This window comes from Schistosoma haematobium, chromosome 2 (assembly GCF_000699445.3).
Source record: "Schistosoma haematobium chromosome 2, whole genome shotgun sequence".
NCBI classification, from domain to species: domain Eukaryota; kingdom Metazoa; phylum Platyhelminthes; class Trematoda; order Strigeidida; family Schistosomatidae; genus Schistosoma; species Schistosoma haematobium.
This window is the reverse complement of record NC_067197.1, coordinates 17891623-17963711: the sequence shown is the minus strand read 5'-3', so window position 1 is coordinate 17963711 and position 72089 is coordinate 17891623. Positions and strand designations below refer to the sequence as shown.

Genomic DNA, 72089 nt, shown 5'->3' with positions numbered 1-72089 from the left:
GGCTATCAGGAATCAGTAAATAATTGGATAATACGATGGCGTTTGAAGCGAATGGTACTTAGTTCGAGTCCAAGAGTGAACATCAACTCTGATATACAGGTACATCAAACTGACTAGTTCCAAACAGGACAAAACTCGCGTCCAGAATTCCACTGCTAGCCACTATCCATCTTTATAATTATTTTTATCTTTCAATATGTGAAATGTTCAAATGTTTTTATGTTCGCTTAGGAATACAAGCTGTAAACTCCCATATATATATATATATATATATATATATGCTATTTAAAAAATTAATGAATTTTATATACCTAGTTGTACTGATAATCATATGTCAAGTACGAACGACTAATTTGACAATGTAAATTCTTTCCTTTCAATAAAAAAGAAATAGATAGGTTTACCATCACTCTTACAAAATACTATAATCTGTTTAAATGAAGTGAAATCTTTGTTTTCCACACTGATAATAAAGAATAGTATATCAACATAAATATTTAAATAAAGAATTATGTTCCGGTGATAAGTTAAATTACTGAAACATTATTAGCAATATTAGAAGGTAATATCGAGACAATACGCATAGTATGCATATATGCCAATACGAGACTCATCAATTACAGTCCGAAATATCAATGGGAAGATTCATGTTAACAATACCATGTGAACTAAAACATTATTCACATAAATTGTATTGATTCATATAATTTCATGAACACATACAGAAATTGTTGGCATAGTCTCAATTTTTCTGTTTCTTCAATTGTCAATAACTAAATATTTCACCTAGTCTTTTATTCCTCTCATTTAATACACTATTGTATACAATAAAATTCATGCATTAAAGTTTATACTATACAGTCTCAATAAGGGAATCCCATTTCTAAACAGAACAATACACGCATCTTCAGAAGGTAAATGTATTACAACAGATTTTTCTATGATTTCACAAGTAAAAACGTTTATTTTAAGAGAAAAGAAAGTATTTATTAATCATAGAATCAAGTGTAGAAACATCAATCAAGTTTATTTTGATCTATAAAAGTACTTTATCGTTGACATTTGTTTTCATATACATATAATGAGTAAACAAATTCTTATTTCATTCAAAAATAAATTGCACCATATACTAATGGATTGAACAAGAACACAAGTATCGATAATCAAATGTATTTGAATACAAAATTATATAATACCTTTGTAAAATCTGAGAATCATACGGTAAATACTTCATTTGCAAACTATCAGAATTCATTGTTCTTTCGTTTTCACACTAATCATTCTCTGTTCCCATCCTCTTTTCTTCGATCTTCTTAACATTGTATAGTGGAGGAATTTCACTTTGAATTGATGATACATGCTAATTATATCTGTCGACATTAGTAACACACACAACACTACTATTCATTTTGTGTTCAATCACTTATTGTTTTTTACCAATATCTTAGTGTCATTGATATTATTCAATGCTGATTTTGATTTCAGATTATTGTAAATAAACTTACTACATGACTAACAAAAATATAATTTAAAAAAACCAAATTTCCATTCACTTGGTATTGTTTGGCTTGTATCTTCCCATTGAGGTTTAAGACTGCAATTGATCAGATGAGTGGATAACATAATGGCATTTGAAGCGAGATGCAGGTACATCCAGCTGTCGAGCCCCAGATTGGACGAAACGCGCGTCCTGGATTCCACTGCTAGTCATTATCCATCATTGCTAAAAAACTTCCAGTTACAAATACATTCTTTCTCTTTGAACTCATTCTTTTGTCTTGTTTATTTATCTTCATTTTATGCATGCTGCGACATTTTTCTGATATCATTTATAAAAATTATATGTTTTCTTAATATTCACCGACTAGAGACAATATATAGTGCATGAAATTTCTTCTCACTTACGTATATACACAATATGTTTTCTTAACACTTTTGGTTTCACACTAGATATCCCTTATACACCAATGCAAATACCTACTTTAGTATACAGTGAACTGGAGAACCATGTACCTATTTATATTCGATAATTTTGATTATATCTCCTTGAAAAAGCTTGAACCAGATTGCCAGGCAAAACGTTGGATTTACCTTAAATTCTTTCGCTGAGATTTTACAAATACATTCTTCCTCTTTAAAGTCTCACATCAACCCGGAGTCCAAATATTGTGAAACTGTTTGATCAAATTTAGATGAAAGTTCTTGTTTTTATAATTTAACATTTTGTTACATTAAACAGTTCGAGATTCACTCAAAAATTAGAAAATTAAAAGAATCAATTTAAGAAGAAAGATTTTTGCAATAACTTCAATGTTCCATGTTTGATATAAGATTTTCGGCGAGACCATAATTTATGGACAAACCAATCAGGTATAAGATAGCAAGTCCCGGATTTTGGCATAAAATTCACTCGTCTATTTGGATAAATTGAGTTTCAATATTATAGCTGATGTCAGTTTGTGATGAAAACCCTAAATCTAATTCCTAACGCTAACCATAAACTGAAAATTATAATTCTAATCACCCACAATGTTTTATACACCTTATTTGGTCCTAGTTATTAGGTGGACACCCCCAAAATCACTTTAGCGTCGCTCAACGATCGTCTATAAATTATAGTCTCACCAAATTTTCAATTATCTAATATTAAGTTTCATGTCTAACTAGGCGGCTAATATTGTGTATAGTTAAACATAGAAAGACATAGTTGTTGTTTTTTACTGATTATGCGAGATCTGTGTGTTACTGTAGTTCAAATGAAACGTTTTTTCAAAGAAACCATTTAGATGGATATGACATTTACATATTTGTTAGATGTTTTCGGTCTATCTCTTAAACAAGAATTCAAGTGATTAGTTAATAAAAGTACGAATTCTGGATATATATTTATACAAGAAGTGATGAACAATAGAAGAAAAAAATACATGAATACATCAATAGCAACATCATGAAGAAAAAAACAAAGAAACGAAGTAGATTACTTCATCCATAGAAATAATTTAATAAATACGCATAAAGAAAAACAAAATATCATTATTTGTTTTTACATAATGAATATACTACTCATTTCATTATTTTAATTTCTAGTTCATAAAATAAAATATATAAGTGACCAGTGAACCAAAACATTCATTGAGAATAATAATAATGAAAGATGATGAATAAAACACCGGATATGAAAATGAATATGAATTAGTTAATCTGTTTACTTGATTTAATTATCCGCTATGACTTTATATCTGCTCTCTATATTTTTTCTTACACCGAATAAGTAATTATAACAATTTCAATAGTTGAGATCATGAGTCAATTGTAGCTAGACAACCATGGAAAACCTGGAAGCACTAAATAACCGTTTCGTCCTATTGTAGGACTCCTCAGTAGTGCGCATCCACGAACAATCATATATTTTACTTGTATTTTCCCACTGTTATTTAGGACTGAAATTGATCAGTCTCTTGTTGGCATATGTGCATCTGGTACAGATTACCTCGAGATTGCCTGAAGTCACAAGCTTTATAAGCAAAGATGTATAGTGGCTAGCAGTGGAATTCAGGATGCGTGTTCCGTCCTAATTGGTACTCATCAGCTGGATGTACTCGAATCCCGGAACCGATGTTCACTCTGGGACTCGAACTCAGTTACCGTTCGGTTCAGACGCCACCACGTTAGCTACGTAGCTACCGAGTTCTGATAGCCACCTGCTTGTGTAATGTAGTGAAGTTTAAATTCATATGCTGTTATTTTACTTGTATCTTCCCATTGTATTGTTAACGTTGACTAACTGATAATTCATCTAAAATGATTTTGGTAAATTTAAAAGTTGATATTCGGAATAATTACAATGACAACAATAACATCTATTAACCTTCCTTTAAACAACTGTCACATTCTGGCAAGATTCCTGTTCTATTCACGATAACATTTTAGTTTGAAGTAGACTGTATAAAACTAATTGCAACAGTCTATCATCAAATTTTAAGTCTAAACACTTAATAATTTTAAGATTAGAATGATTAGTCAAGCAAATATTTCTTGATTCATAGTAAACCTAATATGAGATATCGTTATTTTTAAAACTTACTGTGATATGAAATGCAAACTTTGCTCATGTTATCAGAAAAAATTTTTTTGGATATTACAGTAATTTAATAATTGAGTTCATGAGCCGATTGAAGCTAGACCACCATGGAAAACCTGGAAGCACCAGACGGCTTGGTCGTCCAAGAGACATCTCAGCGGTGCGCATCCACAACCCCACCTCGCGAAATTCAAACCCATGACCTATCAGTCTCGCGCGCAAGCGCTTAACCATTAGACCAATGAACCTTCATTCAACGGTGTTAATGTCTAACTTCAACTAATTTATGAAGTTGCGCCACCGTCCACCATTGTCTTCAGTGAGTTACTATCTCACAACAGATTTGGTTCAACTCCACTGGTCACAGCTTCTCACTAGAACTCCAAGAAATACTTCTTAAAACCAGTTACTTGTAAGCATATGTTGATTAGTATCAGAAGAGCTTTTTGTTGATATTGTAGTCGTCTAATAGTTGAGCTCGTGATTCAATTGGAGCTATAAATTTTATTACTAACAAAACGATTATTTCAGTTCATTAAATTGACTTTAAGCATTATGTAGTTTTTTAATCCTGTAGAAAATAATTTGCTCAAAATTGTGTCTATATATTATAAGAATATGTGAGCGGTACAGCAACAATGATAAATCTTATAATACTAGATAATCATACAGAATATATATATATAAATAAAGAGGTAAGAAAAACAAAACGATAAAACAAAGAAACATTGATTCCACACTGAGATGAATTCAGCAAATCACTAAAAACCATGAGCCACTGGTCAACTATTTCATTGCATTGAAGAATTTAGAAGAATTCAACTAAGATATCTAAATTGATCGAACTCACAGCTCTCACGTTTCTAGGCGGAAATGTTACTTAAGTATCCATTAGTTGAATACAAACTTTAAAAAAATACCTATCTGGTGCTCTTTGTATTTCAATGCTAATTCAGTTAATCTCAGTCTTTAACGAAAACTAACTGCCATATCTGTTTCTTTAAAAAAGTATGTTAATTAGATGCATAACTTGTAGCACGAATATTATGTTTAACCGAACCAAATCAAAAATGTTTGTTAAGGCAATCAGATAGTATTTTACTAACATTTGCAGAGCATTTGTACATCACTCAAGTTGTTTCAATCATAATCGTGATGATATTAAGCGAATATATTTTATAAAGTTACATATCCTCACTGGTAAATGGTTTCAAGAAGTATTTCCTGGAGTTCTAGTGCGAAGCAGTGACCAGTGGAGTTGAACCAGATCTGTTGTGAGATAGTAACTCACTAAAGATAATGATGGATGTGTCGCTAAATTTTTTGGATTGGTTGAAGTTAGACATTAACACTTTTGTATGCTGGCTCAGTGGTCTAGAGGTTAAGAGTTCTCGCGCGAGACCGATGTGTCCTAGGTTCGAATCTCGCGAGGAGGGATCGTGAATACGCACTGCTGAGTAGTCCCACACTTGGACGAACTGACCGTCTAGTGCTCGCAGGTTTTCCACGATGGTTTAGATTCAATTAACTCATGAACTCAACTATTAAATAACCTTATTCATTGATAATTAGCTATGAAAATCTTGTATGATTCAATGAATTCGAATTAATTAATATAATTATTGTCAAATGTAATATATTTACACTAGATAAAATGGTAGGAAAAATGTATATAGGTACAAAATGAACATACTACTTGTATGTTAAATATTGTGTTTAACCTTTTGAATTTATGATAGCAACAATGAAAAAAAATCATCAAAGAAATTGTATCTTTTTTATTACAAGAAATGTCTCATTTGTTCAGTATAAAATCTAAATTAAAAGAAACTGTAATATCAATAAATCACTTCAATATTGATTATGAATGATGATTTATATAGTTAAAGAAGTTTAAATCAATAATAAATTAAGAAACAAAAACAGGAACAGTTACATCAAATCAGTCATTGATTTGAATTACGTAACACAGATGAAATATTATTTATCAGATAGGGGTTGTGGAGATTATTAAGTTTTTGATTAAGATCATGAACTGATGGTGGTCTAACATCAATCGATTCATGATCACAATCGGAAATATTCTTTGATTGCTTAATTAATCTTCTTGTTAATTTAAATAAAGGTAGATAAGGAAAAAAACTTTGTACTTTTAAAGTATATGAACATATATGAAGGTATATTTGAGTAGTATGATTTCATGTGAAACAAGAGTAGGAAATTAACAAGAAACATTAAAGTTTATTTAAAGAAAGATTTTATATGATTTCTTATTGATTGATACACTAGTATGTGTAAATCTGTATTCATTTTCCAATAGAATGTATATAATTGTAAATTCTATACTTCTTAAAATGGTGTGATGCATTTTCTTAACATGGGAAAACACTACGTCATGAAGAATAAATGGCATATTTGATTAAAATGACAGTTCTGTTTAACGTATTAGCTTTAGTAATATGGTTATGTGGTTTTCATTAATAGATTCGATAGCTTGGTCAATTAAATGCCACTTTCAAATCACATTAGTTTTTTTATGAAAATGTAATGGGAACTAAGAAGTATTTCTGAATGTTGCATCATTAATTGTAGCTAATTTAAGATTATCTTGATATTGATGGTTTTTACAATTGAGTGACAAATATTTAGAAACATTTGAAAGTGTAGATGTGTAGTCTCATTAATAAGTTTCAGTCTGGATTTCGGTGATGTTTTTATATAATAATTCTCACATAATATATTCACATATGCATATGCACTGGATCGGTGATCTATTCTTAACTGGTAGAATATACGTTGAGTAGATCTTAGAGTTACCAGTTCTTATGCTACATTGAGTTCTATTGTTTCTTTTTATTATAACATGATATGTAATAATTATATTTCTTATATAAATTTTAAAATACTGTAAAACTATGTATTTTCATACATATCAGCTATCTGTTAAATTTGCAATTTCGGAAACACTGAATACGATTATTAATTCATTAGATGATGCTGCTTCCCGTGACCTCGCTGGCGTATGTATAGTATTGAGTCCTAGGGCAAAACTAGCTCTCTTAGACTGGATCTCAATAGACAGTTGTCTGTGTGCTGTCCGACTAAACGGAACAGTAAGGATCCGGAAAGATAAGGACACTCGTCGTTGCCTATTCGTCATTTCTGAGTGCTCCCCCACTGACTGCAGCTCAGATGATGTCAAAGATGAGTTACAGAAAGCTTTCCAACCTCCACCGAAAAGCTAGGTGCTCTGACGTAGTAATAGTGGCTGGTGACTTTAATACTCGAGTAGGTAAACAAAGCGATAGGGAAAGACACCTGGGTGGATCTTATTGCGTCGTGGCTCAAAGAACAAATAATGGCGACCGTCTGTTGCAGCTATGCTCAGATAACCGTCTGTTTATTGCAAACACTAACTTTAAGCACAAGTAAAAAAATCTTTTGACATGGCGACCCCCTAATTCGTCCCAACGTTGGACCCAAATAGATCACATCACTATCAGCCACCGATGGAGGGGCTCGATAGAAGACTGTCGCTCATTCTGGAGCACATGCTTAGATTCAGATCATGCCATAGTACGAGCGCGTATTTGCTTGCGTCTTACTGGACGTAGAAAAGACGCTGCGAGGCAAGCCTCTTAGGGTCCTATTTAATGATAGTCAAGCTAAGAGTATATTTCAGGAACAACTAGGAAAACAGTTAGGCATCCATGTTAGTGATGTCCACCCCGAGGCACCATGGAATGACATCTGAATAGCTGTGAAACAGCAGTGATGTCTGCAAGTACGGTAAACCATAAGGTTACGTAGAAACACTGGATCTCAGCAGCATCTACCACACTGATAGACGCTCAAAAACTCATTCCATCTGGCTCTGAACACAACGAAGAGTGGAGTCAGCTCAAGCGTAAGTTGACACACAATGTTCGTGAACAGTGGTGGGTAGCGAAAGCAAGGGAGATGGAAAAGGTAGCGGCAATAGATAACGGCAGACAATTGTTCTGACCTGTTAAGGAAACCGGTATTAGGAACCCGAATGTTGGCGAAACAATCTCAGAGAAAGATGGACATATTATACATTTTCAATCCGGGAGATTGGATTGATGGGCAGAACACTTTAGGGATCAGTTCAACTGGCCTTCAGCCACAATTCGGTTTCTCACGATCTCTAGTCAACCTGAGTGGCAAGTTGGTGTAGGTCCTCCAACTCTTTACGAAGTTGAAAAAGATGTAGAAAATCTGAAGTGAGGGAGAGCATCAGGCCCCGACGGGCTTACTACTGAGATTTTTAAGGATGGTGGCCCAGTATTAGCAGCAAGATTAACTGAGGTCTTAGGTAAAATCTGTGAACTGGACGTAATCCCATCTGACTGGTCTCAATCACTGATTGTGCCAGTCTATAAGAAAATAAAAATCCTCTTGTGACAAACACAGGAAAATCAGTATGACTAATATAGTGTCTAAAATATTAGCTTCAATAATACTTCTACGCCTAACTTAAGCTCGTGAAGAACAGACTAGAAAAAATCAGGCTGGTTTTCGACCTGGACATGGTTTTTTAAACCACATATTCACACTACGTCAGGTCCTAGAATACAGACACATATTCAGATGCACCACAATCGTATTTCTCGACCTTAGAGCGACATTCGACTCTGTTGATCGTGAGGTTCTATGGCAGTGTTTGTCACTGAAAGGAGTACCAAAGAAGTACGTTAACCTTGTAAAGGCTCTCTACTCGAACACAACCGGTCGAGTGAGAGCTTATGGTGAACTGTCATCAGAGCTGTCCACTCTCTCCATTCTTGTTTAAATTTGTCGTTGACGTGATTTTAGAGATAACGCATTCCTCTTCTGACTTTCCAGGGGTTGAAATTCTACCAGGAGATTCAATTGTTGACCTAGAATATGCCGATGACATAGTTCTATTTGGTGAAGACGCTGACAAAATGCAGAGTCTTCTGACCACTCTAAGCAACAATGCAAGCATGTTCGGGATGCGATTCTCTCCCTCGAAATGCAAAATGTTACTCCAGGATTGGGTTATATCGACACCCGAACTAGTGATAGGGAGTGAAGTAGTTGAGCGGGTCGACCGCTTCACTTATCTTGGAAGTCTCATCAACCCTTGTGGTCTGGTGTGTGACGAAGTCTCAGCACGGATACAGAAGGCTCGACTAGCTTTTACCAACTTGCGTCATTTATGGCGTAGGCGAGATATCCGTCTATCAACCAAAGGACGGGTTTACTACGCAGCACTTCGTTCCGTCCTACTTTATGGCAGTGAAACATAACCAGTAAGAGTAGAGGATATTCGTAGGTTACTAGTATTCGATCATAGGTGTCTTCGAAACATTGCTCGTATATCCTGGGACCATCGAGTAAGTAACGCAGTTGTTAGGAAACGGGTACTAGGTAAGGATGGCACGGGTTACGTATGCCCAACCACCGACTGCCAGGACGTGCGATGTTTTCTGGCGTAGGAGTAGTTTGAAATAAAGCTAGGAGCGGCCAAACCAAAACATGGCATAAATCCATGAAGTCACTGACAAGTGGACTGAACCCTGTTGGTAGGTGTAGAATATCAGGTTGGGGACCGATGGTTAGTGACCTTGAATGACATTACTCAAAATCGTTTGCAATGGCGCAGGTGTATCCACCCTTTGTGTTCTCCCAAATTCTAATCTCCTGAATTCTTCATGTCCCTTATTTCCTTTACAAATTTATTTCACTGTATTATACTCCTTAAATAACATCTTCAAACCCTAATGTTTCCGATTATCGCTTATGCTCTTACTACCTCTACAACTACGGAATTTGAATCGATAACTGCATCTCTGTTCTTATGTGGTATAGCAACCCGAACTGATGTACGTACGTACTACGTTCTACGTTGTTACTGACTGACTGACTGTTGGCTCTGCTTAGTCATTCACTGAAAACTAGAGAACTGTGAAAAAAATATTTCATCTTATTACCGGGTTTACTATTTCTGTGTACCGACGATATAATTCGGGGACTAACTTGGAATTTACAGGAATCGTGGATAGCGTCTTGTCTTCAAACCACTGAGTTGGCATCTAAAAATTCACATTTCCAATTTCAGCTAATTAGTAGGATCGTCGACAGGTTATTAAAGTAGGTGAATATCGTGCAGTGCAATTCATAGCCAATCGAAAATTACTGACGAATCACAAAATTATAAAGCGAACATACTACCGAATAAACAATTATCAAATGATAGGACGAATGATAATTACATAACTGATAGTTGTTTAGTCAAAGTGATCACTTATAGCCGATAAATGAAAGGAAATAGATATGAATAAAAGCTGAATATGGTATAGTATCAAGTATATAATTATGTTCAACGATTATTGAGTGTCAAAGAAATTTATTAACTGAGATAGAGGATAGTTCACTAGTTGTTATGATGTTAATCTCCAAAGGGGTGTATAAATTGACATAACGCAGCTGACGTAAAAAAAATCTCGATTTTGTACAGTAATAACATAATGATGTTAGCTTTCCACAGATTTATATTTGTACTCAGTTAAAGTTTCTTGTTTCGTATTCTTCCTTTTCTTCGAAAGATTATTAGAAAGAATGACACCCAAGTAATAGAACCAGCATAACAGCAGTTCATTAAAGTTGGAACCTTTCAGATTATATTACTCAAATAACAATATTTGCATAAACTAACGCAAATGAAAGGTCTACAACATAGTTTCCCATTACATGAATTAATTATTTAAGATTAGAATTATCCTCTGACTTATGTAAATAACAGCTGAATTCCAGACTCTTGGTTGATTTACACTTATATTCCACTGATTCAGATATATCCAATGAAAATAATCAATACTGTATTTATTATCTACTGGACAAAATGTAGTTAAGTAATATCAGCTTGAACGTCCTTACAAAATACAATGAAATCTGTAGAAAAAAGTAGGTATGTAATTATACATTAAATTCTACTCCCTCTTCTCTATTTAAATATTAACTAACTCTTCGAGATAATCTATTTAAAGTCAATATCAATCATTGTCTATATTGAAAACTTCTTTATTCATTTGATATCTTTTTCTTTTCAAGGTACGTCTATTATGGAATGAAAAACGACGTCGGATGATTTGGTTATAATAAAAATGATTAATTATCTGATATTGTTGTGAAACCTTCTTGTAATATTATGTTAAATAAGGAGTAAAATCTTAAATGGGTAGAGTATGTTTTAGATAGAAATCATATTTATAAATAAAGCATGTTTTCATATTAAGACGAAACGAATTATAAACACGATATAAAATTGTATTTGTAACTCATAATGCAAAAGGTTATATTACATAATTCACCAGTCCAGTTTCATCAGCTCTATTTAAATCGCATTTTAGGTTGACAACAACAAACCTCATTCTATAAAGTGAAAATTTTTGATCTGTCAATGTACGTATGCTTGCGAATTAATTCATCTTTTATTTTTTATAAATAGGCCACGTCTAAATATCAATGCATATTGAATAGTTGCTTATTTATTTTTTTCACACAACAACTTCAATAATTATTTGATAACAGCTTAAGGAGTTTGTGGAAACAAGCATTAAGTTTTTGTCTATGATCAGTGTTAATTAGGACTTGCCTGTAGAGAGTATCTACAATATTTAGAGAGTTGATACTTCTTGAAGGACTCGAACAAAGTCACAGATACTAGAATTAGAAAACAAGACTTTACAGTTACCAACTGCACGACCCATAAATACTAGTTAAATAGTATATTAAATTATTACATTTTAGTAATTCAGGTAAGTTTTGTTAGAAGTGTTTAATTTAAAACTTAGGTTCAACTTTCGTGTATTCTCCTTCTTCTGGCATTTCTATCATTAATGAATATTGAGGAAGTAACCAACAATCAATGATTTAGACTACATAAGTTGTAAAACGATTTCAACCACACATAAGTGTTCCTAATTTATGACGATTGAGTCCAAGTATTTGAAAATGGTGTAAACAGTTTTTATATCATTGATGTTTAACTTATGGAATATCTCACTTTTTGAAACATTGTTCGTTAACAAACAAAGGGTATATTTCCTTAGGAAAAGTACTTTACGCCCAGTACTATGATTCAAATCAACCGCTTCTCGTCATAATAACGTTATACACTTGAATGAACTAGTCGCTGTTACCCAGTAGAATGACAAACAGATTAATCAGGCAGTAGTTATTTTTTATTGATCCATAAGGTTTCATACATAATAACCAATACCAACTTAAGACCTTAAAATCAATACATAACGTTCGTTATTTTCGATAACGTAAATTTCAATATCAAATAAATAAATCTTTTAGTAAAAACGTCACAGTGAATTAGTTGTGTTTTACACTTTCAATTCATTAGCTTTATTTGTTTCTTTTAAATTATGACACCTATCCTCACCTATCCGTCATAAATAAGATTATTTTCTTTTCAAAATTCTCGGACTAAGCTAGACCATCATTGGAAATCTGGACGCAAGTTTCGTCCTGGCATGAGACTCATCGACAGTGGGCGTTCACGACCCCACACACGGGAATCGAATCAAGAAACTTCGGTGTCGCACGAGAAAGCTTGACCTCTAGACCACAGGCTTAGAATCGAACGATGTTAATGTCTAATTTTAACCACTCCATGGTTTGACACAACCCTTTATCCATTGTTTGGGGTAGATAACTATCTCACACATGATACGGATTGTATTTGGCTGATCAATGCTTTGTTCTAGACCTCAAGAAGCTACAACATGAAGCTGGTCATTAAAGATCACATTCATCTTTTTGCATTACAGTAATAATTCGCACATTCGGGTTCGAATGGTGTACCTACAGATTAAAGTTCCCTTTTATTTTAACATCTGTTTAAGTAAAATTTACACCAAATTGAAACCGATCAAACGTCCTTCTGAACAGAAAACTTACAACGCTTTACGTATAACGACATTTTAACATATTTTCAATCATAAGCAAATCAGCCGTAAGAGAAAAGATAATGTGCATGTATACACCTATACAAACACACATACATAAACTAATAACGAACACGCACACTAGCACTTATGTCAATAATAATACACAAAGTAAAACATTCATTTGCGGATATTTTGATTAATGTTTTCTTTTGTTTTACTTATGAAAATCAATAATAATAATAAAAAATTAACCACAGCAACATTAGCCACAATCATAATAAAAATAACAAGTTATAATAGTAGAAAACAATCTAGAAAGACTGACAGAATTATGATTTATTTTTCATTTAAAATACTGTTGTTTTTCCAGAGAAAAAAAAGGTTCATTTTACTCATATTTTAAGCAAAGAACAAAAAAAAATAAAAGAGAAAAATAAAAAAAACTAATCATAGAAAGTCAATTACATTCATTGTAATAGTAAGTAGTAACATCATTTTGAGTGTAAATAACAAAAGAAGTAGTTACATGATATTTTGCAAAGAAAAAAAAGAGTATTTTCACTTTCACTTTCTTTACTTTATCTATTTATTCCCTGTTATTGACATTGGCTAAAGTTTCATTGGTTTTTTGTTTTGTTTTGTTGTTAGGGTTGTTATTATTATGAAATGTTATTTAAACAAAACAAAAGTTGTATACATTTATATATAGAAAATCAATACTAGAAAAATTAACATTTATTGATTTATTGAAGTTGTTTAACTGATTACATTGACTGATACACTATTTGTCTGTTTTTATCCTTTTGAAACTGAACAGCAAATGAAGAATAATGGTAATAATAATACATTTCTATTCATGAGCTTAGCCATCCTTTCCTATTGACAATTTCCCTATTTATCTAGTTAAGCCATTACCAATCAAACGATTATTAAACTTTCCTTGTTTAAAAAAAAAACTTTTTTTAATACCTTTGTTTATTTAACCTCACTATCACTATGTCTAACAGAAGTTTATTATCAGTATTATTATCATCCTGTTAAAATAAGTATATATATTTGTAATTGTACGGCTTTGAAAATGAATTCGCGGAAAAGAGAACACTTTGCTGAACTAATCTTCACTTATATAACGTCTTAATGGGTTCATTCCGTTTATTATTCATGATGAGTTGTTTAGATAATAGTTACTTATTGTTATTAAATGATAAACCTCTTCATACAAAACATAAATCTATGAATAGAATTAATTCTATAAAAATTAATACTTAATGAGATTATTTTCTTTCTGGTAATCAGTTTGAAGGGGAAAGAGATAGAGAATAAGAATGATTTATCAGAAAAGTAAGAATGATATAAGTTGAATTAAAAATTAGAAGATCAAGTTACCACATAATTAGATAATAAATTAAATTAATTATATTTTTATTCAGGAAAGGGTTTTGTAGAGATTGTAGTAATTTAATAATTGAATTCATAAGTCAACTGAAGCTAGACTGATAGGTCCTGAGTTCAAATCTCGCAGAGTGGGATCGTGGATGTGCTCTGCTGAGGAGTCCCGTACTAGGATGAAATGGCCATCCAATGATTTCAGGTTTTACATGATGGTTTAAATTCAGTTGAATCATGAGTTCAATTATTAAATATATTTCTCCTAAGAAATGATATTTTATTAAGAAAAAGTGTCATTACTGAACATATTTACCATCATTTTCTGGGTTTCATATCTGTGAGAAATATCTGTTTATATTTGATCTATTCTTTAACCACTAGACATATAATAGGTGGATGTAGCTTGTGTCTAAAATTTGGTAAAGTTGACACTGAACATGTGCATTCGTATGTTTTCCAGTGACCAGGTAAATGTTTTCTATATATTATGATGGTTTTATAGAAATTGTCTAGAATTTGAAAAAAAATCTTGACAAAAAATTAAAGTAACTTGGATAGCAGTTAAGAACTAAAGATCAAATATCTGTTTTGTTTTAATGTATGACTCATTAAGAGTGCTGAAAAACAGTAATAAATATCGGCAAACGTTTAAGGATGACTGAACAAGGGCTCCTTATGGCACTACAACTAGTTACCGAGGTATGTCAGAGAATAACCAACGCTAAACGTGATGCTGCAATGTCTTAACAACTGGGATGATCCAATATAGTACATACGAGGAAGACATAAAGACAATCGTTCAGTCAACCTTCTCAAATTAGTACCATGTAAATGCCTAAATCACATTGTTAGTACTGTGTGGAACGGCATACTGCAAAAGTTTGTTACTTTAAGGAACATCGTTTTCACCAATTTACTATATATCAACATACAGATAAATAAGGTAAATTAACCCCCAAAAGCACTAGATCTACACCGAAGTAGAGAAAATTCTTCTAAATCCAGCTTTCATTTTTATTCTGGAGACGTATTGACAACATTCATGGTTAGTGGTAAAGCTAGAAGAATATATGTCTTTTTACCAATAGGTGGATACCCTGCATTTCTACATCTATTATTGTTATTATTATTATCAGCTTTATTCAATATTATATTTTTGGTACAATATAGAATTCTCAGTGCAAAGTATTTCAACAAGTTTCCGTTTCTTTATTCTTGGTCGGTCCTGGCGATGAATATTGAGTGATCGCCAGTTAGATGTTAGCAGTTCATTAAATGAACATCTGAATAATGTACATTCTTTTTGTTGTATATTGCCAGCAACCACATTGTCTCTTATTGAGTTTTTTGTAACGTTGACAACGAAAGGTTGTACACTTTCCAGAAACGCAGCAGAATAGGTTATGCGATTAATAAACATGATGATATATTAAAACAAACAAAAATAGATAACTTGTTGAAGTATTTAGATGGCAGAAACAGATAGCCCAGATGCTCGAGCAGGCCGCCCGTTAAGAGATCCGATATTAAAATAATATTAACTAGACAACAGAATTGACTGGGAGGGTACTGGAATTACATAGTACATATTAGTTGTTTGTAGTTGAAATATTGTATCTCAAAGCATAAATACATCGTAATGCTACGTGTCAAGACAAAACTACCGCTAAATAATACTCTAGTACTAATGCAAACTCGAATACACTTGTATATGATTGAATCAACAAGGTTCATCACCAAGGTCAAAAGAGCCTAACGTCAGATTTTTCTGAAGAAAATTTGGGCGTGACACTCAAAAGTGAGGTTAAACTATAGACTGGAGTTATGGAAACTGCACCCCAACTGTCAGAATCTCATAACACCACAGAGCCACCAATAGTACTTTATGAAGAAAAGCAAAGCGCAGCTATGACGGCAAAAACGGAACCATCTCTTGAGCTGACATGTAACGTGAACGATCTTAGAGACCCAAAATTTAAGCCTAAAGGAGGTGGAAGAGGTAAAAGAAGATAAAATTGAAAAGATGACAATCATAGTCGTTTTGCTTAGCAGAAGCAGAGATTATCTGACCAGAGAAATGGAAACGGAAATTGATATTCCCTGGGTTTCGATAGTCAAACAATATCCGGAAGTGATGACATAGTGAAAGTTTGTCGTCTCTCAGAAATTGTTGGAAACCAGTCCACGTGAATCTCAGAGAAATTCGAAGTTGAGAATACCGTCTTAGAAAAAATCTACAAAGATGAACTCGAACAATATAGTTTGGAATAACAAAATTTATGAACAACTCTTCTTAATAAATGTCCTCATCTTGTAACAAAACTAAAAGAAAAAATCAATTCTTCTGGATAAGATCTTAAGGTGGGAACAAATATATTAGTTATGATGTGTTATATTTCGTAATCAATTTAATTGACTTGTTATTTTTACAAATTATATCCGCACATGGAATAAACGATTAATTGCTAGTTTGATTCGCCAGAATTTATTGATTGACTGCCCATTTAAAAACGATATATATTTCATCATTCTTTTCTCTTGTTTTCCTACTGATTAATACCAGTTTTATTCACTTATAATAAGTAACAGGCAATGAACATTCCGCAATCATAACAAATAGCCGTACCTTTAACAGTAGTCAACATTTGGTTCAAATTGCAACCATTTTTTTAAAATCATTAAACTGAAACCTTATCCTACTATGTTCATAACACTTTTTTTGGTTAGAAGAGTATCATTCATCAACACTTGTAATCGTTAAGTCGTTAGTCACTTCTCCATTGTTTATCACTCAATATCAACTTTCTAAAAGAAAAAAACCCTAGTAACCTTATTTTTAAAATACGTTTATTATAATTGTTAGAACCCCAATGGATTGCTAATCCATTGGGGTTTCCCCGCGTGGGTTCGAATCCCATCCCCGTTGCTAATTTGCTATAGCTGTGACGGCAGATTAGAGGACAGCGAATTATTGATCGGACCAAAGACGCGCAAACACGTAGAACGGCCTAGGGTTCTGATTGGTCCCGCTTCCCTGTCTAGCCCAGCCAGTTGAGTCCAGAACACAAGTCACAGCCTCGGAGATATGAATCCTTATATTTCAAACACACTCTGTTTATATACTAATCAAGCAGACCACATCGTACCATAAAACAGAAAATAACATTGTAAAATATTGACCAGTAGAAAAATGACACGTGAAATAAGTACTGACCAATTAGAAAATAATACCATCTCCAAGTCCAAGAATAGCATTAGACTTAATAGAATAATTCTTGGGATATTTTCCTGAATATCCCAACAATAATAAACAAAGTTTGTTTCTTTATATTAAAATTATATATACCAGTGTTATTTTCATTTTAAAATGATTAAATGGTTCAAGTAGAAAATAACCATTAAAAACTCAAAGCTAAAACAATTTCTTCTATTCAATATATTGTATGATGTTTTTACATATAAATGTAAATGATGTTTGTTTTTTAGAGTGTATAAATGCAAACAACTACAAGAAGAAAATGACCCTCCCCCCACCACCGTCCCATCTCCACCTCCCCAAATTTTTATCAAGATCACGCAAAATATACAACTTAATAAAATCAATTAGGAGAAATTAGAAAAACGAAATGATATTTCATTATATATATCTTTTTTCTTTTTTTGATCGAAAATAAACGGAAATGAATATATCTTGTTTCATTATCTTAAAACAAGATTCTTTCTTTTATTTTTTTTCATTTCAATCTATATTTTGTTGTTATGGTGGAAAATTAGTATAATGAAGAGATCCTTCTTATCAACTAGTTCATTTTTATGGTTGAGAAATGGTATATGAAAAAAATAATAAATTAAATTATTAGTAAAATAATATTTTGTATATTCATTAACTTGTTAATAAGTGAGTTGTAAGTAGAAGAATGAAACATTAGTTATTAAGATTATGGATCCATTTAAGTTGGAAAATCAGCTAGAACCTGGAAGTAGTAGATATCTGCTTCATCTTCTCAAAAACATTGGGAAATCTCCACATACTTCCATATTGGTAATGAGATGCAGTTAAAAAGTTAAAAGAGAGGTCATTTAATATAAATGACATCCAAAATATATGAGTGGCGAAAATTTCGCTAATGTAATAATTTTGAAACAAAATTCTGTGAGCAAATACCTTTAGCTTGAAATCATGGATAGATAAAGCTTCTTTACCATAAAGTATGTTTGGAATAGGATGTTCAGGAATTTTTAATTGGATATTGTAAAGTATGATTGAATTAAAATTCGAAGCTATATGCCCTGAAAATACTGGAGCGTGGAATTTTATATTTACTTAAAGACGAATAAGTTGTTGTCTATTATAAGTTATACAAAGATTTATTGCCTGAAATGTCTTCTGAACATATTGAACTAGTCGATTTCCTATTTTAATGGTAATATCTTCAATGGAATTTCATGCTCATGAATAATAATGTGTGGAACTAAGTATATGATTCTAAAAGTGTTTAGTTCGACTATTTTCTAAAATAAAAATAAATGAATATCTACTTTCCTAAATATTTTTAAATTTTAACAAGGATGTTTATCCTTCATTCACTCGTGTGAACATATTTTACGATGCGAATAACAGGGATTGAGTCTAGTTTCGTTTCTTACTCAGTAAAATATTAGTAATCTGCTTATTTCATATAGGTTTTATAAGTCTGGCTGTTATGAAAATATTCTTACTTAATCAAACTATCGTCATCAGCTGTTACATTTTAGGTGTGAAATGCCATTTTTCCTATGATCGGGAATTGCATTCAAATATTCACGAAACTTTATACTAAATTTACATATATCATGTAAACAATAGGAAATCAATGGAACAGGAAAAAGATTAGTTAAGTATCAATAGTGGTACTTTAAATAATTTACTTAAATTTTTCTACCGTATTAGGTTATTATTTCTGACAGTCGAAAATTTTATTTTATGGACTAATCGTATTGCTGATAGTCTCATTAATCATTTATTTATTGTCTTAAATTGGTCTCTATTGAAGTCTTTCAATAATAAGGGTAACTGTTTTATTAACTTTTGATAAGTATGATGTTATAATTAAACTGTTCAAGTATAGTAGGTATGATAACGACTTATTATTCTTGCAACATTTTATTCGTAAAATAGTCAAATACGGGAAGACAATATCTTGAAGGCTATGCAAAATGGTAGGATTCAAGGTTTAATAAAGTGTTGAATAAATCAAGATTTATTTATACTCAGCTAAGATGAATTTTATCGAGTAAAGAGCTCTGAAATATTGACAATCTGGTGACTCATTGTTTTTTAGTGTAGTATTCGGTACGTATTTATGGTCCATTTTAAGTTGCCAATACATAAAAACTCTTGATTACTATTATAAAGCATATTACTTGAATATTACTGAACAAATGAGGTCAAATTACGATCTTCAGTTTAATGTACTGACCATATATATATGATATGAAATACATTAATCTTTTTTCGATAGACCATCGGTTACTACTTTTATTTTATGGGATAAAATAAAGTGATTATAATAATTACTTACAGGTAAAATAAGATTATAAGATAAATAATCGGAATAGACATAAGTTACATGGAATGAGAGGCATTCTTGTAAAATGGTTACTTAATGCATGGGTTAATGTTAAATTAACTACGGTTTGATGAAATGAAGTAACTTTTCAAGTGTATATGAGTAAACATTATTTCAAGGGAATTAGTCTAGGTATTTTTACACATTCATTAATTCTTCTTCCAGTTTGTTGGTGGTACATATCCTTTCTACCCTATAAAATAGTGTTTAAACCAATACCTTCTTGTAACTGTTTGAACAAAAAACTATTGAAATTTAGGTAAAGGCCATTCCAAGTACTTTTTCGATAAACCGAACATTGGACTGTCCCATCTCCCCTACATTTTATGGCAACATCAAGAAAGTGGAACATGACGTTCTGTTCGTGTACCATAGTAAGTAATTTAAACCCATTATATAATTATGATTTTAACTATCACAGGTTGTAAGTAGCTAGTGAGAACCTACGAAATAAAAATGAATTCATACGATTCTGCTAGAATCTTTGTTCTTGCTCTTTTCAAAATGATAAATGGAAGTATATATAAATAAAACTTTTATCTTTAATCTCAATGACAATTTTATCTTCTTACCTATACTAATCAGTAACAAATTTATCAGTCAATGGTAATAATCCAAAAGAAAGAAAAAAAAATCATCCATATTACCTAACCCTTAGATTCTGTTTTTTTTTCCATATCAATAGAACTTCAAAAAATCATTTGATCTACTTACAAAAATCAATCAAAAACTTAATTAGTTCCTAAAAATAAAAAAACTATCAATTTATCCTTCTTACTGGAAAATTTTTTTTCATTATTTGTATTACTTATATTGTTTATATTATGAATACTAATAGAGTAATAATGAGAACATAATATTATTATTAGTAGTAGTAATATTAAAGAGAAAAACATTGATAAAATGATTGAATATGGTATGATGTTGTATTGTTAGTTTCGCTCATCTCTCATATACATACATATACTCTCTAGGCTAATCATCAATTTTCACTGAGATCTGTTGCACTCTAATATAAAGTAAGGCTAATAAATAAAACAACTGGTTACAACTCTATTTGTATTATTTTTAAAACATTTCTGTCTAATTAATTATATAGGTCAAGTGAGCAGATGTTTTGGCATATATATATATATATCCTTCGAAAAAATCCAGAAAACACTAAATTAGTTTGGGGTCACACAATGTAAAAAGCTAAATATTTAATCATAAATGTTCTTTGGTATTTTTAATAATCCGAAATTGCATTATTATTTCATACTGTAAAATGTAGGATAGAAAGAAACGCATATCCCATAACATCAAACTTGATATTACTACAATTATTATTCTGCATGATATATAACTACCGGTTTCAGAGTAATACACTGATATGTTTCTCAATTGTCATTGATCAGTTTATGAATATAAACATTGTTTACAATATAAATTTGTTTACTTAATACGAAAGATATATCCGACCACATTTTATACGAAACGAAAATCGATTACCAGTATTGTTTATCTATTTTTGTTATCAAGAACAACTAGTCAGTAAACTGAGTGTGTATAATACTCAGCCTCCTGTACATAAATCTTATATTGGTATTGGTAATTATGCACTTTTTTTAGAAATGATTTCTGCAATCAGTATCTTTTGACAGTTTGACAAAACTGATGTTTTATTGTCCATGACTTTATACACTAAGGGTAAGGGATAAATAATAAAATACCGATTGAAATACTATTGAGCTCGAATTATATATATATACTTACACCTGTTACCTCTCGTGGAGCATAGGCTGTCACCAGGATTGTCCAACCAAGTCTGTCTTGGGCAATTCTTTCCATTTGATATTCATTTTTCGATATCTGCTTCTAATTCTCAAATCAATGTGTTCCTTGGTCTTCCTCTTTTCCTTTTTGTTATCTCATGACATTATCGCCAATCAGAATACCGATTTACACTACCTTGGTCGTGGGCAAAACCGATCACGCTTTAACCAGTACAAGCAGCCTAGAGTCAACTCTGAGTACTTACTGGTTATTCTCGCTCTGTCCTGCCCGTTGAGTACAGAACACGATCTTGGTTTCTACAGTATGAATCACATGTTTCAGATATACTTGGTTTATATCCAAACAAAGCAGACCGCATCACACCATAAAATGAAAAATAATAATTATACAAGATCAAGCTAAATTGGCTGCGAGTTTGAGACAATGTAACTAATAGATTGGGGATAACTGAAGAATAGTATAATATATCAAATGAAAGAAATACGGATATGTAAGCATAGTCTGGTTAATTAATAATTATCCAAAATAATATATATATTAATAGTCCATAAATAATTCCTATTAGTTATCATTCGTTTATTCTTCCTTAGGATATAGCACTTTCTTCCTCCAGCATTCCAAGTTAGCACTTATCTAGTGATGTAGTTTGGTGATATTCTCAGTGTATTTCCTATTCCCTTCAACTTGGTATGTCCTCTCCCACGGTAGACTGCTGCTGATGGTGTCCAGTTAACAGACATTGAGCATCTTGTGTAGACAACTAGTTATATAGACCTTTACATTTTCGATGATGGATGTAGTAGTTCTCCAAGTTTCAGTTTCGTAAAGTAGAACTATTTTGACGTTCGTATTGAAGATTGTGACCTTGATATAGATGGGCAGTAGTTTTGAGTTCCATATGTTCTTCACTTGTAGGAGTACCGTCCTTAATGTGTCATACCTTGCATTCATATCTGCATTAGGCCTACCTTGTTCATCGATGATGCTTCCCAGGTATGTGAAAGTTACCACATCTTCCAGAATTTCTCCGTCAGGTATGATTAAGTTGGTTGTTGTTCGTGTTATATTCGAAAATCTTGTATATTGAAGTCTGTTAATTCAGAAGTTGATGTTACACTGGTTAATCATCACCTTCATTAGCAATGATACAAAGTAATTTTTAATTCAGACATAATATTATAGAAGTTTATTTAGTAAGAAATAAACAATAAAAAAAAATAAAGTAACAATAAATTATACATTCGATTATTGTTTGATCTAATTTTCTTTGAAGAGAAAAAAACATTTACAACAGAACAACTATTTGTATTATCCAAATTTGGAATACTTTTATGTAGTTAAAAGAATGCCAAAATAAAAATTAAGAAAAAAAAACAAGAATTCATTGATGTAATTTCATTTTGGTCACGAGTAAGTTACATTTGTCAATGGAAAGTATTTTTGTGAGAAAAAGAAAAAGAAACTATAGTAAAATTTTAAAAAAAGAAAAAAAGAAAACAAAAATTGAATAAAGACTCCATTTGAATTTTGAAATTTATAAATGATCATATGGTTTGTGTAATGTAGATATATGTGTGTGAAAGTGTTGATTAATTGGTGCTTTTTTTCATAGACTTTGAGTTTTATACATATATAATTATTCTTTAGTCTCTGGTTAAAATTACTTATAAAGTCTAAAGGATATACTTTACTTACTTACTTACGCCTGTTACTCCCAATGGAGCATAAACCGCCGACCAGCATTCTCCAACCCACTCTGTCCTGTACCTTCTTTTCTAGTTCCATCCAATTCTTGTTCATCTTTCTCATGTCTATTTCCATTTCTCAACGTAATGTGTTCTTTGGTCTTCCTCTTTTCCTTTGGCCTTAAAGATTCCATGTGAGGGCTTGTCTTGTGACGCGGTTGGGTGCCTTCCTCAATGTGTGTCCTGTACACTTCCAGTGCTTCTTCCTGATTTCTTACTCCGCTGGGATCTGGTTTGTTCTCTCTCACAGTAGGTTGTTGCTAATGGTGTTTGGCCAACAGATCCGAAGTATTTTGCGTAGACAATTGTTAATAAACACTTGTATCTTGTGGATGATGGCTTTCGTAGTTCTCCAAGTTTCCACCCCATACAGTAGAATTGTCTTGACATTTGTATTGAAAATCCTGACCTTGGTGTTGGTTGACAGTTGTTTTGAGTTCCAGATGTTCTTCAGTTGTAAATATGCTGCTCTTGTTTTACCGATCCGCGCTTTCTAAAGGATATGGTAACATTCAAATGTTACCATTTACGTAATAATGACAATTCTTATAATTTTTTCTCGTTTAATTGTAAGATGTATTTCAGAGATGAATACTTCATGTTCATTTTATGCTAATTATATAATGTTTTAAATTCACTTGATATTGTTTGTTTGGATCTTCTTATTGATGTTTAGGATTGTAATTGAGAATTTCAAGTTATTATGTGAACAACATAAGCATTGATGTTTACCCAGTCTATGATTATGCATGGGAATGGTTTATCAGTCAGATGATCAAGAGGCAATGGAACAAAATAATAATAATTAATAAAATAATGACATATATAAGTAAATAGAGGCGAGGCTATAATTAATGGACGAACCAATCAAACGTAAGATAACTAGTCATGAATTTTGGCGCGAAATTCATTCATACATTTGGCTTAATCGAGTTTTGGGATTATAGCTGATGTAAGTCCGTGATGAAAACCCTAAATCTGATTTATCACCCTAACCATTAATTGTAAATCATAATTCTAACTGGTTTATAACCCTTACTTAGTTCTAATCAGTAGGTGTCCAGTCTCTAGGTCACTTCAGCGTCGCTCAAAAGTCATCCAAAAATTATAGTCTCACTTTATTAAACTTTCAAAGACAGTTGTTTAAAAACAGTCATCAGAATAAACTAACATAATGATCGCGAGAAAATAAAGGCACTAACTTCTTTTCAATGTAGGCACTGATAATTTGTCCAGAATGAGAACCAAAACGTCTCACTTAAACCATTTAGACGATAAAACTTAAGACTGCTAAAAATCTGAGCCCTAAGTCCGACACATGACTTTTAGTTTCGTTTTAAGATAGCTGACTTTATGGGATGGAAATAAAAACCTAGTCAGATAACACCAGCTCAACTTTAGTTTTACTATAAATCTCAAAATATATGAGTTTGTTGATGATCCCTTAAACAATATAATCTGTTAGACAAACATAACTTTATGCTCATATATAAGTGTAGGGTACAAACAAAAGATAGATAAGGAAATTACTTCAGAACTTTATTTTTAATAATAATAATACTAAAGTTATTGTAAGACTAAATAATTCTTAATGTTTATTTGTAAATTTTTAATGAGAATGAATTAATTCATGCCCTATATTCTTTTTCCCGCCTAGGTTATTATCATCTATGAAGTCAGTTCAGCCGAAAGTAGAAAATTCCATACTATGGATGTTAAGTGATAAACAATCTTTATTATAAGCCAAAGGGAATTTGAAATTATATGTACTAAGGTATTAAGACTAAACGGATGAATTATATTTTTATCCCTACAAAATTTGAAGTGTCTAAGTTTAAGCTTTTGTAAAGTCATGTATGCATACAGTTGGCTTCTCTTATCAAAATTGTTCCGAGATTCTATAATCTACAAAATCTAGTAATTTATATATCTGGTTTTTATAAGTGGAAATATACTATTTCTATTTATTCAGGACAAAGATGATATTTTATCATAAAAATAAAGAGGATAATATCTCAATGAAACTTTCATTCACGTTCCCTTTTTTTTCTTCACCGTTGTTTTCGTGTTTTATATTTTGTATCAAGACGCATATGATTGTTAAATCAGTTGGGTTTCTTTCTCTTGTTATTGTTGGTTGAATGACACTTGTTGATAAAATAACCTGATAATTTCTTCATTTCTCATTTATTTGTTCGTTTGTTTATTTATTCGTTCATCAATCAAAAATCGAATTTCTGAAAGAAAGAAAGAAAGAGAAAAGAAAAGAGAAATAGATAAGTATCTTTAAAATGTTCAAAATAAAATACTAAACAATATCATTTTCATAGTTCTATGGTTTGTATTGAATGAGAATTGAACTAATGAATTGGTTGAAATGTTATAAAGATTGGTATAATAAAAGTGTGATTTATTTTTTAACTAACGAATAGACAACATCCAGAGAACCTTTAGAAATCAGAAAGTATTGAACGTTTGCTTTGGGTTAGTATTTTACTTAAAAATTAACCTTTTCTTTAAAAAAGAAATCCTTCAATATATTCAATTCTGATGGGACTTTGAATCAAACTATAACTGTTTACTTATTACTGAATAAATTTTAGATAGTTAACCAAAAGTTTTAATAAATAATCGTGTATGGTTTAGTTAAATCAAGTTGGAAATAAAAGATCTACTTACCATTTTCATTTAATGATTATAGTGAAATGTTCGAGTTTGAAGGTGTAGATGATGCAGCTTCAATCTATTAGTTTAAATATCTTACTTGCACTGTGTAACATAGAGTTGCTAGGTTTGACATGTGATGGAATTATGAATTCTCAATGTTTGATATTGGTATACGATAACGAAACAACTATTCAACTTGTCAGTAGCCCATGCATAAAAGAATCTCTGGAGTAAATTAATCTATGAATAAAAGAGGTTATTAGAATTTGTCAATCATTTCAACTGAAATCGTATAGAAAAAAATTGTCCGTGTTTACTTTGAATCAAGCTGTACTATCACGTTACAAAACGTTCAAATGAACAGATTACTTACTTACGCATGTCACTCCTCGTGAGGGAGCATAGGCGGCTTAGCAGCACTCTCCATCCAACTCTTTCCGAGGGAACTGGTAACATGTACATATATATTTAATGGTGAAAAATACTTAATCATTATCAAATTCCATAAGATAAGATATACATTAAAATGATGGTATTGATCTATTTTTAAAAAAAACCAGTATCCCTAATCAATACATCATGTGACATAAGTTCTTGTAGGCATTCATTTTCATTACATTAACTTGGTTGTGGTGTGCGCTACTGATGTCGACAGATATAAGTAGTATGTATCATCAATCGAAAGTGAAATACTTAGGGGCAGAAGGTTAAGAAGATCAAAGAAAAGAGAACGATAACGAAGAGTGATTAGTGTGGAAACGAAAGAACAATGAAGTGTGAGACAATTGACTGATATTTTGCAAATGAAGCATTTACTGTATGATTCCTAGATTTTGCTAAGATATCCTATAATTCTATGTTCAAATACATTCGATTGTCTTCATATGTGTTCTCGTCCACTACAAGCATTTTAAATTGACAGAACATTTTTGTAACTAATTACTTTATTATCAACTGTGAATTAAAATGTTTACAACGTATCAATGAATTTTTCCTAAAAAAACCCCATCTATTTACCATACATTTTAAATTTATTTAGTTATCAATAACGATTAATAACTGATATGGTGGAGAAGATTTGTAGCTCAGGTGGATGATTTTGATGGAGTTTTGTTCTCTAAGCTGGATGATTCGGTCATCGAACCTTCATCGTTCTTCTGAATGACATCATCAACACGAATTTCAGCTCAGAGAACAAAATTCCATCAAGATTAATAACTTTCTTCTTTCCAACTAATTGTTTAATTAACTTTTGTAGAATTATGATAAAGTATTAAATGGATTTAATAGAAAGAAATTTTGATATTTCCAGTTACTAGAAAATTCCAAATAACTCTCTATTGATCTTTATTTTTGCATTTAACAGAAATGTATTTATAAGACGTTAAATGATTATTAGTTATTTAATAAATTTATTTTATTTCCCTATCAGATGCGATTCTATAATCATATTTTATTATAACACAGTCAGATGTCTGTGAAAACGACTTGTATTGACGCTTGATTCACTTCATTTCTGTGCGAAATTGACTATATAGAACAATTTATTATTAGGGACAGTATGTCAGTAAACGAATTGCTTACAAAAACCATCTTTTCACTAGATGTATTTCATTAATGCTATTAATTCATGCAATCTAAATATTCAGATGACAAGTAGTAAATACTTTAATGGTTGGATTCATGAGTTAATTAAAGCTAGACAACCATAGAAAACCTGAAAGCACTGGACGGCAGTTTCTTCCCACTGTGGGACTCCTCAGCTGTGCGCATCCACGAACCCACTCCACGAGAGTCGAACCAGAACCTACCATCCTTGCGCGCGAGCGCTTAACCATTAAACTACTGAGACGGCATGCAACGGTGTTAATGTCTAACTTCAACTAATCCAAATATATTCATTCTTTAGATGTAATAAAGAGAATGATCTTTAAGTTCCTCATTCATTTTACCGTTATAATAAATTTCTTGTATATTTTCATATTATTGCTTTAGTTCTATTTTACATTCAGACATTAAATAATTCAATTTTGAAACTCTATTTTATCTCTGTCTTATTCATAGCTATTTGGCTAATTGTATTTTTATTATTACTTAATGAGCTTTAACAAAATTGTAATTCTGGTCATAATTTATGTCAAAATAATTGAGAATATTTGTAGCTGTGGAGGAAAATGTTGAAGATGTATTCTCTGGGTTGAATAATTTATTTGTGAAAATTTTGTTGCCCTACTGAACAACATCAGCACCTAGTTCAAAATAAAGTGAACTATTCAAATTTCCAACAACTTTCACACAATGTATTTTGAATTTCAACTATATTTTTCATTCGTTTGGAGTCGAATGTACTATGTTGATATTGATAGTTTTGAGAAAAGAATAGATCCACTAAATCTTGACCTTTATTCAATACATGTAGGGTTGATTATTAATTTTAAAAAATGACAACAAATTATTCGTATACAGATCGTTGTATTCGTCGTAATAACTGATGTTACATACAATCATGTTTCTCGAGGGTAGATTTAACATGTTTTCTACTTAGAATTCATACTTGGATAAAGATAACTAGGCTTGAATGAGAAAAAAAAGATTTTTAATTTGTAAATGACTAATCAAAACGCTTGGCAGTTGTAAGTAGTCGGTATTAAAATCTGAGCCTTCACTTTGTACTGCTCGGGACACGTCAGAAAGGCCCACCTGTATACTTGAAGTAACTGATCCCAAATGCCTAATCATCCACTAGACTATGATATTAGTCACAATTCAGTGAGTAGTCAAATTTAAATATTTCAGTCCTACATAAGGTTATTCACTAACCGAATACATAATTGGTAACGTCTCAAACCAGAAACATCAGGTTCGAATCCCCGTCCTCGTGATTGTAGGTAACGCTTACTAACGTGTGCTAGATAGCATGAAGCCTAGATCTAGGGTCTCTTGTTGACCATCTTTAACCGCCTGACGTCTCAACAGTGTACAAGATATCGATTCACGTAGACTGAAGATCACAATCAAACTTCATCAATAGAATTTAATCAGTATTAAAGGACTAGACAAACATGACATAGGTCACTTATCGGTAATCAAATAATTGTGAACTGTAATTAACTGCAACTCACTATTAGTTAATATATAACTTATAGTAGGAAACTGATTGGCTCATGTCGTAGTTGGAAATGTATCATAATCAACAAAAATTACTTATTTACTGAGTTATATACTTTTAGTTATTGCCATGAGAAAATGATATACAGCGTTTCATTTAACAATATACATATAGGTTAGTTACATGAATCACTATTCAATTTTTACCTATAAAGTTAGAATAATCATAGAGTTAGAATATATTGTTCTTAAACTTTTATTTCTTAATAAAAGTTTAATGTGTACTTGATTGTGTAACCAGTAACAATATATGACTTGACCTTGTAATTTACGTATCATAAATACATTTATATACGTATATATCTATATCATTCAGACAAAACATTCCTATTTATACTAATCAGTATAACATATTTCTATAGAATAATATAAATATACTTCATAAACAGCATAATAATTGTAAAATCTATTTGATCTTAAGGTCATATTATAATTACAAACAGGCAATCAAATAATTCAACATTTAAATAAAGAAAAATAAACATTTTATATAACTTAGAAATATACTACTTATAATGTAATTGAACAAACCATATAGGATTTAGTATTATTTAAATATGAATTAATAAACAACTGGAGAAATGAAGTAAACAGATTAGAATGAATACCATAGAAAACAATTGTTATGAAGTAAAAATTGTAAACATGAGATGGGGAGTGGAGTGTTTGTTTACAATTTTAAGAATGAAACATTTCTATTCATGTAAATGAATAACATTTATACAATTGCCTTAAATGATTTGAGTTTATCTACTGAGGGACTTTTATAATCATTTAAGTATTACCTAAAAATAACAAAATATTTTCAATGGTTAAGATCATGAGTCAGTTGAAGCTAGAACACCATGGAAATCCTGTAAGCATTGGACGGCCGTTTCTTTCTAGTATGGGAATGCTCAGCAGTGCGCATCCACAACCTCGCCTCCTGCGAGATTCGAACTCAGGACCTACTGGTTTTGCGCGCGAGCACTTAACTACTAGACCACTGATCCGGTATACAACGGTGTTAATGTCTCACTTCAACTAATCCACGAAATTAAGCGACGCATCCACCGTTGTCTTCACTGAGTTACTATCTCACAACAGTCCTGGTTGAACTCCAGTGGTCACTACTTCTCACTAGAATTCGTGGATGCGCACTACTGAGTAGTCCCACAATAGGACGAAACGGCAGTCCAGTGCTTCCAGGTTTTCCATGGTGGTCTAGCTTCAACTGACTCATGATCTTAACCATTGAAATTAATATAATATCCACAAAACCCATCTGATATTAATTAAATATTTATTAGGTAGATTTTTTGTCTAAAATTTTTGTTTCAATGTTTGAGTTCTCAAAGTATCTCCCATCATAATATGATGGTTTGTAAAGAAAAGGAGATCAATTTTTTTGTATGATCACTTTTAATCAATTACAGATCTGCATCTTTAATTCTACTCCATAGTCTTTTCTCCATTATTTAATTTACCATCAGTTACTTCTTCAAGCAAAATTTCATATATATTCAAACTGTAATTACATTGAATCATATTGACAAAAACAAATGAATCATGAATCATACAATTATTTTTTTGTATTGTTCCTGAAAATCAGTTCTTCTTGGAAGGTTTAATAACTAAATGAACCATGAATTAGGTGATCACAGAACTTTAGCAAAACTTGTGCCTAAAAGTATTATAAGTAATGATGGATAGTGGCTAGTGGTGGAATCTGGGACGCATTTTTCTTTCAATTTGGTACCCATCAGCTAGATGTACCTAAACCCCAGAGTTGATGTTCACTCCGAGACTCAAACCCAGTACCGTTCACTTCAAACTTTATCATATTATCCACTTAGCTACTGAGTCTTGATAGCCACTTGCTTCCGTCATGAGGTTAACTTTAAACTCATTTGATACTGTTTGTTTGAACCTTCCCATTGATGTTTAGGACTGCAATTGATCATTCTCTTATGTCTAATATAAATTGTTTTCACAGTATAGTGAAATAAAGTTCAGTGCTTAAACCCAAATTTCCTAAAAGCATGTCTAGATAAAAAACCTGTAGTTGAATGTTGAGAAAGTATATTTTATACTGTGCCACAAGTTTTAACTGAATGATGAACTAACCTATAAACTTCAAAATTTTATTAGCACAATTATATCAGCTTTGATAATGAAATCCTAAAACCCTGTGAATATCTCGCAAGTTGTTTTCTGCCAATCTTGTAACATAAAATTAGATATCTTTACAACTATTTTACTTCATAAATATTTACACTCTACTTCATATTATTCAAGCGAGTTAATATACACAAACCGAAAAACTGCAAGCACCTTTTGAATGGTAGCAAATAGGGCAACTTAGGACAAGCATCTCGTCCTGTTTGAAATACTAGCTGAATGCTCCTAGGTTTAAGTATTGATGTTAACTTTGAATCCGAGAATGCAGCATCCAATGCCTAAAATACCAGTCCCTGATCTTCTAAAGTGCTGAGTTACTATACTTATCAAATTGTTCATAAAGTGTTCTGTTTACCATTATTAATAAGAAATAAGATTTCTTCGTTGTTGATATTCGGGAAAGTGTTTGTTCAATATCTGATGACATATGTGCTATTTAAAGTTTACATCTGGATATCTCTTGTTATCAGAGTACTACATAAATAAACAATCATAGTAGTAATAGTAGTACACACACGTACGGAAAACAACTGAAGACATTAACATAGTTTATCTATGTCCAAATGAAATATCATTCGATTAATAATCTACTAAATTTCTTTATAGACTCATGTCAAACTGTACAAGCTTCTTTAACCATCTAATAAAGAATTAAACTAGTATTTGTTAATCTTTTGTTCTATGAAATCGAACCTCAGTTCCGATCATAAATTTCAAATGAATCTTTTTGATTTAGTAGTTGAATTCATGAGTCAATTGAAGCTAAACCACCATGGAAAATCTGGAAACACTGGACGGCCTATTTCTTTTAGTTTGAAATAAGATTGTTTTATAAATTTTCTATCCAACTAATAAGTAATTTGAAACAGAATTCATTCGTAAATTAATTTAGTATTTTTTATAAACTTAATTAATTAAATTATGTTTTGTCTTTTATACTCTGTCCAGAACTTGACATATTTGATAAATCCATCTTTTTCATAATACTGACAAGAGTACAATGAGAATGAAACTTTCAAGATTATTAATACAATAATAATGAATGGTCTGAATTGTAATATATTGAAATCTAAATAGTTGTACACCATAACTTAGATTTTTATTGATGTCCGTTATTCAGTTTTCGACTAGTAAAAGCTTATTTTACATTATGGTACTTACTTACTTACTTATTTACTTACTTACGCCTGTTACTCCTCGTAAAGGAGCATAGGCCGCCGACCAGCAGTCTCCATACAACCCTGTCCCAAGCAATCCTTTCCAGCTCCCTCCATTTGTTATTCATCTTTTTCATATCTGCTTCTATTTCCCGACGTAATGTGTTCTTTGGCCTACCACTTTCCTGCTTCCCTTCAGGATTACAAGTTAGGGCTTGCCTCGTGATGCAGTTTGACGATTCGTGTAGTGTATGTCCTATCCATTTCCATCGTCTTTTCCTAATTTCCTCTTCAGTTCGAAGCTGGTTTGTTCTCTCCCATAGAAGGCTTCTGCTGATCGTGTTCGGCCAATGGATGTTGAGTATCTTGCGTAGACAGCTATCTATAAATACTTGCACCTTCTTGATGATGGTTGTTGTAGTTCTCCAAGTTTCAGCTCCGTACAGTAGAACTGCCTTGACGTTGGTATTGATGATTCTCACTTTGATATTGGTTGAAAGTTGTTTTGAGTTCCATATGTTCTTCAACTGTAGGAATGCTGTCCTTGCTTTGCCAATCCTTGCCTTTACGTCTGCATCTGAACCTCCTTGTTCATCGATGATGCTTCCCAGGTATGTGAAGGACTCTACATCTTCCCGAGTGTATGGTACGTCCTTTAATATTTGTATATAAGTGCTGGATATAGAAGATTCCAATACGCCGGCTTACCACCATGTATGACTAGTCAGCTAAGTAATTAATGATAATGAAGACTAATTACTTCACTGTGACTTGCAGTTCTCAATTACTATTACAGTATATAGTAGAGTATCCACTGTATTGGTTAGTTATGGTCCCAGTCTTCTGTAAAATGGCATGGATATTTATGAGAAGTTTGTATTTGCCACTTTTAAAATTGTTTTAATTGAATAATTTGATTTTACCATTGATTACAGAGGCTTGAAAAAAGCTATTAAAAGCATGTTAAACAAAAAATTTTTTCTGAATTCTCATGAAAATTTCCAGTCTAGTATGATGCAAAGATTTAGATTTACTTCTTTTAAATAATAATAATAATAATAATAATAATGAATCTCCGTTCATGTGACCTGTGGTAAACAGTTACGGCCAGTCTTTTATAATCCCCTTAGAAATAAATATATGGTTGCACGCACAGTACTAAATGAAAACATAAGCATCCATTAAAATCAGACATACTTTATCGAAACTAATATACATTTCAAAAACATCATAAATACGAGAAACAATGGATAGAAATACTTTAGACATTACTCTAGGTTAAAGTATAGTTATTTTCAATTCAGCTCTTAAAGGCATGAAAAGTCGTTCAAGTATATATTAATAAGATATGATTGAGAGGATATTATTAGTACTGGGGGAATCAAACACAACCATTGGTTAAAATATGTTTCAGCAGCTTGGTGTTAGTTGATTACAGCAGCTTGATCATAAAGAGATAAATAGGAAACCAAACAGCTGTCATTTCGCTACATATCTAAGCATGTTAATGAAGAAAACTATTCTCACTAGATGTGATGAATCTATTCTAAGTGGTAAGTGATTCTATTTCATGTATTACTGTAATATGGTTTCTGGGTAACAACAGAAATTGTAATTTGTGTTATGTATTACAAGCACATATACTGGTAGGATAGTTTTCAACGTAATTGATTCATGGAGATTAGATGGCAAGTTTTGGAAAATCATGTTTCCTACTAACTGATTTTGGGTGAACTAAATGGATAAGACATTTGAATGACTATAACAATTAAAGTTTAAATAAGGTCGGATACGTTTGCCGAAAGAAAGGTGAGAATTATTTAAACTTCAATTTTTGAGACCATTCATATATACATTCTACAGACAATGTTTTGTAAATAATTAGAACACAATTTCTGGCAAACTGTGTGTTCAAATTTGAACGAACGTCCATATAAATTGATAAACATTTATAGTTTTCCACCATTGTTGAACAAATATTACTGAACCATCTTTCTAGATTAGATAAAAGTGTTCTACTTGTATATAAAACCTTTTGATTAAAGAAACTGATAAAATATACTGATTTTATTTTTGAAACATAAAACTTAATAATGAAGGTGAAATAATGATGAGTCTATATTGCCGATTTCTAACATTTGAATCTCAGTCCCTCCCACTCTTTTAAGATCAAATTAAAAGCCATACATATTATATTTTGATTATTTCACAATCGTTATGATTTTTGATGCAACTCAAAACATTTTTTGCATTGTTTCACATGTTTTCTATGAAAAAACTACTTTCCTGTGGTGATGATGATAATAATATAAACCATTCTTATATAACAGGTTTTAAATGTAAACTATGTATATGTATTAACTCAAAGTGTGCATAAAATGAATTATTGGATCTAAAACTAAATTCTAATTTAACTTAGAAAATAAATAAATTGTAGACGAATTGCCAGTGGGAAAATGTGTCATTGTATTAACACTTGGTTATATATTTGATAATTTTTCTAATTGAACGCTTGATTCGGTTTCCTAAGTTCTAGTAACCCCCAGGCTATCTCTACACAACAACTTGAAGCCGAGAGAATATGAGCGAAATATGGAAACAACGCTTTACTCTAAGATTAGTTTATGTCCAGGAAATTAAGGGTATTTTATAGCATTTTAAACGGTCTTGGTTTTCTGGAAAGTTCTGCAACCCTTCTAAACATATTAGCATTATAGGTAATCAATCAGTAAGAAATATGACATGTGATTCCTTACTTTCTAGATGTTTCTGAGGAACTTCTATTTGATACTGACTAGATATTTCTCAGCGTCTTGTAGGGCCCCTTCGGGTTTACTTTAAGGGATTCTCTGGGTCTACCCAACAATATGTATATATTTATATGTTATTTCAGTAGTGTGTTCAAACACCATAATTTGTAATAAACTGCCATTAAACTAAACACAAAATAGTTACGAAATAATTGTTCATTTAAAATATTGAATGATCAACAATTTTAAGGTATTTAGTTAATTTGAAAGATTCATAGATTCTCCTTAAGTAATTTAAAAAAATATCTACACTAAAAATTGTGTTTTTACGGATGCTGACATGAAAATAGGATGACTAGAGGGGAAACCACCAATACACTTTACTCTTCATAAAATTCTATTTCATTTTATGATTTTGTTTCCGGTAAATTTTGTTTAATGTTACTTTTTATTCGATACTAAGCAAGTGCTTTTATTAGAACATTCTCAAACAGAACTTGATAAACAAAATAGAAAATTCTGAGTTAATACAATGAAAGGAAATGAAATAAAATACAAAATATTTTATGAATTTCCCAGTAGAAAGGTTTTAAAAAAATACTCGGTGAACTGATTTTAACTATCTGTGACGCTGACATTATTGTAATACTATTCTTTTCTTTATTGAGATAGATCCACATCAATGTTGGAGAATTTTAGGTAGTGAAAGTGAAATTCCATCTCAAACAGAATAATCACAACATTGATACTAACGAAAATACGTTTAATCAACAAGGAGAAATTTGTCAAAAAACAGGAACAACAAGCTTATGAAAAAATAGGTCATTTATTTCACGAATTGTCTTCAGTTAGCTACAACATTGAAACTAAAGTACTAAATACTTAAAAACAAAACGCATTTCATACTTTATAAAATAGTATCGGAAAATTTCTCATTAATGAAGATCCAAAAAATAACAATATTTATGAAAGAATTGTAAGTAATATTTTTAAGATTGGGTTTTGGAGATCGTTGAAGTTCATCACAACCATAAACCGATCAATATTAGACCATCATCGAAAACCTCGAAACAGTGGACGACCATTTCGTCCTAGTATGTGACTCGTCAGTAATGAGAATCTGCGACTTCCTACACGGGTCTTGAACTCAGAACCTTTGGTTTTGCATGAACTCCTTAACTCTGGACCACTGAGACAGTATCCAATGGTATTAATATCCAACTTCATCTAATCCACGATATTAAGCTGTCATCTTCAATTGCCTTTGTTCGGCAACTGCCCTCAGGTTTTTAATAGTAACCTAGCGTTATCTCAAGGAAATTATATTTATATGTTAAATAATGTGCTTATTATAGAGAAAAATACTAAAAAAGCATGGATACCGGAAATAAATGTTAAATGTATAACAATCACGAAAAACACTGATCATTCGATTTAGATGAGTAAAGCCCAGAAAAAACGTAAGTAAGAAGAAAGGAAAATTGATAGGTGTAGGCAATAAAAGGAGATAATACGCAACTAGTTGTTGCAAAATGAGGCCATCAAGACAAATTGATATTGATAACAGTATCATTTTGAATGCTCAAACCCAGTTCAAACTTTTTTCTAGCTATAAGTTTAGCAAAACGTAATATTTTTAGAAGTCGTTTACTGATTGATAACTTTGAATGGTTTTAGAATGCCCTGCATTAAGTCTGGAGATCGCACACTTGACCTTCTTTCGTGATTATTGCTGTTATATAATACTTTATTGATGAAAAACTCTTTATTATTATGATATGTGGCATGCACATCATTTTGTTTTAAAATAAATAAAACTGTTGTGTTTAGGCTGTAAACAGCTAAAGAGGGTTCATAAAATAGATAAGGTCAAATTATCTAGTTACATTTGTTGCTCATTGTTGCTTTTATTTACATTTGTTAATCGGAAAAAAGCCTGTCGATCAAGTATAAATTTCTTGTTTATATAATCCTCAACCACGCTGTCACGAGCAGCATTGCCAACCAACTCGAAAACTTCAGCCGTTATGTATTCGAGGACAGCTGCCAGCTCCAACACGTTCTGTGTAGTCACCCTTACGAAGGAGGCAATGGACACGACCAACTGGGAACTGCACACCAGCACGGGCTGATCGGGTTTTGACCTTAGCACGAGACTTCCCGCCTTTACCACCTGCATTCATTGTCCGTCAGAGCTGAGAAACATGCAAACAAACTATATCAAAATACAGATATTAAAAATAAGTTTATACTTGATAAATAATAAATCATTCATCATTTAATGCTGTGCACGTACATATAAAATAAGTATTAAGGTTTGTATGGTCTCAACTCAAAATAAAACTGATTCAACTATGCTTGATCTCAAATGTACTTACTATTTTAGCTGAATAGCATAGATTCATTTTATCTCGTTTGGTTCGCGTCAGATGCTTACAACCTGTGATATTTAAAAGTCATAATAACAAAATGGATTTAAATTACTTATATGAAAGAGTTTAGTTGGAATTCACTGTGAAAACACATCAGTATAATATGGCATGGGTGCAAATAAATTTAACAGGCTGAATAAAATATTGTAAATATATGCCTTATGTAGAAGAATATTCTACAACATTGACTGGAACGAGAGTCCAAAGGGCTAGAAACAGGTGATTACGTAATGAGCAAACATTGATAGTAAAATTAAGATGAATAAAGCTCAGTTAGTTAAAATGAAACTACTAATCTAGTAGACAGTTGAAATAAAAAGACATCATTCCCCTTTGAAGTTTAGAATTGTAGATTTTGCTTTTCTTTATTGACTGTAGTCACTCCTGTCTTATTTTCTTTAGATTTTTTATATTTGTCAATAAAATTCTGTGGGTAGCAGTTGTCGCCTAGACAACGTTGAAAACGTGATCGCTTAGTGACAAACATCCTTTTATTGCATCTTAAAAAATTCTTTTCAACTCTTTCATTTGATTACATTATTACGTCTTCTTATTTGAACTGTCTACTAGATCAGTAATTTTATTTTAACTAACTGAGCTTTATTCATCTTAATTTTACTATCAATGTTTACTCATTACGTAATCACCTGTTTCTAGCCTTTTGGACTCTCGTTACAATCAATGTTTTAGAATATATTTGACGCGAACCAAACGAGATAAAATGAATTCATGTTATTCAGCTAAAATCATCGTTCTTACTCTCTTCAAGAAACTGAAAATATTAGCAGTGACGAAGAAAATGGAATAACATGTTATTTGTGACCCTTTCCTTTATCGATTGAATTATTTACCAAGGTAGAAAGAGCAGTTATACAAATTTATGGTGAATTCAGAAGTCCGATTTATTAAGATGAATATTAATGACTTCAGCTGTATTTTAATGGTATTTACAAATTTGGCGGTATACAACTCATCATTTGGTAGAATTAGTTTTAGTCCACTTGATATCCTTTAAAAATAAAATGGACCCTTAATCAAACTTTATTATCCTCTGACCAGCCAAACACGACCTTGTTCAAAAGCTCAATTGATCACTTACTTTATTGTGTTCGTTGTGAAACTGAAACAATCGAGTCAGTGAAAACACATATATGAGGCGAAGTCATGGAGTCTGTCATCTTTCAAGATGTGACGAGAACTAGGAAAATGGCATTTGGCAGCAGTAGGTGTTTCTTTAGAGAGCTTTGCCAAGTCGTCCAGTTATCTTTCAATGAAATTGTCATCTAGAATACCTAGTATTAGTAAAATGGATCTCCTATGAATTGTCTGTATTTACAACGTCTATATGTTAATCCATGAAAATGAGACCATACCTGAGAATTTTCACGTGGTTTGTTTTGTACATGAAGGGTACAGAACTGAGTTCACTTACTAAATGATGTTAGGTTTACATTTATACTTATTTATAGTTCGATCTACTCTGTTCGTTAACAAGATATCTAGAAATAAAATAGCCTTATTACGTTCTTTTTCTCAGATGAACAATGATAAATAAATGAATGTTATTAAGTTTATCAGGTATAATATTATATTTTGTTTCATCAGTAAATTACCACTAAATTATCATCTATATGGAGAAAATAAATAACTAGCTAATTAATTTAGCCTTAAAGTGCATCATCCTCTATTTTGTCATCCAGTATACCAAAGCAATGCACCCAAAATTTAATCCAGGAGTAAAATCATTCAGTTGTCTATATTTTTTTCATATAACTATAAAATACAACATTCACTGTCTCGAGTGAATGTACGCTGGTGCTCGAATAAAGTACGTCTGAAGATAATATGAAATTACTTTAAATTATCAGATTTCCGATTCTGTTTTCAAGCCAAAAAGAATCTCATATACTATATTTGATAAATTTATCATATACAAGATTAGTTGGAGGAGTAAACAGTTTTTATTTACTATTGAAAGACCATGAGATCTCGTACGCAGATGACCTGCCTCTTCTATCTCGTATATATCAACAAATGCAGATCAAGACAAACAATGCAGCATCAGCCTCTGCATCAGTAATCCACAACATACACAATGGAAAAAGCAAGATCCTCAGGTATAACACACAGAACGCCAATCAAACCAATCACACGTGATGGAGAAGCTATGGAAGATGTGAAATCCTTCACGTACCTGGGAAGTATCATTGACGAACAAGAAGAATCTGATGCAGATATGAATGCAAGGACTGACGAAGCAAGGACAATGTTGAAGATAATATAGAACTCAAAACAACTGACTGTCAACTGACATCCAAATCAGAATCTTCAATACGAACGTCAAAACAGTTCTATTGTACGGAGCTGAAATGTGGAGAACTACCACAAGCATCATCAGAATGGAACAAGTATTTATAAACAATTGTCTACACAAAATACTCAATGTCTGTTGACCAGATACCATCAGCAACAGCCTACTTTGAGAGAGGATAAACCAGCTCCTATCTGAAGAGGAAATTAGGAAAAGACGCTGGAAGTGAATAGGACACAAACTGCAAAGGAAAAAAGGAATGCCAAAAAAACATACTACATTGGGAATTGTAAACAGACATAAAAAGGATGACTAACAACTGGAAAGTATTGCCCAATACCGAGTTGGATGGAGAATGCTGGTGAACGGTCTATGCACCTCCATGAAGGGTAACAAACCTAAGTAAATACGATCTCGGAGTTGTTTCCCTTTTTAGTTTTTAGTGATTCAATCGAATGTGTTTGATATCAAAGCTTATTGTTTAATCTTTCCTCAATGACTGTTGATTTTTTTTTAACTTAGTCTATTATGTACATTTTACTAAAAGATTTTAATATTTATTCATATCATTACATAAATCCTAAATCTTATTTACATAATGTGTTTAAGCATATTTACAAAACCAGAATAATTCTACTGTTTTTCATAGACTAAAACATTTATCTCTAATAAACTCAATGATGTGGTTTGTATATAGTTTCCACCACAGGCTGAATTCATTCAACCAACCGTTGAAAAACAGACAACATTTAATAGCCATTATTTCCTACCCTAATTATATGAGTACAATTAATTTAAAAATTTACTAAGCTTGAATAGAACAAGGTGATTTTTTCGGTTGAACAATAGTTTTACATTTAATAAACTGAATTAATTCATAACCTTTATAAAATTAAAATATTTGCTTAGTATTATTATCATTTCACAAGTAGTTACTAGAGAGTTAAAGAAGTTGACTTCATCAATTTGAGTAGAAGAAGAACTAAGAAGAAGAAGGGAGAGAAGAAGAAGAAGGAGAAGAAGAAGAAAGAAGACAAGACATCTATGAATAATTTGACGATAAAATTCATTTCTTATTATCTTATCAATTCGTTATTATAGAGTTATTTTAGTGTTTTACGTAACAACATTTTTGATTATAAATTAAAACTCAGTTACCAAGTTGTTTTACAATTACCAGAAAACAAAAACTTACAGATCAATAAATACTTTGTAATCAATAATATTTGAAATTGAATCAATAATACATTTTTGATAAAAGTTATGGAGATGGGGATGACAAACTTATTTTGTAAATATTTTTTTTGATAATACTTGCATTTATTTCGTTAACTTTCACAGATTTTACATTTACCATGACATGATTGTAAATATCGATTAAGTGCATGACCTTGAACACACTTTCTGTTGTGTAACTCTCATAGCATGACACACACTATTAACTGTTCGTAAATACAGCATTATACACACATTTCCCGTTCTACATTGTCTGTGGTTATGATAACTGAACTTTGAAATATCTATTATCTACAGTTATAGACTGCAGCCACATTTACATTATATTCTATGTCTGGTTATATTAGTGAAACCATAACAACCTCATTGGAATTATTAATTATCTATAATTGGGGATTCTGTTACCAAATACAACCACGAACACACACAAGCCTGCCGATTTAAGTAATGTCCTTTAACTTTTATTTGTATTTATTACTTATAGCTAATATATTATAATAATAACATTTGGACGTAATAACTTTATTGCTATTTTTGACTTAGTACATTTATTGGTTCACCACAAAGTCACTGAAATGTTATAACACATATAACGAATAGCATTATCGAAACTTGTTTAATAAATCTAAGGTTGTTAATAATGAAATAGGAATAACAAGTCAAAATTTCAATGCATTTATTAATGATAGTACGATATTTTGTTAACTGAACTGTTCATTCTTGAAATGTTGAATGTTTCTTTTTCTACAAAAATTGACATCAGTTGAAACTATAAGATAAATTGGATTACGAGGATTTATACATTAACTAATAACTTATTTTGTTCTCAAGTAATGATATCCAGGAAATGTGAAATCAGTAATAATAACATAACACTATCCAATTATTTCTACTGAGTTATACGTTCTTTTTACATTTCCTTAAAACTCTTGGCTTGTTAAACTATGATAAAATAATAACCACAAAGGATTATTTAAAATACAGTCTAATCTATCAGTTGACAAATAATTGATCTACAGAGTTTGATTTAAAAAAAGATCAGTATAGGGGTTATGGAGATTATTATGTTTTTGATTGAGATCATGAACCGATTGATGTTAGAGCAACGTTGGAAACCTGGAAGCACTGAACCGCCGTTTCACCCTATTGTGCGCATCCACGATTCCGCTCGCGGGAAGAAAAAAAGATGTCCATTTACTATGACCATCATTGCAAAGAACAAAAAATGTTTCATAAATGCCTTTGTTTTACTCATTCAAAGCTCTTTTCTTTCTTTTCTTTTCTTAATAAGATTTTTAATACCTTTATATCTTGCCTACAAGTTTTACATCATATGAATTGTAAACACTTAAGTCAGTTTACCAGAAATAATATTTAACTGATCAATTTAGTTAGTTTTTAAAGGAGGTGAAATATCTAAGCTTTTAGTATATAAGAATATAATTTATGCGTAGTACTAAATGAAACTGTATATATCTTCGTGTTTTTATTGGAGGTGGGGTATCTTCAGTGCTACTTCAGTTAAGAATACAGCTTAATATACGATAGACAGAATACAGAACACATAAATAATCTTCTGTTCATGTATTAAGAAATATAAACCAGTATGTTTCTAGTATGTATGGAGTATTATATTCAACAGTAAACCTTACAGGAAACAAATTATCCAATACTAACAGACAGAAAATGATCTACTAGTTAATCAAAAAACTAAAAAAATGTTACAAAATTCCAGAAACGTTTATAAACAAAAATTATTTTGATGGATTTGTAAGATACTACAATGTTAAACTCTTTTATGTGAACAAGTTATAAGTTGACCTATTACATAATAAAACTCCTGAATTCAATTCAATTAATTAAAATATTTCAAGTTTCATAACATATGTAATCCTATTTGAAAAGAATCGGTTATTACAAATACATATTCACAGGATTGTGGTAAAACTATCGGTGAGACTATAATTTATGGATGACATTTGAGTGACGCCAAAGTAACCTTGAGATTGTCTACCTACTTATTAGGGCTAAATGAGGGTTATAAGGCAGTTTAAACAATAAGCATTATGATTGACAGTTGATGGTTAGGGTTAGGAATTAGATTTACGGTTTTTCATAACGAACTGACATCAGCTAAAATGCCAAGATGCTATTTGGTCAAATGGGTAAGTGAATGTCGCGCCAAAATCGAAGACCTTTTATCCTATATATATATATATATATATATATATATATATATATATATATATATATATATTTTAAATGAAACTTATTGAACGGAAAAGTTATGTAAAGTATGAAAAACGGAAATATTTAAGGCTAATCTCATGGATTGTTGTGGTTAGAAGATTTATTGAAAACGAATGCATGTAAACAAATTCAACTCGGTCATATTTTTCAGCTTCACAATACCATAGTTCTTCATTTCAAAATAAATCTTATTTCTATTTCAGTTGGAGCATTTGGTTAACACATTTTGGAGATAGTCTTAAAAAAACTCGAAAAAAATGTTATAAAGAAATGGGTATCATAATTACTTCATTGAAAGATGCGTGTTTGGGTTCAAAAATAAGACGAAAATCACAGTAGATTAGGGAACTTTTTGGGTATGACTATAAACTTAGTTAAATTCTAACATTTTTATTCGTGAGACATGTTGAAAATGCTTGTAGTGCTTCTAAGTTCTACCTCATTTCCATCGAATCAATACTACTCCAGGAAGTAGGGAATAACTAACTGATGCTAAGGTCACCAATATATGTCTTTGACTTCTGTCAATGTATGATTACTACATAAGCTTTGCTGAGATGCCAGAATTCTGTTATAAGTGAACAGATGTTTTTTGGCCTAGCTCAGTTAATTTTCGTCTGATAAAAAGGACTCTGAATACCACACACTTTGCCAAGAAACGGAAATACCATTAGACTTAACTTAAACCAGTATCCAAACTTTGTAGTGTTAATATAGTTGAGTCGCTTAGGAACATGTGGTTTAGTCATACATGACAGATAGTTAATATCATAAAATAAAAAGCCTTGTTAATTTTATTCGTAACCATCATAATTGTCATGAGGTAGAAGATAATGTCTTTTCAATATAGCAAACATTGAGATTAATGTGACCGAATGAGCTATTATTCAGCCCTAATGTTGATTTTATGTGACAATATAGTCATCTTATTTTAAATATGTGCAGTTTTGTCAGTTATATATCATAGACAATTTTCATTAGCACAGGATGAAGTAAAAATTTTCTTTCATTTTCTTGATAAGATTGAAATTGTTCGTTCTTGTCTATTACTTCATTTTATATTCACATGATTTGAATTTGCTGATTATAACATATAACCCTATAATATAATTTTTTGAATCGTCTAATACATATCATTCTTCAACCTTACTAATGACGTATTTTATGAGTATTTGAAACATAAAAGAGGAAGAGTGTATTTGTAAAATCTCAGCGAAAGAATTTGAAGTAAATCCAACGTTTCGCCTGGCAATCTAGTCCACGCTCTTTCAAGGAAAATATAATCAAACAACAAAATTATCGAATATAAATAGGTACATGGTTCTCTGGTTTACTATATACTGAATAAGTCATCCAATCAACGTTAACAGTGTTAAAAGTATGCATTTAGATTAGTATGTAAGAGGTAAGTGGTGTGAATTTACTTCAAATTCTTTCGCTGAGATTTTACAAATATATATTCTTCCTCTTTAATGATTCACATTAACTCGGCGCCCAAATGTTCTGAAACTATTCGTTCTAATCTAGACGAAAGTTCTTATTTATTTGAAACATAATCAGCTTATAATTCACTAGTCTTAATTCATAACATCGACTAATTCAACCATATACCCTTGTAATACTGTCTACTATAATCTAATATATATGGATTTATTATGTTAGTGCCTAAAAACAAAATTATTGGGAATCGTAAATATAAACACGTTTTCTTCTTCTTTGGATATTACATAGAGGGATTTAGAATACTATCCTTATTTATAACTGATAATACAGTTAAAAAGAAAAACACTTTCAAACTCCAACCAAATTAACTAGTTTTTGTTTATATCAAGAAAGACATTTCCAGTCGAATTTAAACTACACATTTCGTTACTGTACAGATATTCTCATTATGGAAAAAAAATATTAAAAAAAAAACACAACACATTTCTTTTTGCCAGAATCAAAATGAAAGTTAAAATATATTTTCAATAAATTATCCGTTAGACTAACATTACACTTTTATTTCCAAATGACTTTGATCTTAGATACACGAGAGAGAAAAAATCAAGAAGAAATTGCCAGAAAACAAGCGGTTTAAATGTCGTTTTATTTCAAGTCGATAAAAAAATGTTTGTTAACGAGCTTTTTTTCAAAAAAAGAGAGAAAAAAGAGAAGAAAAAAGAAATTCATCTTTACTTTAAAACTTTAACTTGTGTAATTTTACTGTCAAATATTCAGTCAGTCTGGCAAATCATTTAAATAAAGTCAATTGTTCAAAGTATTGTAATAAGATTGTTACAAATGAAGAATATAAATATTTATTCAAAATTGTTCCATTACTTACTTATGCCTGTTACTCCTCGTGAAGGGCATAGGCCGCTCACCAGTATTCTCCATACAACTCTGTCCTGGGCAATCCTTTCCAACTCTTTCCAGTCGTTATTCATCTTTTTCATATCTGCTTTTATTTCCCGACGTAATGTGTTCTTTGACCTTCCTCTTTTCCGCCTTCCTTCAGGATTCCAAGTTAGGGCTTGCCTCGCGATGCAGTTTGACGATTTGCGTAATGTATGTCCTATCCATTTCCATCGTCTTTTCCTAATTTCCTCTTCAGCTGGAAGTTGGTTTGTTCTCTCCCACAGAAGGCTGTTGCTGATGGTGTCCAACCAATGGATATTGAATATCTTGCGTAGACAACTATTTATAAATACTTGTACTTTCTTGATTGTGGTTGTTGTAGTTCTCCAAGTTTCAGCTCCATACAGTAGAACTGCCTTGACGTTGGTATTAAACATTCTTACTTTGATATTATTCCATGGTCAAACTTTAAATTAGCTAAGTATATCTCAATGAAGTAATCGGGTATAGAAATTTAGAAAAAAGATTAACTACAGTCTTAGATTCTAATTTGTTGATCTGAAAATACATTGGTTGTTGAGAAACCAGAAGTTTTTTGAGTTGGATTTTATGTAGAGTTATGAGTGCTTATGACTGAGAAATCTCAGACGTTTTTCTATAGTTTCTTAGTTAATGTCAAGAAATGTATGACGCGGAAATAACTAGTTTTTTTTAAAAATAGGCCTTTTTATCCAGAAGAATTCAAATTTTCATAAACAAAATTCCCAGAACTGATACAATCATACACATAGGCAGTTAAATACTAATATACTAATGATGTTCACTGAAAACCATCCTATATCATGGATCATCTAGAAATCAAAGTGAAACTTGAAGGTCTTATATTGTTGTTTTAAAAGTATCTTACTAACTGCAAGACATAAAAGCAGTGAGTTGAGTTATTCGTGAAAAGACCTAAGTTTCAAGCAGGTTCGATAAAATTTTTAATTATTTAAACACACAAACGTTGTACAACGAGCCACTAAATACATGTGCGCCGCATAAATCATACGATTTGTGTGAGAGCCGGGATACTGTCCAGGCGCCCGAACCGAAACAGATGGTTTTCTTAGGGAGCCTACCTGAAGCCTTTGACCTAAGTGGAGCATCATAAGGAGATTCAGTCCCATGGTAGCCAGTGATCAACGAGTGATTCATACGATAATTGTTCCCTCAGGATCCTAGAGTCCGTGTGCACTACTGGTTTGCAATCAGGGTTTTCCAACTCCCTTGGGCGGATCATCCATATCTACCAACCCGCCTAAACAGACAGATATTCGCCTTTTGTCTTCTCGATTACATATAAAACAGTAATGCCGCGAGAAGGCAGTGAGTAAGAATTCCCTGGCAGTGGCTGTATGCACGTGGCCATGTGAGAGCATTTGGAGAGGGAGAAATGACTCTCCCCACTTTCAGCCGTACTAGGGAATTTGCGAGCCCTTGATTTCAATAGTTATCTTTAGTCTTTTTTACATCCTATTAAATGATTATCCAAATGACCTACCACTACTCAATTTATTTTTAAACTGATATCGTACTATTTAATCTGATAAGCGTCATTAGTAATTGAATTTATGTGGATCAATTCAACATGTATTCATACATCAACATCAACTATAAATAAAGATACAGTAAATAAAAATGTTTTAAGTAGTCGGTTTTGTTAGAATAAAGTTAGTCGCTTATTCATAGAAGAACAGGAAAACGTTTACAAATTTTGTGTTATAAAACTTGTTAAATTCATACAAATTTTATTCTAAATATTAATCTGTGAATTAATAATCTATTAATAATTTTATAGTTGAATTCATCAGTCTATTAAATCTAGACCATCATGAAAAACCTGGAAGCACTGGACGGCCGTTTTGTCCTATTATGAGACTCCTCATCTACAATCCCGCTTGCGGGATTCGAACCGAGGACCTAACGGTTTTGAGCGCGAACGCGAGTTGACCCATCGTTATTTTTCTTTAGAAAAATTGATTTCGGTCATTTAATTTGTAGTGTTGATGGTTTAAGTGTAAAACGTCATACATTAAACAGTGGAATTTTTAAATTAGACAGATTAAAATAGTTATGTTGAGTCCAATGTTTGACAGAACAATTAAAAATACATAAAATAACTGAGGATGCCGCATTATTTAAATTTGTTTTCCAAATAGAATCCTTCACATATCTGGGAAGCATCGTCGATAGACATGGAGGTTCAGATGCAGACGTAAAGGCGAGGATCGGCAAAGCAAGGGCCGCATTCCTACAATTGAAGAACATATGGAACTCAAAACAACTTTCAACCAATATCAAAGTGAGAATCATCAATACCAACGTCAAGGCAGTTCTACTGTACGGAGCTGAAACTTGGAGAACTACAACAACCATCATCAAGAAGGTGCAAGTATTTATAAATAGCTGTCTACGCAAGATACTCAACATCCATTGGCCGAACACGATCAGCAGAAGCCTTCTATGGGAGAGAACAAACCAGCTTCGAACTGAAGAGGAAATTAGGAAAAGACGATGGAAATGGATAGGACATACACTACACGAATCGTCAAACTGCATCACGAGGCAAGCCCTAACTTGTAATCCTGAAGGGAAGCAGGAAAGTGGTAGGCCAAAGAACACATTACGTCGGATAATAGAAGCAGATATGAAAAGGATGAATTACAACTGGAAGGAGCTGGAAAGGATTGCCCAGGACAGGGTTGGATGGAGAATGCTGGTGAGCGACCTATGCTCCTTCACGAGGAGTAACAGGTGTAAGTAAGTAAGTAAGTAAGTTTCCAAATAGAACTGACTATTCATCAATATAATAGTAAAAATAAACCATTAATCTTAAAATATAAAGAATTAAAATTTATTGAATGATTAATAGATAAATAAATGTTGTTCAACTCTTTCCAAACACTTTCGTGTAGTCAAGACACTAGTTTAGATTTCGTTAAAGTTTTTTCATGAATTGTTTGAAGTTAGAAATAAACAGCATTGGATGCTGGCTCATTGGTCTAGAGGTTAAGCGTTCGCGTGTGAAATCGAAGGTCCTGAGTTTGGATCCCGCGAATAGGATTGTGGATGAGCACTGCCGAGAAGTCACATACAAGGACAAAACGGCCGCCTAGTGCTCTCAGGCTTTCCATAGTGGTCTAGCTTTATTTTACCTATGAGTTCAACAATCAAAGTTATTATATAACATAATGAGTAGAAGCGCTCTAAACGAACGTTATTTTAAGGTTCGGTTAAAAAAACTGGTCACAAAGTTCATAGAATCAAAGACGTCATCGTAATAAATAGAAACGGAGATTATAAGTAAATATGATTGGTAGCTAGAGTAAAATCCAGGAAGCGCGTTTCGTCCTATTCGGGACTTCTTAGCTAGATGTACCTGCATCCTAGAGTTAATGTTCATTCCGAAACTCAAACCCAGTACCATTTGTTTCAAACGCCATCGCGTTATCCACTTGCTTACTGAGCACAGGTAACTTCTAGCTTATGTAATAGGGTGACGTTTTGACGCACTTTTGTATTGTTTGTTTAAATTCTGTCCTTGATATTTAGGACTGCAATTGATCAGTCTCTAGTTGACGTATGTACATCCTGTGCGGATTACCTCGATATTGTCTTAAGTCACTAGCAATATAAGCAAAGACGGATAGTTGCTAGCAGTGGAATCCTGAACATCAATGGGAAGATTTAATCAAACAGTAGAAAAATTAAAAAGGAGATTATTTTAACAACCTAACTGTTTTAGAACATGTATTTAAAAGCAATAGTATTCAATATATTAATAACTTTTCTGATCTAAAATAACTTTAATAGGATTATCAGTGTTGGGTTTTTGAGATTATTAAGTTTTTAATTGAGATCATGCACCGATTGATGTTAGGCTGTCATTAAAAACCTAGAGGCACTTGAAGACCAATTCGTTCTATTGTGGGACTCCTCAGCAGTGCGCATTCACAATCCCGCTCACGGAATTCGAACCTATTTCGATCTGAAAATTTAAATATATAACCAACTTAGTAAGCATTCGTTAGACTGGATTTACACATAATTCAATATTTCATCATTGACTCACACACTACTTCTTTTTTTTAAAATATGATCATTTAACATTCAAATTTACGTTTTTAATCTTCCATACCATTATTCAGTTTCATTTAATCAACTATGAAACTTTATCTTCGATTCATAATCCTTATTTCCTTTTTTTTACATTTCTGTTACAGATTTTATGTCCTTCAATAATGATCCAATTATTTATAAACAAACTATAAACTCTTTAATTTAACACTACATTAACACTAAAAAGAATAGATAAACGAGTGAAATTAGTAATGTTTATTTGTTATATGAATTCTAGTATTGCACAGCAATATCAATAACATTAGTAATAGTACTAATAATAGTAGTAATAATAGTAGTAATAATAGCAATTATAATTATAATTATAATCGTAATAATATTTACTATAATGATACCCTCTGGATTAATGTGAGTAATATTTTTCAGAATATTTTGTTCCATTTCATTTTCTTTAATTGATAAGTTTATAGTGAATAAATCTTATGTATATATATAATAAGTTGCTATAATCCATCCATTATAATGCATGGAATATCTTGTCTAATTCAATAAAGTTAATCATAAGTGAATGAAGGTAGGGGGAAAAAGTTGAAGAATTAAAAAAACACTTAACAAAAGAAATAGAAGCAGAAATAAAACTGAAAAATAACTCAAAATATCTAGAACTAGCCTTTTCACATGAACATGAGTTTTTAATTGATTACATCATCATCATCATCATCATCATCATCATCATCAACAGTGTTACAAAAAATAATCAAATCATTAGCATAATTGTCGTTGTTGTAGTAAGTATATTTTTATTTATGTGCCTTATTTCTGTTATCATTTATACATTTAAGGATAAGGAGTGAAAAAAAAACACAAGAATCACATTATTGAACATTGATTATTTCTTAATGCATTTTGTACTGCTCTAGCTGCAGTAGGCTTATGTGCCTGTTCTCTATTCTCTAAAATACGCATTAACTCTCTGAAAACATTCATGACATGCCAATTGTATTTAGCAGAACATTCAACAAGTATAGTACGTTTCCATTGTTTTTTAATAATCATATTTATATCACGACGTATATTAAATCGATAATTAGGATTATTTAAATGAACCATTTGTAATTGTCCTTGTATTGGCATAGTGATTGCTGAAGATGATGTAGAAGATGTTGAATAAAATGATGGTATAATATTATTTGAATTAAATCCATTTGTAATTTGTTGTAATAAATCAATTTTATTTGCAACTAATAATAATGGTACATCATTAAATTCACTAACAATTTGATCACGTAAATGACGTATATGTTGAAATGATGATTCTGAATTAACATCAAAAACTAAAATAAATGCTGAAGCATTTCTTAAACCCCAACCACGATAATTCTCCCATTCCTCAATAGAATTAGTTGGAAATTTTTTATCAATTGGTGGACAATCTATTAAACGTACATAATAAATACGATCATTGAATGATATCATTGGATCGTAATATTCTGGATGTTTACAAGTAGGAAGAGGATTTCCAGGATCAATACAATGAATAAATTGTTTAATTAATGTAGTTTTACCAGACTGACGACTACCAAGTACTGGAACACGTAGTATATGATCAGAATATTCTACAGAGGATGATGGTTTCACTTCATAAATCAAGGTACTATTAGATAGATTATTGTTTGTGTTAGTAGTCTTAATAACGTTACAATTAATATTACATGAAACAGTGTTAGGTCCATTGGTTGATTTCAATGTTGGAATAGATGAATAAGATTGTAAATCAAAAATATTTTTCAATGGTATACATTCACTGAGTTTATTTAATGAAGACGATTTTTTCGATGAAATTATTAATTTTAATGTTGTTGATGATGCTGAAGATGATGATACTGTTGGTGATGTTGATGATGTTATAAGTGATGGAAAAAATTTTATACGTGAACGTGAAAATTTCACATGATGATCATGTATACATGTTGATCTTGTTGATTTTTTCTCATTTATTTCTTCTTTATTTACAAATTTTAATAAATTTGCATCATCTTGACGTAATAATTCATTTTGATTAATAAGTGATTTGATATTAATTTCATTAATATTACTAATTTTTGCTTTACAAATTGATTTACATTTATGTAATATAATAGGTGTTGTTTCTTCAATAGTATCAGCATTTGATTCTGTATTATGAATAATTGAAATCTTTTGTTTTGGATGAACTTCATTATTTTTCTTTTTTTTACCTTCTTCTAAATCTTCTTCACTCGTACTGATTTGTTCCCAACCAGCAAGCCTGGCAGCTGACCCACTACGTAAATATTTGAGTTTAAAAATTTGGTCTGTGATAATTTATACAATCGAATATTTCGGTATGTAATAATAATAATAATAAAATAAATATCTAATGGTCTTAAGTACATATATTAAATTATTATGTATAATGAATAATTTAATTCTGTATAATAATCAAAATATTTAATTATTTTAATGAAAAACATATACTACTAATGATTAGAAATGATGAGTAGTATTATGAAATTATTAAACTGTATATTAATTTAATTTTACTATAATAAATAAGATCCATTTTCATTCATCTTCATTATAATGTTCAATATTAGGCATCATTTGTTAAAAATGATAAATAATTCAGTAATGATATAATCCATTTTAAAGTTTCTTTAATGTCTTCTACAAATACTACTATTATTATAATCGTTGATGTTATATATTTAAGTTTATTATTATTATTATTTTGTTTACAAGGAGAATATATATTCACGTTTTCTTTCCTGTCCTACATCAAAATAAAATTTTATTCGATAAAAAATGAACAGAAACTTGGTTTGGTAAACGTAGAAAGCATAACAAACTAACTGACAGTGAATCTGTCAATTCATAAGCACATATATTATATATATACATATAAACAACCACAGACTTTAAAGTCCATATATATATATATATATATATATATATTAGATGCTGAAAGAATACTGATAAAGACATGAGTAGTGCATACAATATATACATACACATATATTATATACATATCGATAAACATAAGATCTGTTTATCGTTTGTATTAATGTAAATCTGCGAAACCGTCTTTTAAAAGAACCAATGGAAAAAACTTTAGATTATATGCACCAGTCTATTTACTCTAAATGAAATAAGAGTTAATGTTAGGCAGGCATCAAGAGAAAAAGTGTATCAGGGAGAGAGAGAATTATGAAAATCATCCATAACATATCTTATTGTGTGTTTAGGTACATAGAAAGTAATTCCATAGAACTAAGTAATTAAACGAATAAGTATGTGATATTACACTTGTGACTGATAGTCAATGCTTTTTTTTGTTGTTGTTAGTTCATTAAAGCAAATTCTGATCATATTTCGTAATTCGTTTATTTTTCCCTACATTCTATTCCTTATAAACTAAAAGCCAGAAAAAAGATTATAATCTTAAAAGTCAAAACCAAAAGAACACAAAAAACAAGAAAACAATATTCATGGACTTATGAATGTTCGTTATAAGTTACATACCTTTGAATCAATAAAACGTATATATGGTGTTATTACATAAATATTTTTTTTATTGTTTAAATGGCTAATGATAAAAGATTTAAGTTATTTGACTTGTTCAATAACATTTATTTTCTTCTTTTCTTTTTTTCCCACAAATGAAAAATTCTATTCTGTTGCTATAGTGTAATTCATGCATAAAATAATCATGAACAAGATTCTTATTCTTTTATGCTATATTTTTTAGAAAAATATAAACCAATGTAGAATTAACAATTTAAATGCTTAATTGAACTGTCAACAACTGTACTAAACAATAAAAATGGTTATGAATTGTATAAAATTTGTAGTTAAAACGATAGTGAAATTTAAATCTAATCAAACAACTAATCAAGGATAAGTTATCGAAGATGGGCTCCTCCATGTTCAACTGCTCCTGGGGAGCTAGTTACATAGGCCGTACTCAGAGGAATTTATCCTTAAGTGCTGGTGAACATGTGTTAGCATGTTTGAGAAAGAGAGTTACTAAATCGATTAATAGCACCATTCTTTCTTACTTGGTAGATAGTGAACATCATATCAAAATAGGAGAAGCTTTCTCTGTTTTATATCAAGTTCCAAAATATCTATCTCAAGCAGCTAGGTTACGGTTGCTCTGCATAGCATCTAGATCAACTCCAGAAAACTAAACTGATGTATCCAGGAAAGGTATATCCAACCTTTATGTTTACCTTGGCCTACGACTGGATCACCGGATAAATAAATTGAATATTATAAACATCTTAACCCCTTCTTTTTTTTATTACCTCTATCTTAATCTTCATTTCCATCATTCCCAATTCGTTTATCGTAATTACCTTGTTAACACTCCCCTTATTACATATTATATTCACACAACAATATTATTATTATCTCAATTGACAAAATGAAATTCTCCTACTATGCATTTTATTCACACACTTTTTTGGCATTTTCATTTTTGATATAATACTATTCTACTTATTGTGACTGGATACTTTACTCCAAATCATTCTGACCTTCATTGAATGACTTTTCTAATTTGTCAAATAATACAATTTTTAAGTATATATATATCGTAACAGATGTAAACTTCATCATTTTTAACACATAACACTGTCAAATTCATTAATACATGCCTTATTTTTGGCCTTAGTAAAATATTATAATTATGGACTTATAACTGTAGAGCTTGATGATCAAGTTATTGAAAACAATCGTTCGCTCAAATATTCTTCATTTTTGAATATTCTATGGGGATTTTTAAACTGCTGAAATCTATAAGTGACTGATGTACTTTTAAAGTTGTTACTCAATATTTATAAAAGCAGAATATCTTCCATTGTAGAAAAAATGTCATTTATTTGAATAGGATTCCTTAGATATTAAGGCTCTTGATCGGATAGTAAACTCCACCTTATAAATTTATATAAAATATGTATAAAAATATATTTAAATTTTCATTGAATTGACTATCAACTATCAATAAAGCATATAAACTTAGTATCTGATATTTTTGAACATTTTGTTGTGTCGATTCTAAACATGTTAAGCGCTAAACAAAGGTACTCTATTCAGAGATCTCTTTACGGTACGTATTAAATAGCAACACATTTTAAGTTTCGTACGAAAAAACCGGGTCCTGGCCCTGCGTTGTAGCTCACTGACTGACTGACTGATGAAACCGGAACTCGGAATTTTGATTCCTATTGACCTATTCCTATAGTGTACATATATGAAATCCTAGAAATGTGTCAAAACAAAGGTTTATTGAGGCTAGAAGTACTAAAGTTTTATATAATGTTTTACTACGACAGTTATCTAACCTCGTTGACATGAATTAAATTTCTAAAAGATAATTTGTAAGTATATAATGCAACAAAAATATAATTATGCAAAAAGTGAGATTTATACACATTGCAATTCGATGTAATGGAACTAATGATAATTAAAACTCAGTTAAAGTACGCATTTAAGTATTGCATAAACTACACTATTAATTCGTTTGATCGATCCTCAAGTAATTATTCAATCATTTTACTGATTAATATATAGTTGATGGCTCGAAAAAATATTCTAATGTTAATTCTGTTACTGATACTACTTTTTCCCATCAATATCATGCAATTGTGAGGTATATAACTAACGAAATCTTATGGTATAACTCAAACAGCCATGTTTTTTTAGTTTTAATTATATTTACAAAGAAGCGCAAATCGAGGAGTCTATTGTTTAACAGTGTCCCTTGATAACTCACTAATCTCTGAGACGCATGAAATGATATATCTGTTGTTATGATCAATATGGTAGTAATATAATAAACCGTGTGAATAAAATTCATAATGGGTGGATATCGTTTCGTCAATGGAGGTAATAATAATAATAACGTTGTGTGATTATGATATTTAGTAAAAGGGGGATTGTGAGGGTAATTACACTAAAAAAGTATTCATGTGAATTCGGAAAGATGGATATGAAGATTTAAAAAAATTAATCAATGCGTGGTAGGGGAGTAAGAGGTTTATGATATCTAGATTAGGTAATCGGTAATCCAGTCGTAGGCCAAGGTATATGCCGAGACTGGACCTAACCCCTCTGGATACACAAGTTTGGTTTTCTGGAGATAATCCAGATGTCTTCGTCTATGTAGAGTATCTGTAATCTGGCTCTCGTAGATAGGTTGTTTGGAACTTGATATAAAACGGAGAAAGCTTCTCCTATTTTGATATGATGTCCACTATCTACCAAGTAAGAAAGAATGGTACTGTTAATCGATTTAGTGACTGTTTTTCTGAAACATGCTAACACATGTTCACCAGCACTTAAGGATAAATCCCTCTGAGTACGGCCTATGTAACTAGCTCCACGGGAGCATTTGAATTGGTATACATACATGGAGGAGCCCATCGTCGGTAACATATCCTAGTTGAGACTACATGTGACGTAACGGTGTGAAATGTCTTTTAAACATGTCTTTTCAGCTAACAAGTAAAAATTTTCCCCTGCTATATCCCCTTTAATATCCAGTTTAGATAGAGTGTTTTCGTGATGACCATCTTACATATGTAATCTATAGTTTCAGTCAGTGGGATGTTACTGAACAAAGAAGTTGTATCTTAAAGGAATCTCAGGTTTAGAAATCTTAGGTAGGTCATCAAGTCGAGGGTTATGTGTTTTACAAATGACGCGATTGTGATGTATATACGTCATAATAAATGCAAACGTTCACCATTTTCAACGTATAACATCGTCAAATTCATTAACACATACCTTATTTTCCTTTGTGAAATATCAGAATTATGAACCTATAACGGAAAAGCATGATGATAAATTTATGGAAAACAATTGTTTACTTAAACATTCTTCATTTTTGATTATTATCAGTAAAAGATTAAAACTAATGTAAGTTGATACATGTAATACTCGTGACGAAAATAGAAAAATTCATAAAACTATGGATCGATATTTTAATCTGGGAAATATGTCAAAGGTTGGAAAATGGATTTTAAAATAAGGATCACCAAGATTACGTAATCAAAAGTGTATGAATAAGTGTTATATGTACGAAGTGAAGTAAAATAAATAAAAGATATGAAAAAATTGTAAAACCACTAATTAAGTATTAGTGATAATAACAGTTTTGTTCAACAATGTAAATTTCTGTTTAGTAAAAAAATTCTAAGCACCAGTTGTACAACATTATGACTGGAAGCATAGAGATTGACATTCAAACATACAGTGTGAACAACCGATCAATTATTTAGTCCCTATTATGATGTTCCTTAAAAATAAATAAATAAACACTACAGTATGAAAGAAGGAATTGGCTTTCACATTACCTCTGGCACTAAAAATAGTTCAAGTGAAACACAAATTTTGTTTTAAATAGATCAATAAATATTAATTTATTCACTAGACCACTGAGCCGGCATCCAACGCATCCACGAAGTTGCGTCACCGTACACCATTGTCTTCAGTGAGCTGATATCTCACAAGAGATCTGGTTGAACTCCATTGGTAACGGCTTCCTTTGACTTAGAGCCACCAAAAACCTAAAAATATATCACTTCCAGTATTGACGTGATAAACCAAAGAACATTTTTTGATTTATTCTACGACATCTCTTTCATATTGATTTATGAATTGTCTATAATTAATGTTGTTTTGGGAATTTGTTTGATCACTGTGAACTGCACAGCTAGATTATTCCTACTTAAGTTTATATAATAATGTACATTATTGTTAATAGATATGTAGCATTTATGTTTCAAACATGGATATATTTTGAATGTTTACATAACATATGAACACTTAGATTCAATTTAATAATGTTTAATTTTCTAATCAAATCTTTAAGAGATCTACTTAAATCATAATGCCATTCCGCTTGATTAGTATTGATCAAAGTAAATGTTTTAAAATTCTAGAATATACAAATCAACCGAGAATTTGTTACTTGGAATATTACAATTTGTTGTTTGACCGGATTTTTCCGAAGTCAATAAGTTTTCAAATATTTCACGCACCGTCATAGCCAGGGCGATTTGAGTGTCGACTAGGTTTCAACTCATGCAGGTATACTGACATTTCTTAAGACTGAGGCTGAGTCACGGTAATAAATGTTAACTAGCATGAGATCTAAATTTAGTGCTTCATATCAGTTACTGCAAATCACTCAGCCAAAAATGGTCTACGAAGACCTTTGAATTGTATTGAAAATATATTTCACGTTTGATTCATGTGAATCCTTTATAGCGTAAACTAGAGTTTGTATAAAACGAGTAAATTTAATAAAACATTTTGTACAAGAATATATTATTAAAAAGAAAATTACTTTAAACTGTTATAGTGGTCTATATTCCAATATTTTACCAGATAGGCGTGTGTTCATGACAAAGCTAGACCTGTTTTGTAGTTAAATTACAAAGTTTCGGAAAGCTTTTCAACTTATTAGGATGACAAGTAAATAGCTAATTTTCAATTCTCTCTGTATTAATGGTAATCATTACCAAGAATGAAATAACACTAGCCTTCGTACAAGTTAGCTTCAGAGAAAATAACACAACTCTTACTAGGTAGTTCAGATCACCAGTTGATTACAGATAGACAACCAATAAAAACCAGACAGCAATGGACAGTGACACCTTAGTTGTAGGCACTTAAATCCTACTAAAAATTAAACCTAGAACCTTAAGATCTCAAATAGCGTCCATTCCACATAGACAACTCAGTCACATATTAAAATCTTCACACAATCAGATTCGGTTCGTTTGAAATGTCCTACAATAAAAAAACCACCACTAATGGTGATGCTCAGTGTTCCGTGAATTTTGATGATTGCTTAACTAAGGTTAATCAGTTATGTAAACAATTTTGAAACTCAACTATCTCTATAAGTCACCTATCCTAACAACAACAACAACCACGAATAGTTGTTTACTTAGATTCCAAGAGATTTAATGTTCATTTCACAATCAAAGAAGAAGAAAAAAAACGTTATGCATGATTTAGTGCAGAGTACAATTTGAAATGACTGAAAATCAATTCTTAAATTAAAATTACTTTGATTCAATATGTTTCATCGAAATTTCTTTCCAAAAAAAGTGAATTAAGCAGGAAATTAAGTGGAACAAATGTTATATAATATAGAACTACTTTATGTACAGACTTTTGAATGAACACACGCAATGTAGAAAATCAAAAAGAGAAAAAAGAAAAAAAAGAAACTCAATTAATGAAACAGGAAAGGATATTTCACGTTCTATATAATATATATATATATATATAATTCTGAAGAACCAGTTTAATAAATGTAACTTTCATGTAGATAAACTTTTGCAGATATTGATTTATTTCAACTTTTAAGGAAAAAAGGATCTATGGTATCTACTCTAGCATAATTATCTTCTTACTCCAGGATACAGCTATCCTTGTTTTATTCATTTTACAATCAAATAAACAACAATATTTACTTGAGATTTTTAATTTAGTTTAGTTTTACAATTAGGATTTTAATGTTGTCTGAATGTTGTTATGGGCAATATAAATCAGTGGTCAGATGTTTTATCATAATATTGAGCTTAATAATGACTGATTTTGATGTGTACTTCCAAAGTTCAAATAGAAAAAGTGATTAGAAGAGAAGTTCTTCAGTCATGATATCAGTCACTATATATAAGTAGTATCTAAAATCTTTAACTAACCTGTTTTAAGTAAGCACTAAGCATAAATTCATGACATTTCATGTTGTTGTAGCGTAGCTTACAAAATTAAGGCACGAACGAAAATATAAATGGATAAAACTAATCCATCTATAAGAAAAGCTAAAGTACATTTCCAAATACTCAGTGTTTATGATTTTCAAGATAATGAAGTAACTAATGGCACGAGAACATGGTACCGATGAAATGCCTTCTGAATTTGTTCTAGATGTTAATTAAAGGTTAAGATCGTATTTAAAAAAAATGATACTAGGTCAAAGCAAACATTTCATTTAGTTTTAACGAGGAATTAGATTTTTAGCTGACATAGAAGTTAAGGTTCCATATGCCTAAAAATACTATCAGCTGTCAACTTGACAATTTAAGTATTCCAAAAAACCACAAGTACCGAATACACTCGGTTTACAATAGTATACTTATGATGATAATGAACAAAACGTTGAAATCGTTAAGGATAATCGTGTCTAATTCGACTGTTTATTTTTTATTTCTCTTGTTAATACAATTAATTAAAAAAATAAAATAGTAGCTCAGAGATACTAGAAGAATACATATTACGTAAAAAACATTCCCCACCTAATAATGTGCTGCTATTCATTAGAACTTGATCCATCTTTTCTCATGGTTATCACGAAAAAGTGTCAATTTTTACTGTTATCAAAGAAAGGTTTCCGTCTGACTTACAACATAAAGAGGCTGTGTGCTTTTGGGATTACTTGACATCTACTCTTACAATTTGTCTATTCCTGTATATTACCTGTTATTGTTTAATATTATCCATTATTCTTCCACTTACTTTTGAGGAAAGACTTTGCTGTATTGCAGAGAGTGCTGAATACATTTAGCATGGTGTGCGGTGAATCTTTTGAGGTCACCATTAATATGGTTGTGGATAGACGACTAAAGTCTTGCAAACTCCTGGAAGGTGTTATCTTATCGGATACTAATCATCCACTTCATTCATATCTTTCTCCCTGTATATCTTCTGATAGAACGAGACGTCAATACATTGAAATCCATGCACACATGCAAAGGTCTAAAATTTCTATAATACCTTACTTAGCAAATATACTCTGTGACGAGCATGTTGTTAGAGGTGATCTAGTCAATAACCTGTATTCTTAAACATGTTTCTAACTAAAAGTTGTACAGATTCAGATCTTTTTTCGTCGTTTTCATTATTTTTGTTTTTGTTGTTTTGTTTCTTTTTGTAACAAAACTTGTTGAAATACCTCGTGCTGAGGATTCTATATTATACCAAAATATAGTACTGAATAAAGCCATTAGTAATAATATAAATATAAAATATACTTTATAATTTGTGTTTTACTCACCACTTATTTATTTACTGTCACTTGACAAGAAAGCGTTATCAATGTAATTCCTATCACGAATTGATGGTAGCCCATATATTTCACTTGATTATCTGTAAAAAACAACAAATTATACATTCTTATAAACATCCGTCAAAATTTGTTTTTATAAGGTAAAACGTTTTATCTTTATTTTTGTTTGATGTTCACTCATTTATTCATATTCACAAGAAAACAACGGAAGTAAAATTTTTGATTGAGATCATAAATCGATTGATGTTAGACCACGATTGAAAACCTGGAAACAACGGACGGCCGTTTCGTTCTATTATGGGACTCCTCAGCAGTGCACGTCCACAACTGCGCCCGCGGGATTCGAACCCAGGACCTTCGGACTAGTGCGTGAACGCTTAACCTCTAGACCACTGAATCGGCATCCAACGGTGTTAATATCCAACCTCAACCAATCCACGAAATCGCACGAATATCTCTCATTGTACTGAGATAGATGCATGTCTCTAACTGACATGGATTAACTCCACTGGTCATGACTTCTCACTAGAACGCCTAGAACTGTTCATGAAATAATATTTCCAAATTTTTAATATAAACAAACGTATATATTTTATACCACAGTGAAAATCAAGACATTTTGAATAAATTGGTTTGAAAATTTGGATAATGAAGTTTTCAGTGAAGTTTAATACAGTGGAACCCATTTCTTTATTGATTATTTGAAATATTCCGAGATTTCAGTGATTCATTCAGTGCAGAAAAATAATGTGGAATTTCACTACTAAAAACAAATTGTGCCCTTAGTCTTAAGTTCTGTGATGTAATTTTAGAGATGTAATTGGTAATGGTAATCTGTTAAATATTAATGCGAACAAACAATTACAGAGAACATAATGCTTACTCATGTCAAGCAACGAAAATCTATAAAAACTTCACATGACATTTGTACTTTTTGCTACAAATTCTCTTCTAACATCCATTTAATTTTAAACGGTTATGAATGAATTTAAAATCATATTGAAAAGTATTGTACACAATAAATTTAATAGTAACTAAATCGTTTTATTCATTCCATTTCCCTAATTATGACCATTAATGAGTGATCAACTTTCACAAAGATCTGTTATAAACCCTTCACAGTTATATAACTACTATTACTGTTACCCTTTTATTATGATTACGATAGAGTTACATACTAGTCCAGAAATGTCCAAAAATTTAATACCGTCAAAAAAAAACAATCAAGATGTAAAAAAAGTGGAATGATTTATTGCTTAGTACATACTACTATCCAGTTATTTTTCTTCACTTTATGATATCATGTTTTGTAACTACGGAACTTAATGACTATAGAATAATCAGTTTACCTTGATGTATACTTCCCTTTTTTAAATATATTATTTGCCTACTTTCTAATTTTGTTTTCTATCTTTCCTTTCGTAATGATTAATTATAATTATACCATTAACTGATTTTATTTTTAACTGATCATTTAAGTGTTCTAGTCTTTATGTTTCTCTTTTTAAACTGATGAGATATTACCTTGTGATAATCTTAAATGTCGTCAGGAAAACAATAAAAAATAATCACTAGTTCATAAATCAATAGGGATTTTCACATAACAAATTCATCTTTGTTTTTTTAATCCGAAAATAATGTGAATAAAGATGATAATTGATTAGAAGCAATTTACTCAACTGTGGAATATTTTAAAGAATTTACTACAATGTATGTTCTAATTTAAGAGATTCAGAAATACAATTCATTTACACATTAAAACATTACATCAAATAATATAATAAAAGCAATCTTTATAAATTTCATAGACATAGTTCCCTTTATCATTTTGAAAAGAGCAAGAACAAAGATTCTAGCAGAATAGCATGAATTCATTTTATTTCGTAGGTTCTTGTCAACTGCTTACAACCTTTCATGTTACCGTCAACTGTATTTATAAATTTACGTGTACCTGCTAAAGCAGCTACATCGGTCGAACTGAAAGGAGAGCATATCTTAGACGTTTTGAACATGTTCCAAAAAGTCTTAGAACAAGGAAAAGAAAGACTCTGAACAGTGCAATCACCAAACATCTCCTCGATACAGGACATCAGGTAGATACCTTACAATCCTTTAAGGTGATTAGTAAGCAGCCAAACTACAGTCTTCTGAAGTTTTCTGAAGCCATTGCCATCAGGCGTCAAAAACCTAACCTATGTATTCAAAAAGAGACGGTGGTTAATCTTTCCTTGCCTTGGTGACAAATATTCTTTCACTGGACCTTAAAATTTTTTTCTTTTTTTCTTTTGTGTTTATTACACCATTTATTTTATTTTATTGTTTCAACTGTCTTTCAAATTAATGATCTTTCAAGGGAACTTTACTCACTATATTTCAATCAATGTTTATTCATTATGTAATCAATTGTTTCTAACCCACTTTTGAACTGTTGTCACAATTAATGTTGTAGAATATTCCTTCACATTAGGTATATATTTACAATATTCAGTAAGCAATTTAAACCGATTATGTAATTATGATTTTCAAATATCACAGGTTGTAAGCAGCTGACGAGAACCTACGAAATAATATGAATTCATCTTTATAAATGCCAGTATAATTATGTTACTAGTTTGCAATGCAAGATGATTGTTTAAAAGGAACCATTATAGACCATAAAACACTAAAAAAAACAGTTTGATTTTGCTGTGGTTTCTTTCAAATATAAAAATCATGAGGAAGGGAACATGATATAAAAACCATAGAGATACGTTTAATATATATATGGCGGTATATTTAACTGATTGAACTTTATTATGTTGTCTCGTGTGTTTGAATTCCAAAGTTTAAAATGTAATAGTTACATCGCGATGAGAATAATGAATAGTAACTTTTAGGATCCATTTATAGACCAATACTATACATATATTTTTATCGTATAATTGATAAATGACTAAACTATTCATGTTCTTGTTCCTCTTATCACAAGCTGTATTTTGACCTATGAATTATTATTATACGATTTACCATTCTTGAGTTATACCCAGTCTATCAAACACTACCTCCCTTATTCATAGCCACATTTGGCTAATTCTTGTACAAATGTTGTTTTCTATTTCATGATACGATGTTGTCTGTTTGGTCGTCATATAAACTTAGTATGCTTGGAATATATGATTCATATTGCAGAGGCTGAGATTGACGTTCTGGACATTAACAGGCTGGGCTAGGCGGGAAGCAGGACCGGTAAACACTGCAGACTGGTCATACTTGTTTTATGCGTCATTGGTCGGGTTGATAATTCACTGTTCTCTAATTGGTGGTATCATTGTTATACCCCACAAGTTATATCAGTTCCATTTTGCACTATGAACAATGGACTTTCAGAATTTTGTTCTATCTTCAAGCAAGTGAGTATAGTCTAGCTTAAAAGATTTTAAACTGGAAAAAACTAATAATACAATTATTTCCCGTTTCAATCTGACCAGTAGTTGATAAGAACTAACTTTAGAACAATCGCCTTCTATTTTCTTAAAAGTGAATCATTTGATTGTTATTTAAAAATCTTTTTTAATGTTGTAGTATTCATGGACTGAAAAATACTGATACTACGTAAAATGTAACTATACTTACGGCAAAAAATTCAATCCACTACTAAGAGATATTTATCTCGTCAATTCATATCGCTGGATATTTCTATTACAAATAATACACATCAAAAAATGTGTGTCTACAGATTAATGATATGGGGCAGATGAGAATTATAAGCAATCACTTTGTAACATGGATTCACCCGTTATTTAATCCATCGTACTATATTACTTGAACACATTTTTTTACGAATATCTGTTTTCATTCTTTAATGTGTACGTGGAGGAGATGATAGGTCCCGATGTTAATTTCACTTTTGACATGTGGTCTGTCGTTATGAGGACTTAGGCTCAGGCCATATCATGTATGAATTCGAGGTCAGAATAGAGACGTGGACTTGACACCGGAACCAGCTATGGAAAAACAGTTAGCCTCAGATAGCCCATCGAGAAACGAAAATCTCCCGCCCAGTTTTTTTGGCTACCTTTAACGTACCCGCATTCTCTACGCAAGAAAAAGTACAACAAGTTTGTCTACGTTTCAGAAGTCGACAGCGGTAACAAATGGTCAAAATGCAAGTGAACCCAAGCTACTAAAAAAAGGGGGTGTTGGGGATGTTAGATCCCTAGACATTACTTGGTAAACATCTTATTTTTGCAGTTTTATTTTAGAAATTTTGATTTCTCGTTTTTGCTCCAAAAGCGCCTATTTTAAACTTCAGTTTGTATTTACCATTTAGGAGGACCCTGAACGTCATTGGTTCATATTCCTTTTTTGTACGCTATTATATGACGTTTTCCAAGGACAATTTTGTACTGTATATATCTGCATGAGTTGTGTCCTTGTTCATCCGTGCTTCTGATTACTTCTGAAATCAACTTTTCCCTCGGCTGAATATGATTATCTCCCTCTAGATGACAGAGCTGGGGCACAGTGGGATAATTTAGCTTATCTTGTTGTTGTGTTGCTGATTTTCGTTCCGTTCACAAGTTTTCGATAATATCATAATCATTTCAAACATAGTAGTACAATCACTCAATCATAAGTCCTTTTTTTAAAGAAAACTAAACGACACTTAAAAGTCAGTTCAACTAATAGATTGGTTTTAAGATGAAATAGAATTATTTCAGTAATTTTATTCATCGATTGAACTATCACAACAAATTAGACTATAAATTCTATGTATTAATTTTTTTTCGAAATTTTAAGTAGGTGAATTAGTTCTATTTATTGAATAGAAAAATAACCGCCCAGAACTAAGACTAAGTTGCACAATTCACATTTCATGTTTTGTACCTCCAAGAAAAGATTGAAATAACATCAACACATTGCTATTTTTTCTTAATTTAATGAAGCTTCCATAAACCTACATTTTTGTTCAACTTTGTTTTGTTTGTTTTGTTGAATAAAAAAAACTAAAAACGATACTTGATCATAATACAAATAATCATAAGTATCATATTGATTAGGTAGGTAGACTAAAAATACAATGTTCAGTATTTGTAATATCCAAGTGAGTAGAAAAATTAGATTTTCTGACGTTTCGTGACTTAGTGTAAGTCACATCTTCAGAGAATAAATATACAATTTATTTATTTATAACAATCTACTCAATTTATTCGAAATAATCAAATCAAACCTTGGTAATGATACCTACAAAAATGTTCAGTATTGTTTATTTAATACAACACATTTACCCAATTAGACATTAAACAGCAAACATTTCAATCTGACAAAACAAAATTACAAAGTTATATGTTAATAAAGAAGCAGAATGTATTTATAAAATCCTACTGAATGAATTTGGAGAAAAACCCAATATTTCACCTAACAATATAATCCAAGTTTTTTTCAAGGAAATATGTTATAGGTTAATCTTTTTTGAATTTTCACTTCTGTTATGATTATTTTACACAATTAAAATGATTAAGGTATTAAAAAACTTATTTTTGTGCTAATGTAAAAAGATATAAAAATGTGTTCCAAATGAACTTCGCTGATAATTAACAACTCATGTATGCATACATATATATGAGCTTGTAGTCATGACAACCAATAAGTGATATGCGATATAAGAGTGATTTATCTTCTTAAAAAGAATCTACCTCGAAAGTGAATAAGAAAAAATGGGTTAATTAAGAAAAACAACGCTTGTGGAAAAAACTTCTAAAAATGAAACATAGTTTTCAACTGATTGTTTTCTTTTTTCTATTGTTTTTCCTTATATACCATGGATGTGTCGCTCAATTTCGTGGATTAGTTCAAGTTAGACATTAACACCGTTGGATGCCGGCCAGCTCAGTGTTCTATTATTATTATTATTATTATTATTATTATTATTATCAGCTTTATTCAATATTATATTTTTGGTACAACATAGAATTCTCAGCGTAAAGTATTTCAACAAGTTTCCGTTTCTTTATTCTTGGTCGGTCCTGGCGATAAATATTGAGTGATCGCCAGTTAGATGTTAGCAGTTCATTAAATGAACATCTGAATAATGTACATTCTTTTTGTTGTATATTGCCAGCAACCACATTGTCTCTTATTGAGTTTTTTGTAACTTTGACAACGAAAGGTTGTACACTTTCCAGAAACGCAGCAGAATAGGTTATGCGATTAATAAACATAATGATATATTAAAACAAACAAAAATAGATAACTTGTTGAAATATCTAGATGGCAGGAACAGGTAGCCCAGATGATCAAGCAGGCTCTCGCGCGCGAGATTGATAAGTCCTGTATTCGAAACCCGAGAGGCGGGGTCGTGGATGTGCACAGTTGAAGAGCCCCGCGATAGAACAAAACGGCCGTCTTGTGCTTCCAGGTTTTTCATGGCCGTCTAGCTTCGATTGCCTCATGATCTCAACTAATGAAATATACCATTTTGTTAGATAATAGTTGACTTCCTATAATAATAAATTTTTAAAAAATTTACTATTCAGTCTTGATATTTGATATGGTTTATCAGAAATTTCATAATAAAAGTTCTTTGTTGAAAATGAGCAAAATTCTTCTAGTAAAAGAGGTAAGGATTATTAACTTTTTTATTTGAACTAATGGATCAGCTTATTGACCAGAAGATATTTCAGTAAAATGTTGGAAAAGATCATAAAGCTTATAACGATTAAAATCCAATTTTGTCCATTATGTGTATTACTCACAGTGATAATAAACCTCCTCTTCATTTTGACAACATGACAGAGTAGAGATTGATGTATAGTTTTTATTTAAATTACAAATTTATGCAGATACATAAATATTCTTATAGAATACAATAAATAAACATCAGGATAACTAAGATAGAGATAGATTTAGTTATAGTCTACAAAGAAATTGGAAACAATTATTAATAAAACATTACTTCATCAGAATAAAATAAAAAATGGTTGGATTTAACATTTGCTATTGTGAGGATGACCCATGAATGGACTCGAGGAAGCTCTGAAAAGCTCAGAAAGAGTCAAAAACATTCAATCCTATCATCTTTTAGAAGACCATTCAAGAATCTTGACATGTAGCTTCCCAATTCGACAAACGCTAAAAACCTCAGTATGCGAATCAGATTACTATAATGATGATACAGTGACTAAAAATTATAGATAAATGAGAGTTTTGTAACATATTTAATACTGTTTGGAATAGCATTCCTTTCACTTGTCTTCTGTCTTCTCATTTGCGACTTAGAATGTTCTAACGCTCGGGTTCTCAAGTAGTATGCGATATATCAAAGAATCTAAGTTCTAGATATAACAGTCTGGCCCTGTCTGTTAATGTCCAGAACACCAATCTCAGCCTCCGAGACTTGAATCATGTATTTCAAGCATACTGTGCTGATACAACGACCAAACAGACAACATCGTACCATAAAATAGAAAACAACATCTGTACAAGATTTAGCCAAATGTGGCTGTGAATGTTGGAGGTAGTAATTGATAGACTGTGTATAACGCAAGAATGGTAAATCGTATAATATTAGCTTATAGACCAAAATAAAGCTTATAATAAGAGGAATATGTATATACACAATCTAGCTACTGAATAGTTATACATTCACTATATACATATGATATTTGTCCATAAATAGTTCTCAAAAGTTATCATTCATAATACTTGCCGGGATATAACACCCACCCCACTTCTCGTTGAAGATTGACTTTAAATTTTCTGACTTTAATAGTCCATTGGCATTTAATAAAGAGATGCATTAAATAAGAATCTAGTCATTTCTTCAAATTTATATCATAAATAATAATCACTGTATTCATTAAGATGTATTTAGTTCTAGTAGAAAGTTTTCGGGCACAAAATATATAATTTCATGACAAATTCCTATTTTTCATGATACTTTTATCATGAACTCAAATGTGATCATTTCTCCTGTCTGCAAACTATTAATATGAAGAATACAATGACCAATGATCTCAAGTTTCGTAAAACAAGATAAGAATGTTGATGTTTATATTCACACTGTTAAAAAGTGAATAGCCTAGAGATCTGAGCAAAGTATTAACTTTAGTCTAAATAGAATTTAATTGATTTAAGTTGATTATTTAAACATTAACAAGGTTTATTAATTTGTTTCTGAAGTTGAATTTCACATATTATACCTGAAGATAATATAAGTGAGTAGATATTTTGTTTTCGTAAACTTTAAATAATCCAATAATGTTTGCAATTATTAATCATTCTTTTCAGATGAGAATTTACAAAGTAACTTGAGAGATTGGTTCATAACGGATTTTAGAGAAAACGTGATAATTGAATGGCTACGACAAATGGGACTACTAAGAAGTTCCCCTATTTGTGATTGTGGTAATCAAATGACTTGTGGAACTTGTGTAGACTACTGTGATGATGCTATCTTTCGATTTAATATGTGTTGGAGGAAGAATTCTGCTAGAATAGGATATTTTCCTTCAATCCAGATTGAGGCTAAGGCAAATTATGACAATTATTGCGAACTTTATAATAAAAGTAGCAGTAACACTGACTGCAGCCAGGTACCATAATATATATGGATGATTGGAGAGCGTAAAGATGCCTACATAGACTTTGTTATGTGCATCGTGTCATTATCCACAAGTGGCATTTTGTGGACTCAACAACTGAAGTGCACACAAACAGTATTGAAGTTATGTGGTCGAGGTTGAAAGAGTTTGTGCTACCTTGTCATGGCTCCAGATGCTGACTATTATGGAGCCAGATGAGTGATTTCCTCTACCGTATACTTTAGAACCTCTAAATCTCTTTCTAACCTTGACAAGTTTTTAAACCATGTAAAAGATGTATATCCACTTTAATTCTTTGATTTTGTATAACATCTCTTTACTCTATACTAACTGTTTACTGATTGGCCAATATTTCTCAAGGTCACTTAAGATTCGTTCAAACGTTGACCATAAATTATAGTCTCGGCACTATGGAAATCATGTATGTAATGGGATTATGTAGTTTTATAAAGTGACTGATATATAATGAGCATAATAATAATAAGAATCCGTAAATTTAAAGACGCATTTGTTACAAAAGAATTCACCAAGATTGTCAGAAAATACACTAATGAAAATTTTTATTACTTAACAGTCATTGGATTTCAAAGTAGGGGACTCAATAAAAACATGGTTAAAATCATTATATTCTGGTGTTCAAGAGTATCTAACTGATACTCAACAGTAATGGTAGATACTCATGAATAATACATTAATGAGAGTATATTTTGTATATAAAATGATTACAAATTCTTTCTGTAGATTATCTTTTAAACACATTTGTTCACTTTTAGTTAAGTACGAAGAAACTTATGTAGTTAAAATATTGAGTTAATGATATTGTGGTGCGTGCTACTTATATTGATATAAGTAGTATATGGCGCGAGTCAGGAATGTAATGTCTGGCGGCAGAAGATGGGGAAGATCAAGAAAGGAAGAACGGGAATAGAAAGCAATTAGTATGGAAATGCAAGAACGATGAAGTTCGAGACAATTACTGAACATTTTGCAAATTAAGTATTATAATATGGTTTTTTCTGTTTTATCACGTAACTGTAATTTTGTGCTAAATATAATTCGGTCGTTCTCACCTGTGTTCTCCTTCACTACAATATGATTATTTAGTGTAGATTTTCTCAATTTGATCCATAAATTTTTGGAGAATTATTTCGAATTATCATCCATTTCGTACTATATGGTAATTATCATTTTAAGATGGATCAGATTGAAAATTTCGGGATATTTTTGATGTGCTTTCTGTATCAGAACAAGTCGGTGAACCACCCACAATTTTAAAATAATTAATTTCTAGTCAGTAATTAACCATAAACATATACTAAAAAAGAATGTTATTAATGAAATGGGTCAATGGGTACATATTTACCATATTATTATTTATTACATTAATAAAATAAATCTTAATAGCAATGATAGATAGTGGTTGGCAGTGGAATCCAGGACGCATGTTTTGTCCTATTTGTGACTCGTCAGCTGGATGTACCTGCATCTAAGTGTTGGTGTTCACTTTACGACTCGAACCCAGTGCCATTCGCTTCAAATGCCATCGCGTTATCGAAATAGCTACTGAGTCCTGATAGCCACTTGCTTGTGCAATGGGGTGAATTTAAATTCACTTGGTATTATTTGGCTTGTATCTTCCCATTGAGGTTTTAAGACTGCAATTGATCAGTCTGTTATCGGCATATGTGGATACTGTGCGTATGCCTCGATATTGCCTTAATTCACAAGCGAATGGTACTGGGTCCGAGTCCCAGACTGAACATCAACTCTGAGATGCAGGTACATCCAGCTGATGAGTCCCAAATAGGACGAAACGTGCGTCCTGGATCCCACTGCTAGCCACTATCCATCACTGCTTACGAAAAGCTTGTGAATTAAGGCAATATCGAGACATACGCACAGTATCCACATATGCCGATAACAGACTGATCAATTGCAGTCTTAAAACCTCAATGGGAAGATACAAGCCAAATAATACCAAGTGAATTTAAATCTGAATAGGTTTCCATCTTGATTTCTGGTAATAATATCAGTTAAAGTATTCATCAATTATGAAAATAAAATCCTACAACAAACTAATCTTGGACACCTATATGATTCAGGTCTTGCAAAATTGAAGTGTTTCTTTTCACTTGTCATGATTTAGTTATCATAGACTAAAATTTCAAGTTATTGAAATAAAATTTACTGATCAACAATTCAGGCTTTAGAATGATGACATTTAATTCAAGGAAAGTTGGAAGATTACAAATGATTGAAAGA

General features: G+C 31.2%; 2 protein-coding genes across 2 annotated transcripts; one reads left to right on the top strand and one right to left on the bottom strand.

Annotated features, from left to right (window-relative positions):
- Positions 1–37232: 37232 nt before the first annotated feature.
- Positions 37233–53038, bottom strand: RASL10B (Ras-like, 10, member). Its single transcript, XM_051214496.1, has 2 exons — positions 50526–53038; positions 37233–37645 (listed from the first exon to the last, which is right to left on the bottom strand). Exon 1 carries the CDS (start codon positions 51615–51617, stop codon positions 51012–51014), a length of 606 nt encoding a protein of 201 aa, XP_051067679.1. The 5' UTR covers positions 51618–53038; the 3' UTR covers positions 37233–37645; positions 50526–51011.
- A 16480-nt stretch (positions 53039–69518) lies between these two features.
- Positions 69519–70853, top strand: MS3_00000253 (uncharacterized protein; the record flags this gene model as incomplete). Its single annotated transcript, XM_051208094.1, has 1 exon — positions 69519–70853. A coding segment is annotated over one exon (309 nt), but the record flags the coding sequence as incomplete, so codon positions are not given.
- Between the last annotated feature and the right edge of the window lie 1236 nt (positions 70854–72089).

Bases quoted from the DNA above. Each gene is read 5' to 3' on its own strand.
- RASL10B (XM_051214496.1), bottom strand. From the start codon at position 51,617: ATGATATCATTCAATGATCGTATTTATTATGTACGTTTAATAGATTGT.